The following is a 72,089-nucleotide window of genomic DNA, read 5'->3' as shown; positions in this document are numbered from 1 at the left end:
CTGGTAGACTGTCCAGGTTTCATAGGCATGGAGCAATGAAATCAGCACAAGGCTCTGTAGACTTTCAATTTGGTAGTCAGTCTAATATCTCGTCTCTCCCATACTTTCTTTTGGAATCTCCTAAATACTCAAGGTCAGCTACCACACTGATGGCAAATCTTTTAACTTGCAAAAGCTCCAAGCCAAGACCAAAGTGGAGGAAGTGTTAGTGCATGATCTTCTGTTTGCAGATGACTGTGCTCTCAATACAGCCTCTGAAGCTGAGATGCAGCAAAGTATGGATTGATTCTCTGTGGCTTGTGCTAATATTGATCTAACAACACCAAGAAAACATAGGTACTCAGCCAGTCTCATACCATCCATATGTGGAACCATTGATTACAGCAAATGGAGAAATTTTGAGTACTGTGGACAAGTTCACTTACCTTGGTAGTGTACTTTCCAAGGAGGCACACATTGTCAATGAGGTTGACACACACATTGCTATGATGGGTATGCACTAGCCATGTAATTATCCAGCTGTCTACTGCAGCCCATCTTATCATCTGCCTGGTACATCCAAACTACTTATGTCTTACTCTAGTCCCTTTATAAGTCTCTTTCTCTTACTACCACTTGCCTATAAATATTGTCTCCCTTTGAAAGAATGCCCTTGAGGGCAGAACTGTGTCTTATTTTATATTTGTCTACAGGACTAAGCAAAATGTCTGACACATAGTAAGTCTTTGACAAATGCTTTTTTATTCCTTCCTTCCTTCCTTCCTTCCTTCCTTCCTTCCTTCCTTCCTTCCTTCCTTCCTTCCTTCCTTCCTCTGCCTTTTCTGCCTTATTCATATTATGTTCTAATTATGTTCACCTAAGTCCTATTCTTGGCTTCTCCTGTTTTGACCTCTTACCTTGGTGTGAGTCTTGACCTATCATTGATATCATAAGATGATATATAACTCATGGAGATTCCTTAGTTCTATAGATAACATAGTGCCTGCTAAGTGATAGGCAATTGTATGGCATATTTTAAATAATATTTTGTTGCAAATACACTAGGATTAAACTCATCTGGATGTGTCCACTTTTCAGAAATTTCAATGACAAACTCCTTAGTCCAACATATCAAGATTAAAAGTTGCTTTTTCCTTCATGACTTACTGTGTATGAAGCATTTTACCACAGGCAGGAAATTTCAAAAGAATAGCAGAACCAAAACAAATGCCAGTCCTTGCTTCGTAAGACCCTATGAGGCTTCTCATGTAGGCATTTTGTCACTGTTTTCCTTTTCTGAGATGATGTTTTTATCGTCCTTCTCAGAGTAGTAGCTATCTATGATTAGTACTCCTTTTTTTCTTTATGCTTATTTTGTTAGTTGAGTTCTGCTGCTGGGGCACAGGCTGTATAGTTCCAAGCTTTTTCTGCTGGAGCTGGAGGTCTGGTCCCTGGTCTTCTGCTTCCCTGTGGTTTGTTTCAGGTGACTCTCAGTTTGTTAGGGTTGCCCCACCCAGTCTGGCCTGTTTACTAGCATTCCTGGGCTGAAACTTTGCCTTCTGAGCTGGAGTTGGGATCCTCACCGCTGGCCCGATATCCTGCTGATTTGTTGATCCATGACCTGAGAGCCTCCTGTTGGTTTCCCAGCTCTCCCACTTACCTTAGAATATACTCCACTTTTACCCACTTTTCGTTGACTTTTTCTAGGAGCTTCCTAGCTTTGCTCCACCAGCTTGGTTCCACTCAGGAAGAACTTGAGTCATTAATTTTAGATGGTCTTCTCAGATCATTTAGTTACAAAGGAGAAGAGATATTAGGTGATAGTCAAGGGGTTATAGAGGGTTATCTGAAGATGAAAAGGAATGGGGGTATGTTTGTAGATAGCAGGGAAGCAATTGATAGATAAAATTGAAGATAAAAATGTGAGAATGGAGAGAATAAAAAGGACAATGTGATGGGGAGAATATTTTCAAAAGGATTACAAAGGAAATCAGTTATATTGAAAATATAGTGATTTTTTTAAATTAGTTCATGGATCTCAAGTTAAGAATTGATTTTAACATGGGAATCATTGGGTAAAATACACCCTTCACACAGTTTCCTCAAGGCAACTTTGACTTCCTTGTTTCTCAGGCTGTAAATGATAGGATTTAACATGGGGGTAATAATACAGAAGAGGACAGAGGCCAAGATGTCCACATCTAGGGAGTAGCCTAAACTGGGCCGGTCATAGTTGAAGTTAATGGTTCCATAGTAGATGACCACTACAGTGAGGTGAGAGGCACAGGTGGAGAAGGCTTTTTGCCGCCCTTGAGCAGACTGGATTTTCAAGATGGCAGAGATAATGAGCATATAGGACACAGCAGTGAAGAGGCAGGGGCAAAGACCAATGGTGGCACTGGATACATAGAGAGCAACCTCATTGACTGAAGTGTCTGAGCAAGAGAGCTTCATGAGGAGGGGGATATCACAGAGAAAATGGCTGATCTGGTTGGGACCACACAAAGTTAGAGTTGCAGTGAGTACTATGTGTGCCAGAGAATTCACTAATCCACATAACCAGGACCCAGCTGTTAAGTAGGCACAGATCCTGTTGCTCATGAGAACTGGGTAGCGTAATGGATGGCAAATGGCTATAAATCTATCATAAGCCATAGCAGCCAACAGAACACACTCAGATCCTGCAAAAGTAACAAGGAAGAAGATCTGGGAAAGGCAGCCTTCATAGGTAATGGTCTTCTTCTCTCTGAAAAAGTTGACCAGCATGATAGGGAGAGTGGTGGAGGTGTAGCAGATGTCCAGGAAGGATAAGTTACTGAGGAAATAATACATGGGAGTATGAAGAACAGGGTTGATTCTGATTGCCATTAATATGAGAAAGTTACCCAGAAGAGTTACCATGTATACAATTAAGAATATTAAAAAGAACAATCCTTGCTCCTCTGGATGATTGGAAAATTGTAAGAAGATGAATTCAGTGACGACCGTTTGGTTTCTCATTTCATTAATGTTCTTCATTTCTGAAATGAAGACAGGAGGTATCATTGATTGGGGTAGGAGAGAGCTGACCCCTTATTCTATCTCATTCCTCTTCATTGCCCTATTGGCTACAGGAATCAATGGGAAGTATTTAACCCAGAACAGAGAGAGCACAGGAAGTAACAAGCTGGATAAATATATACTCACATGAATATCAAAGGACACATATCTAAGGAGGAACCTTGGCTTGACTGGAATTCTCATGAGTTGGAGGTCTCTCTCACTAGATTGCTTCACTGATATTCACTGACCCCACTGCACTGAGCTCAGTGATGGACTGACAGCTACTTTATACAAAGGTTCTTGGGTGTGACATTCTTTCAGTTAGTTAATAAACATTTATTAAGAGCCTTATATGTATCAGGCACTAACCAGTCACACAGAAAGAGAGATAGTCTAATAATACAGCTTTCTTTCTTGACCCCTTTCTCTGTGACTCTAAGGTTGCATCACTAACCAACCACTAAGTCACCTAGCTATCTTTGATAGATCACAATCTCTCAGGCCCCTCTGGTTGGGTCCCCAATGTGACATAAATACCCAGTTTGCATTATGGGGCCATGTGAAATAAGAGCCAACACACACACACTTATTGTCATTACACTATCTTATTCCCCCAGAAATCTCTTCTCAAGGCTAAAGATCTCAAGTCTCTTCAAAATTCATTTGTATAGTGGAAACTGTTGCAAACACCTATTCTAGAGAATGGAGGAGGGAGGGGAAGGCACAAGAGCAAAGAATGATGATCTAGGGTGGAAAAGTCATCAGAGCAGAAAGCCGGAGAGGGAAGCAAAGAGAGAAATTGAGGAAGGGAATTACAAACTTTACCTCCTTGGCAACTTTTGCCTAGAATTGACTCTGTCTGCATGTATAAGGTCACACTTCAATGGGGTTGATTTTTCAACAAGCATACCAGATGAAATTTATTCCTTAAAAATAGTCACCTTGAGAATCTTTAGGTTTATACTTTATATATGCTTTATATTTTGAGGCACCTAGTGGTAGAATGGATAAAATGTTGGACCATCAGGCAGAAATGAATTAAAATTGAGGTTCAGAAACTTTCTAGTTCTGTGGCCCCAGGTGATTCATTTAACTTCTAACTCAGTTTGTTCTACTGCAAAATGGAAGTAATAATAGCAATTACTTGGTAGGATTGTTGTGAGCATCCAATGAGATAAAAGTTGTAAAGCCCTTAGACCTGCATAAGGTAGGTACTCAATAAAACTGTTTTCCTTCATTATTCCAGTGATGCTCCCATTACTCAAAATTTTTAGGGAACTTTTTCTTCTGAGCCTCCAGGATTGCTTTGTTACATTCTTGATGGTAACAAATCTTCATTCTTTGAGGGTGAATTTAATTTGGGGGAAACAATCAAAGATCATTTATAACCTGGAGGTGATTAAATTGGGTTATAAAAGAATGAGATTGATTTCCTTTTGTGACTCATAAAATGACCTTGAGGGGAAATGATATGATGCATTCTTTTGAACCACAGTTCTGTCTCAGACTTCCCTGATTGAGGATGCAGACACATATCTGTATCCCTGAACCATCCTAGCTGGCTTTGATGTTCTCTACCCATGAACTTCCTTTAATGGAGTAGATAATGGAATGTCATGAGTCTTATACTTATGAGTTTTTGAAGAATGTAATTGATATCCTGGAGGAAGAAAACTACCTCATGGCAAATGCTCAGGTAATGCAGCCCTGCTCACTGCATCATCTCATCCACTTCATTGGAGATGAATCCAAACTTTAGACAAATCTATCAGAATTGTTAGAGAGGGCTGACCTTTATCCATTGCTGATAGTTGAGCATCCACTGCTGGAAACAAATTTGTCTTCATCCCACCTGGATCTGAAATGAGGCAAAGATAAAGAAAAGATGTTTGAGAAGTCAGGTGAACTCATTAATGAGGCAGGACAAAAGCTGTGTTGTGATTATAAAGGTAGTTCTCAAGCATTTTTAATCTGTGACCTCTGTTCTTCAAGAGAATATAAGACCATGGGAATGGTGACATTGGTTCAACAAATGGTCCATTCAGCCCAAATCCTGTTGACAACAGAGAGTTTAAAGGGAAGCACAATGGGAGACCATTTTGTCCACTCTGATTTTTTAATATAAGAGTTGGCAATTAGATATGGATCAACTTCATCTGGTTCTCCTTGAAAGGGGAAGTAGTACTCCTGCTCACACCCCAAATAGAGAATGGTTCAGAGTATTTCTTTAGAGAAAGCCTCCTAGAAGCCTACATGTAGAACTTGATGAGAGTTGGAGATGGCTAATCTAATTCCTTCCTCTTATGGAGGAGAAAATTGATACTCTGAGAAGTTAAGTAATTTGCCCAGGATTACACAGTTTGCAAACAGCAGATCTGAACCCAGAGCTTCTGACCCCAAGGTCAGTCCCTTTTCCAGTATTCCTTACTTCTCCAAAGACATCATATTCTCTTTTGTTCTTCCTTTCTAAATACTCCTGTACCCTTTACATGCCTCTGAAGGAAGGTATCCCTCAAAGGTTTGTTTTTGACCAATCCCTTTTTTCTCTCTGCTCTTTCACTTGAAAATCTCATTCCATCCTTTGACTTCAACTATGTCTTAGCAAACTCACATCTGGAGTTTTGAGTCTACAATGATAAGTCACTCCAAAGAAGTGGCAGAGGGAACAATAGATTAAGAATGCAAGTGTAATATGGCAAAAGAGAAGGAAAAACCAATAATACTGAGAGTTTTGTATACTTGTTATAAGGATTGCATTAAATAAAACACATTGATCTTGAAGATAAGATTTGAAGAGACAACTTAAGGATCATGGATCACCCTGAAAAACATGTCAAAAAAAACCTGATCACCATTATACAACAAATAATTAACCCCATTACTTTTGAATACAAAAAAACAAAGTATAATTTGAAGAAATCCATAGATGATCTTATGTTTCAAACTCTTAAGATACATGAGAGGTAAAATGAACAATTCCACTGACAAGCAACAAATTCTACAAGCCTCAAAGAGAATTACCTACAAATATAAAGGAAAGAACTTCGTATATCCCTTAGGGTGAAACCTTGCTCTGATTCTCATCCTATCTACCCAACTAGTGATTTTGCCCAAACTCTTTACTCCATGTTTTTTCTTAGGGGACTCAGACCTTCATTCCCGTGTTCCTCTATGAGGGATTTTTTGAGAATGCTTTACTTCTATTGCTTGGCCCTTTCTCTTAGTCCCATTGTACAGGGCATTAGGACTTATGGATAACCAAACTCTGGGCCCTATGACTTTGGATTACCTGTTGTGCAGCAACATAATCACCTCAAGAAACTGAAGAAAGAGAGTCAGGTTCAAGATCATGGCAGAGATCAAATGGAAAGGGCACAATGAAATTTGGCCATGGCCAAATACTCCTAATGCTCCTGGACCCTGAACCTAAGAGGTTGATGGAAAAGATTCAAATAAAAGAAATGGAGAGGTAAGAGAAGAAAGTGAATGAAAGGACTAAGAGAGAGAGTGTCATCCCAAAAAAATCTTGTGCAAGAAGCCAGTGATATTGAGATATAAAATTCTATAATGAATAGCTTCTAGAGAATGAGTCTTCAGCAGCTAAAATTAAGCTTATCATATAGAAAGTAGAATAAAGGCTATGGGTCCTAGTCATATGAAGTCATTATGTTCACTATTGAGATTTCCCTAAAAACTAGAGTTTTCCAAAATTGGGTCTTATTTTGATGGAAGTGGGAGTTATAAACATGGCAATAGCTGGCATTCACATGGGTCCTTGACCTGGGTTCAAGTCCTGCCCCTCCAACTTGAGCAGAAAGGTGTTATTATCTGTGTGACTTTTCTGAACTGAGAATGTCATCCTACTTCTCTGAGGCTCGGTTTCCTCGTATACCAAACTGGAATAATGTTGGCAGTATGCCTCACAGGGCTGCTGTGGGAATCAAGATGTATAATTGCTGTAAGAATGCCAGCTGTTATCACAGAAAAGACCAAGTGGATGAAGAGGGTCTATTGTCTTGATTATGACATGAATCTGAATGGACATGCTAAAGAGCTTTTCAGAAGTCCAAAAGTCTAGGACACACAATTCAGATGCATCATGAGCTATGTAGAGTGGGTTCAGTTGTATTAAAAAAAAAACTGTGAAGCACGTCTAATGACTTCAAGCTTCCCCTAATAGCAAAGTCCCATCTTTTAAACAGCAACATTTTGCTAGTCTTGCTATATGGCATATATGGCTATATGGTGATCCCTGGATGACCACTGCTTCTGATGAACTCAAGATTGAATCACCCTGAAGGCAATGGAGAAGTTCATGGTGAGCAGGCTACAACAAGTCACCCAGGAGGAACTCTGAAAGAAAATAGGCATGAATAGCATCATTGAAGAATTTGGGCAAGGCATGTGGAAAGGGTAAGGGATGATAGTTGGACAGTCAGACTGACCCCAGGGTGCCTCCGTTCAGAGATGAGGAGAAGAGAATAACTTCTAGCATATTGGACAGATCCAGATTTTCATGCTGACATTGACAAGAATAGCACAGGATGAGCAGGTATGGACAGGTTGCAATCTGTATCCTGGGAAGGCACTCCCCATTCTATGGGATCACAAAACTATTAGACTATCACATTCTCTCCATTCTTTTTGCTGGCATCTACAACTTCCAAGACTCAAGTTTCTCATAGCCTCTTTCAGGAACTTTCTTTCCTTATTCTCCCCTTCTGTCAATGCCAGGGGCTTGCTGAAAGACTTCTCTCAAAGTCATCCTCTTTTCAGTATTAGGAATGCAAGACTTCAACAACTCTGGAACTGTGCCAAATATAATATCTGGAAATTTGAAATTCTACTATGACCGCCCTCCCTTACCTTTCCATCTCTCCTCCGACACTCACAGTGAATCTTCACTTTATCACAGTGTAGAGTACCTTACCGTATCTCTGTTCTCTCAAGTCCCTTCATTGGAAACACAATGATTTTGCTTTTGCTATATAGAGCCTTGACTACATGATTTGTCATTTGAAGGTTTCACTAGTTACTTTCCTTCACTCCTTTACATCCTTCACCTTCATCTGATTTCATTGCTTCCCCTCCAAGGCTTCTGAGTGTCAGTGAAAAAAATAATAGTAAAACCCTGGAGGTTCAGTCACTGAAAGCTTGAGTTATAATTCCCATTTCTTGACAGTTCCTCTACTCCACCTCATTCACTTCATATGTTATGCCCCATGGCATCAACTCCAACTTCTTACCTTCCTCACCCTCATTTTCACAAATGGTGATTTTGCTACTTGCTGAGTGGAACTTCTTTCTGTGTATGGGTGGTTCAAAATTGCCACTAAGGTCCCTTTTAACTCTCAGTTCTGCAATTCTGTCTCCTTCACAAAGATCAGATATCAACTCATTCTTCAATCAACTATGCTTTCTCTTTTCTTAACACTTCTCAGCAATCCCACTTATTTTCTTCTACTTCCCTCTCCTCTCAGAACAAAGTCTAATTCTTCTCCCCGTGCCTTTGAACCCTTTATCTAGACTCTCCATCCAGATTTTACTACAGTGATAATTCTCTCTTTCATGAGAGACATCAATCTTTCCTTTCTCTCTGTGGATAGATATTCAAAATTAGGTGTTAAATTCAAAATTAACAACATACAAACAAAAAAAATTTCTCTAATCTTAGCAAAATTATGCTATCTTGAAACTTTTCTTTGTAAATTTCTTGTAAAGTCTCTTCACAAACCCATCCTCTCCTCAACCCTTTGTATCAGACTTCCATTGCCATCTTTCAAATGGGACCATACTCTATCAGTGAACTCTACTTTTCATATTACCTGGCTTTTTTTTCAATCTTTATCCTCTTTGATATTGGATACCAGTGGACATACTTCCTTGATTTTATAGCCAAAGCAGTCAAATATCCCAATAGATAGTGTGCCAGGCCTGGAATCAGGAAGACCTGAATTCAAATTCATTCTCAGACACTTTCTAGCTGTGTGGCTCTGAGTAAGTTAGTTACTCTTTGTTTACCTCAGTTTCTTCAACTGTAAAATGACAATAATAATAGCATTATATTTCAGAGTGGTTTTAGGATGAAATAGATAATAATATTTATATGCTATGGGATCCCTCTTGGTGAAAGCCATAATAAATGTGGACTCCTGATGCAATGAAAGCCATGATGTCCATTTCCTAGAAAAAGTCTTTAGCAGTAAAGGTCATGAATCATGTGTGTTTCTTAACAAACTTTCTATAAGTGAAAGCTCCAATAATAATAATAATAATAACAATAATAATAATAATAATAATGTTACTGTGAATAACATAAACCAAGATTAATGGAAGCCAAAAGAAAACACACTTACTGGGGCACAGTGCTGAGTACAAGAACTCTCATGCCTGATTCCAGCCAAAATAGCATTGATGTATCTCACTCGGGCATCTGGTACCCAAGGCCAGTGCTTAGCTGTGGAAACCTCAAGATATCAGCCAAGCTACATTAACATGTTCTAGATTTGCTTCTCCCTTTGTCTAATTTCTATAATTACTATGGAGTTTTTGCAGGAAATTTCTATAATTACTATTTGTTTTTTCAGGAAATCAAATATATTATCTAGCTTCCTCCCTAGATTGCCTCAATGTGAATGTCCCACTTTGATTATTAAGGTTATTTATATAATTAATCTGGAACTCCCCAGTTTCATTCTTCAGATTTGGACTGGACCCCCTTTTTGGGGGGAGCCTTGAATATCTCATTGTTGGAGGATTTTTGAACAAGACACATGCTAACACAGTCCCTGGCACCTGTTATTTTTGATTATCTATTAGCTATTATGGATGTACAAATTTGTGAGTATATAAGCATATATATATATATATATGTGTGTGTGTGTGTGTGTGTGTGTGTGTATGTGTTAGGTATTATGATCATCATAGTTATTGCATTCCCTCAGTTCTCCTTCCTTATTATATACTTTATAGATCTTTGAAGAAGGGCACTCCTGAAGGGTCTGCTCTTGCTCTACTTCTCTTTCTCTCTATTTTCTCTTGAAAATATCATTCAATCTTATGAGTTCAGCTATGTCTATGCAAGTGACTCTGAAACTTTTATAGGCAGCCTTGGCTTCCCATTGAAGCTTCATACATGATTCTGAAAAAAACTTGTTTTGCTGATTCTAACCCATCTGACTACCATCTCGTTTCTCTTCTCTTCTTCAATACTACATTTCTTGCCTTCATGTCACTAAGTGTGTATGTCTGTCTCTCTCGCTCTCTCGCTCGCTGTCTTCCCCATTTTTTTATGTTTCTGTTTGTGGCATCACTGTTCACCTATTAATAATAATAACTAACATTTATGGAGCATTTATTGCGAGTCAATCACTAGGTGAGGGACAGGGGCCACACAGCTAGTAAATGTCTGAGACCAGATTGGAACCCAAGTCTTCCTGACTCCAGTCCTGCTATTCTATCTACTGTACCACCTGCCTTTTTTTACAAGTATCTTCTAAACTTTTTTAAAATTTTTCAAAATTAAAAATTGTCATGTGGGCAGCAAAGTTTAAGAAAGGATTCAAAATATTAAACAATAAATTTTGATTTCAAGAAAGCCTATATAATAAATTTTATACATTGTATTCAACTTTTTCTATTTTTCTTTGCTTCCTTGTAGATTTTCTTCTGTTCTCTGCTGTGCAGTTTAGTTTAAGTTTAGTTTATTCTTCCCTTCCCCCCCTGCCCAGGGTGGCTATAATTAAGCATGAATATTTACATGCAAGCATACATGCATGCATGTTTATGTGTCTGCACATATGCACATGCATACTTAGATACCAGTGTTTATATGAGCAAGATACACATATGTATATAATATGCAAATATACACATGCATATTCAGATATACATTTGATTTGTATGTATCTTTCATTTTTATGCTTCTACTTGCTACATTGCCCTCCTATTCCTTAATCAACTACCCTTCAAAGAATCCTTCCCTTTTACACCCTTCTATATACCTTTTCCCTTCAATCTACATACTTTTGTATATTGTCCTCATTAATCTACACACCCTATTACATACCCTCTTATCCTGTTTCCTTACCCTTTAACTCATTTCCTTCCCTACCCATGACTTTTATTTCTTTCTGAATTTAGAAGATTTTTATAGCCATATATACATATATATATATACATATATGTATATATGTAAATATGGATACATAGTGTTCCCACTTTAACCAGTTCTTGAGGAGTGTAGGTTTATAGAACTGTCAGCTCTCTTTACCCATCTAATTCCCTATAACAATTATTTTTTCCTTATACTTCATTTGTATAATTAAAAAAATCTTTTTAAATCTTTTCCTAGACCATTTTATTTTTAAAAATTCTATCTTATTCAGCTCAACCCTCAGCTTTACTTCTAACTACCAAATTTAATAAAATTTTGGACATATGGTTTACATTTCCACATTTAGATAGTAAACACTTTGTCCTTATTGAGTCTCTTATAATTAGTGTTTGATGTTTATCTCATATTTCTATTGGTTCTCGTATGTCAAATTTTCTAGTAAGGTCTTGCTGCAACAAAATCCTGAAAGTCTGGCAATTTGTTGCATGTCCATCCCCCCCCCCCCAGCCCAGGATTATGCTTAACTTAGCTGAGTATGATATTTTTGGCCACAACCCATCTCCTAGACTCCTGAGGAGGAAGTGATACTATGCAGAAGGTCTTTTCAGCTCTCTGTAGCTGTTGATTATCTCCCCCAGATTATAAGGGAATAGCCAGGTTCATCATAGATTATAGGATCTGATTTAGAACTGGAAGGTACCTTCCATCTAACTCATCCCCTTCCTTTTCCTAATGAGAAAATTGAGGCTAAGATTAAGTGCTTTTCCCAAGATCATACAGACAGTAACTGACCAGTTCAGATTCAAACTCAGATTGGTAGAGGTCAGACCAGAGGAACATGTTTTGCATCAATGCTTTAGGGTGAATAGAGTCAGAAGGGAGAGTGGAAAGGGCACTTGAACTTGAGATGGAAGACTTGGGTTCTTGTCTTCCACTTAAAGATCATGAGACCTCTTTAATCTTTACTGGAATGATGTCTAAGGTTCTTTCCCATTTGAATATTTCTTTGTTTCTTTAGGGTTCCCTCGTTAAGGGACAGGGTCTTTTCTCAAATATTCCTGTATCTTCAGTTGTCATCTAGAGATAGTAAATTGCCTGTAGGCTAAGAGGGGTCTTCTGCTGAGGTCTGGGGAGGTGGGGTTAGCATCCACCCTTGAGATAGAAGTACATCAGACTAGTCTTACACACACACACACACACACACACACACACACACACACACAAACACAGAATGTTCAACAAATATGAGGCTGAAATTTTTGTTTTAATGGAATTATGGCTCAAGGGATAGATAAATGGGAATATTAGCCAACAGCAGGACGTGTTTACTTTTGTATTCTTTCTCAAATTTCATCTCTCAAATCTGTCCTTTCCTTTCTCCCTCCAGTTCCCACTGCTCCCACTGGCCTTCATCATCAACTGTTTACACAATTATAGCATCCCCAAAGCAGATCTTCCTCTCTGTGTTCTCTGCTTCCTCCAAAGCAACCTTCATGCTGGCATAGCCTTGATCTTTGTGATACATTGACTTAGTGATACCATAATTCTGTTCAACATCTACAATGACAATACAAAAATATTTTCCTGAATTGACTGATTTTTAAAAACCTTATATAAACCTTACTGAGAATAAATATGATTTCCCTCATTACTCTTGGTTTTCACATGGGCTGAGAAGAGCCAGGGATTCCCTAAGATAAAGAATTAAATTATTTTAAGAAATTCAGAAAAAATGAGATATTTCATGTTAACTAAACAAATAGGACTTACCTCTTGCTTTGGAATATTCTCCTTTTAAAAAAATAGCTGAATGAAACTAGGTGTTAAACATAAACTAGAGGTTGTAGTTTCTTGAATAGGAAGAAAATTAATTTCATGATCAAAAACTGAAAAGTTCCTGCTTTCATCTTGAGGACAGAAATTGGAATCAGCCTCTGGCAACGGCTTGCTTCCCCAGTGCCTGCAATGAAACGACTTGGGCTTTCCGGGTCCTCTTCTCTTGACTGCTCTAATTTCTTGCCTCACCTCTGGGGTTATACTCCTGTGTGAGATGAGAGACATCAGCTGAAAGAGTTCCAAGTTGTAAACCAGATTCTTTCCTATTAACCTGGTCAGTCCCAAGAGGCTAGAGCAGGTTTTGCTCATTAAGATTATTTTCTTGAGTGTCTGGACTTTAGATCATGAAGCAATGAGACTTTCCTTTCCCCCTGAGGATCATAGGTTCCTAGAATGCTTAAATGCAAAGAGATTCTAAAAATTATCTCTTTGAAGCCTTTTTTGTAATTACTTCCTTGGCAACATTTCTCATCTCTCTTACTATATAATTCTGGCATATGGAATTTCAATTCAAAGATTTATTTAGAGTCTCCTGTCTACAGCACACTACACTATGCACTGACAGAGGTCTCTGCTCTCTTAAAGTTTACAATCCAGTCTGCAAACAGACATATAGTACCTGGTGTTCGCCTTCATATGTAAACTCCTATGACTTCTGCCTCCAGATTGGAGACATATAAGTGGGGGTTAGAATATATTCAACATCAGAGGTTATGATCCTTTATTGTTAAGTTTGTTTCAAGAGTCAATCATAAGAAATACTAATTCAAAGTAAAGAACATATAATTCAACAGCTTAGCAAAATAATTGACCAAAGAGTCTACCCAAAGCTGGAGACACTCTCCCACAGGTAACTAGTGGGAAAGAATGTGAATGGTGGGCCATATAGATGAAGCACATTCACAGTCAGAGAACTCATAAGGGGAACATTAATGGACTATCAATGAGAAGGGCAAATGGGACATCTGATAGTACTATCTGCACCTGGGCAATGCTTCTGATCATATCTGTTTATTCACTCATTTGGGAGGAACTCAGGAGGCCTCTTCAGGTCCTCTGCTGCTCTTTGTTACTCTTGTGCCTTATTGGAAGGACTAAGCTACTCATCCTGCTTGAAGAAAGTAGAATTCTTGGAGCCTTAGCCCCATTGGCTATTTAGGCCATAGTCAAGGAAGGAGCCTACAGACAGCCTCAGGCTTAGTGTTGGTCTTTTAACTTTAGTGTTTCTGCCTCTGGCAGTCGCTCTTCAGTCTATTCTCTGATTAGGAAGTAGAAAGTCACTACTTCAGTTCCTTTCCATGTTTATGATGTCATTCCTGCCATACATATTACAGGAGGGCAAGACTGAAAAGGTCCCTTGGTAGACCTGACTTTCTCTTATATATCTCTTTCCCCATGGCCTCATACATGTCCTGAATATCCAAATCACAGTCAATCACTTTTTTCTATATCCATCCATCCATCCATCCATCCATCCATCCATCCATCCATCCATCCATCATCTATCATCTATCTGTCTATCTATCTATCTATCTATCTATCTTGCTTTCTTTCTCTCTATCATTTATCTTTCTATCTCTCTGATCTATTATCTATCTATCATATACATACACACACATATATGATAACAACAAATATGAAGTATATCAGAATTATAAAACAAAGTGTTATTTTAGGTTTAAGGAGAAGGTATTATCAACTACTAGAATTTAAAGATTGGGTAAGAACTGAAAAAGGTAAAGGGAGGGAACAAAAGGCAACCCAGTCCTGAAGGCCAATGCAAACAAATTTTGAGTAGCAAGAAATAGGACGTTCAGAAATGGGATAGAAATGATATTAATATAATTTCTATCAATAGAAATGATAACTTGCATTTATATGACTCTTTTAAAGTTTGCAAAGGGTTTTTCAAATATTATCTCATTTTATTCTCACAATAAGATATACACAGATGAGGTCGCTGAGGCAGATAAATGTTAATTGACTTGCCTAGCCTTTATGCGTTATTAAAGTGGTTGTGCTAATTCTTCCCTGTAGGGAGAAAGCTAGGAATTATCTGAGTCTGCATTTGAACTCAGAGCTTTTTTTTTTAGGTTTTTGCAAGGCAAATGGGCTTAAGTGGCTTGCCCAAGGCCACACAGTTAGTAAGTGTCTGAGGTCAGATTTGAACTCAGGTACTCCCTGACTCCAGGGCTGGTGCTCTATCCGCTGTGCCACCTAGCTTCCCCTAAACTCGGAACTTCTTAACACCATCTCCAGTGCTTTGTTCATTGACCCATCTACCTATCTTGACAATAATAAATGGGAGGGAAAGAATGCAATGGAGAGGGCATCTCTATTCCCTTTTGTCAGAGAAATTTTTTGAAACTTTATTGAAAGGTGAAGAACAGTTGGGAAGCACTAAGAAATATGTATTAGGAACAAGTCTATTTCTTACGTAGAGAGAGAGCCAGCAGACTAAATTTCTCTTTGAGGAGGGGAATAGGAGCTTTCTTTTATTAGAAAATGATATAGATGTGCACAGATTAGAAATAGCTGTCCATCAGTAAAGATGACTAGTAAGGCCTGCTCTTCAGAGGCTTCCTAAAAATTATTATGATATGCTCTGTTTAGTTTCATTTCTGAAATCAAGAGGAGGAATGTGTTTAATTCTATCATTCATTGTATGAGAATTTTTTTCCTTTCCTTTTCCCTTTTGGGTACCTTTATAAGGAGCAATTACTTTTTCTTTTTTGTGTGTGCTTTTATTTTTTTTATCTCTTATTCTTTGAAACAATATTCCAGTATTAAGGCATCTAAATCAAATATGATACAAGACAGAAAACAGCCCTATATAAGAACACACAAACCTACAAAGGAAAGTACTTACTAAACTCTGTCAAAAATTTGCCCAACTACTGAGATACTGGAACCAGGAGGTAGTCTCAAAAAAGTGAATCTACTCAATAGGTTAGTATTTGGACTTCTTAAATTCCTGTAAGTTTTTCTGCATAGAATGAACATACTCCTCGATTTCTTCACAAATGAAGATGACAATGATGACTGAGAGTAGAGTGGGTAATATATCACCCCTTTAGAGGTTAGCACAGTTTCTAAAGTCATGGGGTTTTTTCCAAGGGCAATTTTTCATAGAGCCAGAAGTGTGAAAATGTAATTGTTATGTTGGAGTCATTGATGGATTTTTCAAAAGCTTTTCTTGGGGAGTTATCTTCATGGTCTTTGGAGCACCATATTGAGCAAACCTAGCTTACATCCCTTTTGGAAATTACCAAGCTATGATAACCCAAAAGAGGATTCTGGGAAGATGGCAGCATAGGTCAAAAAACTTTTGACTCTCCAAATTTCCTATACACACACACACACACACACACAAACACACACACACACACACACACACACACACACACACACACCCCAAACATCACTTCAGAGCAGCAGAAATAAAAACATGGTAAAGCAGTTGTCTTCCTAAGACACTTTGAGAAGACTACAAGAAAGAGAAAAGCTCCAATGTTAGAGGTTCAGCCTGAGTGTAGTGTAAACACCTCCATGTCAACTCTGTAGAATCGACAAAAAACAAGACCTGAGGGCGGCTGGGTTGTGAGTCAACTTCAACCTTAGAAACTTTCATCTTGCTGAGTAGAAGATGGAAGGACCTTCCACTGTTAAGGGATGCCAAGCATAGCTGGACTGACCAGTCTGTCCAACACTGTGGCTGCAGGGAGAAGTTAACACATATCTGGTAAATGTGGTAGTGAGGGGAGGGAATTCTGTTGGCTTGGGCATTTGCAAGAGAGAAAAATGTTGGTTTCAGTTTCTGGGTAGAGGACAACTGTGGTTTGCAGGAGCAAGATCATTTACACAATAATATGACTGGGATCTCTAGCTGTTGCATAGGAACAGAGAGCCCAAGGTTGGTCACACAAGCTAGACCTCAGAAAATAGTAGTAAAAAAGGACTTAAGTTTGGGGCATTTTTCTCATATCTCAGGACCAGAACTTGATTACACTATTAGCTACTAGAAACAAAACAAAGAAATAAATAAAAATGATTAAGCAAAGGAGAAAGAACCCAACCTTAGATAGCTATAAGGGGGATAGAGAAGACCTAAGTTCTTATTTAGGGGAGAAAAATGGAGCTTAAAAAGAATCCTTTTTTTCAGTGAAAAATATTTCATGATCCCAAGCAAAAAAGCATTCTTGGAACAACCTAAAAATAATGAAATTAGAGAGGTTGAGGAAAAATAAAAAAAAAGAGCAATTCAAGAAAATCAAGACATTATGGAAAGTGGAAATAGAGAGTCCTTGAAAACTAGAATTCTGCAAAGGACAGCTAATGACATTCTAAGTTAAAATCAAAACAGTGAAAAATAGAAGAAAATGCAAAACATTCCAAAAGAAAATTAACTGTTATGGAGAATAGACAGAGGAGAAATAACATAAGACTAGTTGGACTACCTAAAAATTATGTTATAAAAGAATTTTGATACAATAATTTAAGATACTATCAAGGTAAATTGCCCTGAAATTCTAGAACAAGAAGGCAAAGTAGAAATAGAAAAAAGTCACCAATTCCACCTGAAGGAGATCCCAGGAGAAAAACTTAAAGGAATATATCATAGTCGATCTTCAAAGTTCCGGGTTAAAGAGAACATATTAGGGGTGGCTAGGTGGTTCAGTGGATAAAGCACTGGCCCTGGAGTCAGGAGTACCTGGGTTCAAATCCGGTCTCAGACACTTAATAATTACCTAGCTGTGTGGCCTTTGGGCAAGCCACTTAACTAACCCCATTTGCCTTGCAAAAAAAATTTTAAAAAAATAAAGAGAAAATATTAGAATCAACAAGAAAAAAATACATTTAAATATCATGGAGCTACAATAAAGAATATACTTGATCTAGCATCTACAAATACTTCATAAAATAAATATTCTTTACCGTTTTTCTGATCATCTTCTTGTTGAGTTAAATAAATATCGACAGTTTTAGAGCCCTTTGGGCATAATTCCAGGTTTCTCTCCAAAATATTTAGATCAGTTCACAGTTCAATCTACAGTGTCTTTGTGTTCCAGTTTTTCTACATCCCTTCCATAATTTGTTAGCTTCTCCTTTTATCATTTTAACCAGTCTGATAGGTGTGAGATAATACCTCAAACAAGTTTTAATTTGCATTTCTGTAACCAATATGACTTTGATGTTTTTCCTCCGAAAAATGACTATATGCTTTGACCATTTGCCATTGGAAAATGACTTATATTCTTGTAAATTTGACAATAGATTTTATATGAGAAATTTTCCTCCAAATTCCCCCATTCCCCTACAATTTTCTGCTTTCCTTCTAATCTTGGCTATGTTGGTAAAATCTTTTTAATTTAATATATCACAGCAATCCATTTTATATCTCATATTCTCTTGTCCATGAATCTGATAGGTAACATATTCAATGTTCTTTTAATTTACTCATGAGATTTCCCTTTATGTCAAGGTCATATATCCATTTTGACTTTATCTTGGTAAATGATATTTGATCTAGTTTCTTCCACAATGCTTCCAGTTTTCTGGGCAAATTTTTACCAACTAGTGAATTCTCATATCAAAAGCTTAAATCTTTACATTTATCAAACACAAGTTTATTATGATCAGCACTTGTCTTTCCAATCTAATTTGTTCTATGTTCACAGTAATTTTATATTTCCCTAATTTCACTTTCTATTAGACATCCTACTCTGTGAGAGTCTCCAATTGTTAGATTACTGTTTTGGTCTTTTTTTCTATCCTGTTCATTTTTATGAATTTAGATGGGATATACTATTTTTTTTTGCAAACACACTTAATAGTGATAGTATTTTCATTTGATGCATACTAAATTTTGTTCTAGTTTGCATTTTCACTGTGTAAGTTTTTTTTCAGATGGATAATTTATTTGCAACAAATTCTTGGGCCTTGTTTTCTTATCCATTCTCCCATTCTCTTTCTTTTTTATTGGATTTTAAAATTCAGGTACAATTACGGTTATAATTACTGAATTTACATCTTTATTTGTTTTGTCTTTATTTTTGTCTCCTTTTGAGTTAATATTTTGTCCCTGAACTTAATTTTGCTTGTAGCAATTTCACGCTTGTCTATTTCCACAATCTTTTCCTCTCATTTTTGATTTCCTTGAATTAGTTTAAATTGTTGATTACTCTTTCTTTGTCTTTACTTCCACAGATGTTTGACCTTACTCTTTCCCCAAACAAATAAATGTATAATTTCATCTACAAAGGTTGTATTGAGTTTCCAATCATTTATAAACAGAAGATCATGCACCAATACTCCTTCAACTTTGGTCTTGGCTTGTAGCTTTTTCAAGTTAAAGAATTTGCCTTGTTCATCCTCAGTGAAGGCATTTGATAATATAGCTGAAAACATCATGGGAGAAAGTGTTGGAGTACTTTTACTCCATTGGTGACTGGGAAATCTTGAGAGCATTGTCTATCATCCAGAACCCAGGCATGCATGCCATCATGAAATTAATGTACAATATTGATGATCTCTGGGCAACCAAATTTGGACATAATTTTCCATAAACCCTCACAACTGATGGTATCAAATGTCTTGGTCAGATCTACAAATGCTGTATACAGACCTCTGTTTTGTTCCTGGCATTTTTTCTGGAGTCGTAGGAAGGCAAATATTATATTGACTGTTCCTCGACTCTTTCTGAAGCCACACTGGTTCTCAGGATAGTGACCATCTTACAGGTGAAGGATCAGCCTATTGAGAACAGCAATTACTAAAAGAGAAATACCCCTGTGATTGTAACAACAATCTATTCCCTTTATCTTTTTAGAGAGGGACAATGGAGGCATCCTTGAATTCTTGGGGGATGACCTCTTCACTTTTGGTTGAGCAGTGGAGCCCCCCCCAACCTTGTAGATCTCATCTGGAATAGAATCTGCTCTATGTGCTTTTCCACTTAAAAAGAATCTAATGACATTCAAAACCTCTTCTTGAATTGGAACTTCAGCTAGGAACGGATTGACTTCAACTTGAAGTAAATAGTCAATGGCTTCTGCATTGATTGATAATGGTCTGTTAAGAACACTAGGGAAGTGTTCAGTCCATCTCTCTAGGATCATGTCCCTATTGTTAATCAATGTAGATCCATCAGAACTGAGTAGTTGAGATGCACCATATGTATTTGGCCCATAAATAGCCTTCAGGGCATCATAACAGCATTTTGGTTTGTTACTGTTTGCATAAAATTGAATTTCATCTGCCTTCTCACTGAGCCAAGAGTACTGTATCTCTCTAAGCTTCATTTGTACTTTACTTTTGATGGAATTAAATGCAGGATGCAAAGTATGGATAGATTCTCTACTGTTTGTTTTAATTTTGGTCTAACAATTAATACCAAGAAAACACAGGTGCTCCATTAGCCAATACTATGCCATTCATATATGGAACCATCAATTATAGCAAATGGGGAAGTTTTGAGTATTGTGGACAAGTTCACTTACTTTGGCAATGTCCTTTCCAGGGAGGTATACATTTGACACACACATTACCAGAGCTAGCTCAGTTTTGGGGAAGTTCCAAAAGATAGTATGGCAGAGAAGAGATATTAGACTGACTACAAAACTGAAAATCTATAGAGCCATTGTGCTGACTTCATGTCATGCTGTATGAAACTTGGACAGTCTACTAGTGCCATATCAGGAAACTGAATCACTTCTATTTAAATTGTCTTAGGAAGATTCCGAAGATCACTTGTCAGGAGAAGATACCGACACTGAGGTCCTTTCTCAAACTAAACTGCCTAGCATTCCAAGATTACTACAGAGAGTGCAACTATGATGGACTGGACATGTTGTTAGACTGCCAGATGTGGGTTTGTAAAAAAACAACAACCCTATTTTATAGAGAATTCACACAGGGCAAATACTCACATGGGGGTCAGAAGAAGGGGTACTGAGATACCCTGAAGGTCTCATTGAAGAACTTTAGAATTAATCCTACAGCATGGCACAGGACCACCCAGCATAGTGTGCCCTCATTTGTGAGGGTGCTGAACTCTATGGAGAAGGCAGAATTGAAGCATCTCAAAGGAAACATAAATCTGTAAGTTTAGAGTACCCACCCCAAGTGTTCACATGGACTATTTGTGCCCAACCTGTGGTAGAGTGTTCTGAGCTCTTATTGATTTGATCAGTCAGTCAGACACACTATAATTTTTCTCAAATATAGTGCTATCATTTTGATCTTTTTCAATAATGAAGGACTAGAATCAACCAAATGCATTATTCAAATTTTTGCCTTTCCACAGCAGTTCCAGTCAACATTTTAGCTTAAATAGTCTCCTTTTGTGGTGCCTTGTTCTGAGAAATTTTAATTTATCGTGTCTTCAATATTTATATCCTTTCCTGAATTGTATTGTGTCTTACATGGGAAGTGAATATACATATTATATAGAGAGAGACAGAGAACAAGGATAAGGCTTCAGTGAGAAAATGAATATATACTATTTGGCTAACCTTAAAGTGTATATATACACACACATCTATACCTATATCTATCACACACATCTATACCTATATCTATCTATTTATCTATCTATGTTATCATCATTCTACTTATTGCTACTAGACTAAAGTTACCAGGGCTAAGTCTGGTGATGACTTCATCCCTTGAGCTTTTATTGTTCCTCCCCCTCTCCAGCTCAAGTAATGGTTAAAGGAGTTTTCCAGTAAATATTAATAATTGAATTCTTTAGGGGGAAAATATAAAGACACACTTAAAAGTTTTATCTTACTCTTTAAATTTTGGACAGAAATGGACAACAGCTTATATTACTTGTGATTCAAAAAAATGTTAGTTGTCACCAAATGAACTTTACTATGGTATAAATATCACAAAAGATAGGTTTTTTTTGACCTTGCAGTTTTATGTTGAATTGTTGTTTAGTCATTTCAGTTATGTCTAATTCGTCATGATTCTTTTTGGGGTTTTCTTGGCAAAGAGCTTGGAGTGTTTTGCAATTTCTTTCACCAGCTCTTTTTACAAATGAGTAAATTGAGGTAAACAGCATTAAGTGACTTGTCCAGGCTCACATGACTAATAAGTTTCTGAAGTCACATTCACATTTCCTGACTCCAGGCCTGGAACTCTATCCACTGAGCTTCCTAACTGCCCGTGAATTCATGAAGGAATATCAAGTCATCTTTAAAACTTTTTTTCCTCTCTTCTTGTTTTGCCGTGACGGGTATTGAGCCATCAGGTTATCTACTCCAGGACATCTTATCTACCTGACACATACATAATTACACATTTCCCAACCCTTTCTGCCCCCTTTTCCCCTGGCTAACGTCTACCTATAAATGTTATCTTCCATAGTTAGAATGCAAGCTCCTTGAGGGCAGGAAGTATGTTTCTTTTTTAATTTGTCCCCAGGATTAAGGCAAATGTATGAACATAGTAAGTCTTGGTAAATGCTTTTTCATTCATCTCTCCCTCCCTTCCCACCTCTTCTGCCTTATTAAATTTATCCAATTATGTTCACTATTGGTCCCATTCCTGGGTCCCATTCCTGGCTTTCTCTATTTAAACCAATTACTTTGTTGCCTGTCTTGACCCATCACTGATGCTAAAAGGCTCATAATGTATTGCTTGCCAAGTGGTAGAAAGGCAATTGGATGGTATATTTTACTGCAAATATACTAGGAAAAAAATCAGCTGAAAGTGTCATGAAAGAAGTCAGAGCTCACAAGCACATTAACAACTTATGTTAATTTCCCAGATGAAAGAGAAATATGGAAATGCTGCTCATTAGAAGATGTGGTGTTATAGAACTATAACGATATGAAATGTATAATGTCTTAGATATATAGCTCCTCAAAATGCAAATTTCATAGGACAGTGTGTTAGGTATATACAAACACCAAGTTAGTAAGGACCATAACTTTGGTACTTTTAGAAAATTAAATTTATTATGTTTTTGTATATTATAATTATTTAACCCATTCCACTTTTCAAAAATTCTAATTATTAAGAAGATGTCTCCTTCTCCCAAACACATCAAGATTAAAGTTGCTTCTTCCTTAATGACTTATTATGGACCTAGCTCCATGCTAAGGGTGGGAGATCTCAAAAGAATGGTAAAAACAAAGTAAACCTCAAACCTTGCTCTCAAGAATGAGGAGTCATGAAAAACACCTAGATGTGATCTTGGGTATAGGAAGATGGAGATAGCCTCAATAATAAAGAGAACTTAGTGAGAAGGGAGGATTTATGGGGAAAGCTGAGTTTGGTTTTGGACATGTTAAGTTTAAGATGTCTATGGGACATCCAGTTCAAGATGTCCAACGGGTACAAAGAGTTATGACACTGGAGGTCAGCAGAGAAGTTTAGTATAGATAAATAGATTTTGAGCATCAACAGCAAAGATGATGATTGAATCCATGACAACTTACGAAATCAAGTGAAATATTAGATAGAGAAATATTAGACAAGAAGACCAGATCTTTTAGTTTAGTGGTCATGGCCTAATTAAAGTTCTAGTAAAGTAGAATGAGAAGGAAGGATTACATAGGTAGGAGTTATTAAGAAAGGCTAGTGACAGGAAAACCTAGTAAGAAGAAAGTTTGAAGGAGAAGAGGACAATCAACAGTGGCAAAGGCTACAGAGAAGGATTGAGAAAAGTTCATTAGATCCAGCAATTAGGGGATTATGGATAACTTTGAAGAAAACCGTTTCAGTTTAATGGTGAGTTCAGAAGGCAGATTCTAGAGAATTTTGAGAGAGGAAAAGGAAATGGAGGCACTGATTTTTCAAAAGCTTTCTCAAGCAGGGGAATCACAAGAGAGGAGAGATATTAGGTGATAATTAAGGGGTTATATAGGTTTTTTGCAGTTGAATAGAAATGGGGTATGTTTGTAGGCAGCAGAGAAGTAAACAATAGATAATGACTGTAGATAAATATGAGAGAATGGAGAGATAGAAAAGGAAAGGGTGATAGGAAGAACAAAGTTTTAAAATGTATAAAATAATAGGTTTATAAAGGAAACCAACTATATTAAAAATATGGTTAATATACATTTTTTTTTTGTTTTTTAGTTTTTGCAAGGCAATGGGGTGAAGTGGTTTGCCCAAGGGCACACAGCTAGGTAATTATTAAGTGTCTGAGGCCAGATTTGAACTCAGGTACTCCTGACTCCAGGGCCGGTGCTCTATCCACTGTGCCACCTACCTGCCCCTACATACATTTTTTAAACCAAGTTCATGGACCCCAGATTAAGAATTAATTTGAACACGAGAATCACAGGGTAAAATATACCCTTCACATAATTTTCTCAAGGCAACTTTGACTTCCTTGTTTCTCAGGCTGTAGATGATAGGATTTAACATGGGTGTCACAATACAGAAGAGGACAGAGGCCAAGATGTCCACATCTAAGGAGAAGCCTGCACTGGGCCGGTCATAGTTGAAGTTTATGGTTCCATAGTAGATAACCACCACAGTGAGGTGAGAGGCACAAGTGGAAAAGGCTTTTTGCCGCCCTTGAGCAGACTGGATTTTCAAGATGGCAGATATAATGAGCATATAGGACACAGCAGTAAAGAGGCAGGGGCTCATACCAATGGTGGCACTGGCCACATAGAGAGCAACCTCATTGACTGAAGTGTCTGAGCAAGAGAGCTTCAGAAGTAGGGGGATATCACAGAAAAAATGATTTATTTGGTTGGGACCACACAAAGTGAGTGCTGCTATCAATCCTGTGTGTGCCAAAGAATCTACCAACCCACACAGCCAGGATCCAGCTGCTAAGTAGGCACAGACCTTATTGCTCATGAGAACTGGGTAACGTAACGGATAGCAAATGGCTATAAATCTGTCATAAGCCATGGCAGCCAACAAGACACTCTCAGAACCTGCAAAGGTGACAAGGAAGAAGAGCTGGGATAGGCAGCCTTCATAGCTAATGGTCTTCTTCTCTCTGAAAAAGTTCACCAGCATGATGGGGACCGTGGTGGAGGTGTAGCAGATGTCCAGGAAGGACAAGTTGCTGAGGAAATAATACATGGGAGTATGAAGAACAGGGTTGATTCTGATTGCTGTTAATATGAGAAGGTTACCCACAAGAGTCACAAGGTATACAATTAAAAATATCAGGAAGAACAATCCTTGCAGTACTGGATGATTGGAAAACCCTAGGAAGATGAATTCAGTGACCATTGTTTGGTTTCCCATTTTTTTCAGTGTCCTTGATAACTGTAAAAAAAAATAGAAAATATCTATTTGGGGTGTCAAGAGTTGATCCCTTCCTCTACCTCACCCGCACTTTACTACACTATTGCTTACAAGAATCAATGAGAAGTACTTAACCCAAAACAAAGAGAGCACAGGAAGGACCAAGTGGGAGAAACACATTCATGAATACCAAAGGAGAGACATCCAAAGATGAACCTTGACTTGACTAGAATTCTCATGGGTTTGGAGTGATGGACTATTATTTTATACAAAGGCTCTGTGGGTGTGACATTCTTTCAGTCAGTCAACACACAATTATTAAGTATCAGGCATTGTTCTAACCACTGGGAATACAAAAAAAAAAGGAAAGTTCAATCATACAACTTTTTTTTCTGACTTCTTTCTGTGTGGCCCTAAAAACACAGAACTAGTGAGTGTCTGAGTTCATATTTGAGTTCCAGTCTACCTGACTCCAAGTCAACACTATACCCATTAGATCATCTAGCTGCCTTAGGCAGGTCACAACCTCCCAGACTCCCTGGATGAGACCCCAGTGTAACCTGAATACTTAGTTTCCATTATGGAAGCATGTGAAATAAGAGTCAATACACACTTCTGCTATTACACTCTCATGTCCCCCCTAAATTTCTTCTCTAGGCTAAAGATTTCCAGTCTCTTCAAAACTCATTTTCAGAGGAGAAACTGTGACAAACATGTACTCCAAGGGATGAATGAAGGGATAGGCACAAGATCATGAAATGGTGATCTACAGTGGAACATGCATCAGAGCAGAAAATAGGAAAGGAAGCAAAGACAGGAATCCAGGAAGGGATTACAAACTTTACCTCCTTGGCAGCTTTTGCCTAGATTTGACTCTGCATGTATAAGGTCAAACATCAGTGGGGTTAGTTTAGCATGGTAGATAGAGTGCATTCCTTGAAAGTAGTCACCTTGAAAATCTCTAGGTTTCTACTTTATAAATTTCTTATTTGAAAACACCTAGGTGATAGATTAGATAAAGTGCTGGGCCTACTATCAGGAAAATCTGAATTCAAATTAGGGTATAGAAGCTTTCTTGCTATGTGACTTTGAGAAAGTCCCTTATTTTTTAACTCAGTTTATTCAGCTTTAAAAGGGAACAATAAAGGCATTTACCTGGTAGGGTTGTTGTGAGAATCCAATGAGTAAAATCTGTAAAGCCCTTAACTGTGCAGCTGGCACCAAGTAGATACTTAATAAAAACTTGTTTCTTTCCTTATTTAGGGTTCTTATCCTTAGGAACTGCTCCCTGAACCTCCAGGTTGAGGGTGACAAATCTTCATTCTTTGAGGGTAGATTTAGTTTGGGGAAATAATGAATATCATTCATAGCCTGGAAGTGATGACATTCAGTTGTAAAAGAATGAGATTGATTTTCTTTTGTGATTCATAAACTGACCCTGAAGGGAAATGATAGCAAGCATCCTTTTGAACCACAGTACCAAATATCTTTCAGACCTCCATGATTGGGGATGCAGGCACATTCCTAAGTTCTTGAGCCAACCCAGCTGTCTTTGATGTTCTATGCACATCATCTTCTTTCACTGGAGTGAATAATGGAATGCCATTAGTATTGTACTTGTGCTTCTTTGGAAGATGTAATTTGGTGATGTCCTATAGGAAGGAAACTGCCTCATGGCAAATCAAATGCAAATGCTTAGGTAATGCAACCCTGCTCACTTCATCATCTCATTCACTTCACTGGAGATAAATCCAAACTTAGACAGATCTATCAGAAATGTTGGAAAGGGCTGATCTTTATCCATTGCTCATAGTTGAGCTGGTAACAAATTTATCCAGCTCATAGTTGAGCTGGAAACAAATTTGTCTTCATTCCACCTAGATCTGAAATGAGAAACAAAGATCAATTAAAGGGAGGGCAGGTAAGTTCAGTTATGAGGCAGACCAGAAGCTATACGGTGATCATAAGGGTGGTTCTCTACCATTTTAAATCTGTGGCTTCTTTGTTCTTCAAGAGAATATAAAAATTTAGGAAATAATGATCCATTCAGGCCAAATTCTCTTAAAACCAGACACCCTAAAGTGAAGTCCCATGGGGAAATATTTTGTCCACTCTGATTGCAGTTTAAAAATTTGGTATGGATCATTTTCATCTCTTCTCCCAGAAAGGGAAGTAATAGTTCTGATCATACTCCATATGGAAAATGGTTCAGAGCATTTTAATTTAGAAAGTCTCCTAGAAGTCTACATGTACAACCTGCCAAGAGTTGAAGATCTACTAGTCTAATTTCATGATTCTATGCAGGAGGAAAAGGGGTACACAGAGTTTAATTTGTCTACCACAGTTAGCAAGCAGCAGATCTGAACCTAGATCCTCTGACCCCTGGGTCAGTCCCTTTTCCATTTTCCATGCTGTTTCTCCAAACTTTTGCTTTAGAGCTGTTATATTTTCTTAGTTCTTCTCCCTTTATAAACACTCCTTTTGAACCCTTTACTGACCTTGAAGACCTTCAAAGATCTATCTTTGAACTATTTCTCTTCTCTCTCTACCCTCTCTCCCTTGAAAATTTCATTCTGTCCTTTGACTTCAATTATGTCTATGCAAGTGATTCGGAAACCCATATCTGGAATCCTGAATCTCCAGTGGTCAGTCTCTATAAAGAAGTAAAAGAGGGAATAATACCTTAGGAATTCAACTAGAGGGAAAGATAATATGGAAAAAAGAGCATCCAAATCTAACAAAACAATAGCATCAAGACATACATGAATTGCATAGAAGTAAAACAGATGGATTTTGAAGACAAGATTTGAAGAGACAACTTAAGGATCATAGACCACACTAAAAAACATGGTAAGTCAAAAAGACCTGAACACCATTATGCAACAAATAATACTGCCAAAACTTTTGAATGCAGAAAACAGTATAATTTTAAGGAATTCATAGATCATCTCCAGAAAACAACAAAGCAACAACAATCTGAGGCTTTGAACTTCAAGATCCATGATGTTCATTAACAAATAAAATATTCTGCAAGTCTCCAAGAGAAATATGTACAAATGTAAAGGAAAAAAATTTAGATAACCCTTAGGTTGGAATCTTACTCTGCTTCTTATCCTGTATAATCCATTATAGATTTTGTCTTTATTTGATTCCATGTCCTTTCTTAGAGGAAACAGACCTTCATTCCTATATTCTCATGTTAAGAATTTTTGATTGTCTTACTGTTACAAACCTCTGTTCTTTTGAGCTGGGAGCAGTAGGACTTACAGTTACCCAAATTCAGGTCTGTGAGTTGCCTATTGAATCACTTCGTTCAGGAGAAAGAGAAGAATGAGAAGGAGCTAGGCTTGAGGCCATGACAGAGAGAGAAGGTGAGGGGAACAATGAAATTTGGCCATAGATTCTGATACTTCCGTCTCCTTGAACCCAAAAGATAGAAGGAAAAATGTTTAGAGAGTAAAAGAATTGGAGAAGCAAGAGAAGAAAATTAATAAAATGTGTAAGAAGGCACTTAGTCATTTCAGTAGATCTGTGCAAGAAATCAGGGATACTTGGGTCTAAGATTATATATATATATATATATATATATATATATATATATATATGGATCTGGTTGGATATTCAGCAGCTGAAATCATAAATCATATAGAGAATAGAACAAGATCCTTAGACCCAAATCCTAGCAAGACATACTTCAGTTCGATATAGATTTCCCTAACAGCTAGAGTTTTCCACAAATGGATGATGAGGCTATTTCCTCTCTTGATGGAAGTGGGAGTTAGAAAGAAAGAAGCATGACCAAAATTTTAGCTCCCAGGGGTCCTTGAATTGGAATCAGAAGACCATACAACTTAAAAAAGAAAAGTGATACAACCTGTGTGACCATAACTGAACTGAGAAAGTCTCGGTTTCCTCATGTACAAAATTCAGATAATAACGTTGATGGCATGGACCTCATGGGTCTACAGTGAGGATTACAACATATATTGGTGTTACATAAATGTCAAATGTTGTTATTATTACAGAAAAGACCAAATGGATGAAGAATAGGTATTGTTCCAATTGTGACATGAATCTAAATGGACATTCTATAGAGTTTTTTACTAGTACATAAGAATTGGTGTCAAATTGAGAAGGAGGAATAGAATACGTTTGGCTGCATTTAGGGAATTGTGAAACACTTCTAAAGACCTCAAGCTTCCTCTAACAGCAAAGTCCCATCTTTTAAACACTATCACTGTACTAGGGTTGCTATATGGCACCATTGCTTCCAATAAATTCAAGATAAGCATCACTTCTAGAGCAATGGAGAAGGGCATGGTAAGCAGGTTATAGCATGTCACCAATGAGAAGGTCTGAGAAAAGGTGTGAACAGCATCATCAAAAAGTTACTTGTCAGAAAGAAAAAGACAAGACATAAGAGATATGTGAGGGATAAGAGGTGGATAATTAGAGTACCCCAAAGATACCTTTACTCAGATGTCAGCAGAAGAACAGGATGACTTCCATCATATTGGGAGACTGAGGCTTTTATGATGACATAGACAAAAACAGCACAGGATGAGAGCAGGCAAGGATGGGTTACAATCTGTAACCCTGGAAGACATTCCCTATCTATGGGATAGAGTACCACATTCTGTCCATTCTTTTTGCTGGCATCTCCAACTTTCAAGGCTCTCTCTTACTTTTCTCAAAGTCTCTTTTAGCATCTTCCTCTCCACTGCTTTCAATAGATAACTTCTCTAGCAATCTGATCCTCTTTTCAGCTTTAGAAATGCAAGACCTCAATAATTTGAAACTTTGCCAAATATATCTGGAATTTTGAAATTCTATTATGATCATCCTTTCCTAACTTTCTATCATTCCCCCGACACTCACTCTATTCTTTGCCCTTATCACAATCTATTGTCCTTTGACATATATCTATTCTCCCAAGTCAACTCACCTAAGACATGATGGTTTCGTATTAACCATATACAACTGTGACTATGTGATCTGCCTTTTGAAGGTTTCACTAGTTACTTTTCTTTACTCTCTTACATTCTTCACCTCTGTGTAACCCTTCATATCTGGTTTCACTGCTTCCCATCCAATGCTGATGATTTCAGTCTTTGAAAACTTGAGTTATAATCCCTGATTATTGACTGTATTCACCTTCACTTCATATGTTATTTCCCATTTTCTCAACTCCAATTTCTTACCTTCCTCTGACCCTCATTGTCCCAAATGGTGATTTTGCCACTTGCTGGGTATAAAATAGTGGACCTTCTTTCTGTGTATGGATTGTACAAGATAGTCACTGAGGTCCCTTCTCTTTCAATTCTACAATTCTACCTCCTTCCCAAAGAAGACTCTATCAAATCACTCTTCAGTCAATTATATTCTCCCTTTTGTTAATACTTCTCAATAATTCTACTCATTTTCTGCTCCTTTCCTCTTCTTTCTGAAAAAAAAAAGGAATGTCTAATTCTTTTTTCTGTGCCTTTGAGTCCATTATCTAAACCCTGGGTCCAGATTTTTTACTATAGTAACAATTCTCTCTTTCATGTACCTTTCCTTACCCTATGTGTAAGGTCTTCTTAATTCAAAATTGGGAATCAAATTCAAATTTACAAAACAAAGCAAACAAAGTTTCCTTAATCTTATCAAGCTTCTATCTTGCAAATTTTCTCTCCTCATTCATAAGTTTCTTGTAAAAGTCTTCACCAAATTCCTCTCTCACAAATTTATCCTCTCCTCAATCTTTTGTATCCTCAACCCTATGGCTGTCTGTCTATTGAGACCAATCCATAAAATCACAACCTCCAGTTTTCAGATAATCTACCTTTTTTTTCAGGTTTAACTCTTTTTTGAATTCTCCACTGCTTTTATTTCCTTTCTTCCTATTGGATATCACTGGATATAATTCTTTGGCTGTATAGGCAAGGCAGCCAAGTTTCCCAGTGGACAGAGTGCCAGGCCTGGAATCAGGAACAATTGAGTTCAAATCCATCCTCAGGCACTTGTTAGCTATGTGATCCTGAGCAAGTTAATTACTTTTTGTTTACCTCAATTTTTGCAACTGAAAATGATGAAAATGATAGCATTTACCTTGCAGGGTGGATCTAAGGATGAAATGATATAATAATTGTTATGTGCTGTGAGATCTCTCTTGGTGAAAGTTGTAATAAATATGTATCTCTGGGGTGACTAGGTGGCATAGTGGATAAAGCACCGGCCCTGGAGTCAGTACCTGAGTTCAAGTCAGGCCTCAGACACTTAATAATTACCTAGCTGTGTGGCCTTGGGCAAGCCACTTAACCCCATTTGCCTTACAAAAAATAAAACTAAAAAAATAAATAATAAATATGTATCTCTTAAGCAGTGAAAGCTATGATGTGGGTTTCCAGTTTTCTGGCAAAAATTTCTATCAGTGAAAACTCTAATAATAATAATAATTATTATTATTTGGAGTCCCTAATTATGAAAGCTATGAATAATGTAAAGCATTGATCTAATGACACCATCATTTTGCCCTACCATCTAGAATGACTGATTTTTTTTTAACCTAATATAAACCTTACTGAGAGTAAACATGATTGCCCTCACTTAGTTCCACTTTTGGTGAGAACATCCATTTTCCCATGGATTCCCTAAGAAGAAGAATTAAATTATTTTAGAAAACTGAGAAAAACAATTGAGATGTTTCATGTTAAATAAACAAATAGGACTTACCTCTTGCTTTGGAATTTTTCTTTAATTAAAAAATAGTGAAAGAAACTATGTGTAAATCACAAAGGAGGGATTGTTATTTTTTTGAATGGGAAGAAAATTACTTTCATGAGCAAAACACCAAAAAAGCTCCTGCTTTGTATGAGAATAGAGGTGGAATAGAGCCTCTATTGGTCAGCTGCTTCCCCAGTGCTTGCAGTGAGTTGACTTGGGCTTTTCAGGGACTACTCTGTTGCCTGCTCTAATTTCTTACCTCACCTTTGGGATTACTCTTGTGTGAGATGAGAGACATCAGCTAAAAAAGTTCCAAGTTATAAACTTATTTTTTTCCTATGATTTGTTCCTATTAACCTGGTCAGTCCCTTGAGGCCAGAGCAGGATTTTCTCCCCAAGGTTATTTTCTTGAATATTGGCCTAGTTCCTCTTTAGTGCTTCCACCAATGAGGCTTTATTTTTCCCCAAGGGTAATATATTCCTGGAATGTTTTAGGGCAAAGACACCCTGAAAATTCTCTCTTTGAAGTCTTTTAGGACATACTGCCTTGGCAACATTTTTGATCTCTCTCACTAGGTAATTCTGGCATTTTAAATCAGTACAATAAAGATTGTAAGAAACTACACTAATCACTGACAGACTTGTCTACCCTCATGGAGTTTACAAATCAATCAGCTTACAATTATACAAGTAGTTCCAGGAGTTCTCTACTCCCATGGCTGCTACCCCAGGATAACATGAGTGTGGGTCAACATTCACACCACAATAGAGGACACGATCCTTTATTGATATGATTGTTTCATGAAGAAATAGTAGTTCAAAACAGAAAAAATATAATTCAACCACTCAGCAAAATAAGTGACCAAAGAGTCTGCCCATACAGAGCAGGTCCCACAAATCATCAGATTTCCAGTGGGACAGAAGGCAAATACAGGAGTGTGAATGGTGGGCCATATAGGTGAGGCACATTCATGTTCAGATAAGACACAAGGGGAACATTAATCAAACAGATGTGACAAGGACAAATGGGGCAGACAATGCTGTCTGTTCCTGGGCATGGCTCCTGATATCCTCTGATCAGGTCTGTAGGAAGGCTGCTTGGGCTTAAGTTGCTCTCTGTTAACTCTTAAGTCCTCTTGGGGAGATTAAGCTACCTCTACCTGCTTGGAGAAAGTTGAATACTTGGAGCCCCATAGGCCATTTCGGCCACAGTCAGCCAAGGAGATAGCAGATGCACTCAGGCTTACAGTATTGGTCTTTTAAAAACTTCATTGTTTCTGCCTCAAGCAGCCTTTCTTTGGTGTAATTTCTGAGTTGGATGAGAAAGTCTCTGCTTCAACCCCTTTCCACTTTCATGATCACAATTCTGTTCCATGAATACACACTGGTCCTGGCTGGACCTTTTCTTTTATGTATTCCCTCTCCATGAGCTCACACCTTCCCTGAGTAGCCAAATCATAATCCATACAATCTATTCCATTGTGGTCCTTCATTATAGAAGACCGTGGCATCAAATGAATGATGGCATGACATGTACAGAGACATACTTCTCAACCATCATCACTCATTGTCCAGATCTAATAGAAAACAGGACTTCTGGTAATGTCCTGGATGCTATGGGAGTTTGTGGTCCTTAGAAAGTATTTCCCTTCCATATCAGAGAAGAACCTTGACATTCTAGCAATTCAGGGCATAAGCCTAGAGTGGTGATTTTTGGTTTAACTTTGTGATGAAAGTGTGTAACTATCTCCCAATGGTCTAATCATCAGCATTATATATTTACAATTTTTAACAACACAGAATTGCAAGCCTCTCTTGATGGTCTAATCGTCATTAAGGTGATTGTGTTGTTCTATTCAGCTCAGTATTCCAGAATACAAAGGCTATTAGGTTTCCCAGAAGCTGCCTGATGGATCATGGGAATAACAATGCTGGATTGCTAGTCAGCATCATTTATGGTCAAAACTATAATGATATGTGATTGCCTTCTAACCTCCAGTTTTCATTCTTGATTAATGAAAATATTCTTGCCAAATGCTTTCACTGTGGTCCATCTTGTGCAGGTCCAAGAATTTCCCCTCTAACAGCAAAATAGGAACGTCCCCAGTTTTCTGTCTTAATCATGGCCCCAGTTATGAAGACCAACAAACTAGCCAGGGTTCTATCCTATTATACCTGGATGGGCTATCTTGATGAATTGGGCCTGCTTTGAACATTCTCATTTTTTCAAACTAAAAAGCTATGGGCCCAGTGACTTGCTCTCTACACGCAAATAAATGTATATGTAGAACAACAAGTTATCAGACATTTATAAAACAAAGTGCTATTGAGATCTAGGCAGATGAAGGAAGATGTCATAGAGGAGGTGATTTTAGGCTTCTGTTTAGAAGTGAAGTAAGTATTGGAAAAAGGCTAAGAGAAGGAGCAAAAGACAAAGCCACCTTAGAGGCCAATGTGATCAAATTTTGAGTGGCAAGGAATATCCAGGACATTCAGAATAGACATCAATAGAAATGATAATAACCAGCATTTACATAGCACTTTTAAAGTTTGCAAAAGGTCATTACAAATATTATCTGATTTTATCTTCACAATAGGCCTGAGGTAGTGTTAACACTATCCCCATTTTACAGATGAGGAAACTGAGGAAGATAAACGTTAAATGACTTGCTTGACCTTATGCTTTATAAAAGAGGTTATGCTAACTACAGGGAAAAAGCTAGGAAGTGTCTGAATCTGAATTTGAATCCAGGTCTTCCTAACTCCAGATCTAGTGCTTTGACTCTTGAGCCACTTACCTATTTTGAGAATAATAAACGGGAGGGAAAGAATTCAATAGAGGGGCAAACTTTATTCTGTTTTGTCAGAGAAATTTCTGAAAAGTGAACAACAGTTGGGATGCACCAAGAATTATGTATTAGGAACAAGTCTATTTCATCCATTGAGAGAGCCAGCTGATTATATTTTCTTTGATTAGCAGAATAGGAACTTTCTCTTAATAGAAAAAGTTACAGATATGCACAATGAAAACTGCAGATTAGAAGCAGTTAAGCATCAGTAAAGATGGCTAGGTAAGTACTTGTTGATGGAGCAGTTCTTGGAGATTTTCAGAGGCTTTCTTAAAAGTTATTGTGATGTTCTCTGGGTGTCCCTTTTATTTCATTGGGAAATCAAGAGCAGGACAGTTTTAACTCTTTTGCTTCCTGTTTGAGGGTTTCCCCCCTTTCCTTCTCCTTTTTGAGTAGCTATATTGGTTGTGATTGTTTTTTTCTGTTTTTATTTTTTCACCTCTTATTCTTTGAACCAATATTTTGGTTTTGATGCATTTTAGTGAAGTCTGGCATAAGACAAAACAGAGTCTCATATAACACACAAATCTACAAAGGAAAGTAGTTACTAAATTCCTACCAAAATTTGCCAGGCTACTGGGATCTGGGAACCAGGAGGTAGGCTCAATGAAGTAAATGCAATCAATAGGTTGGAATCTGGACTTCTCAAATTTCTGTTGGATTTTCTGTGTAGAATGAGCATATTCTTCAATTTCTTCACCATATAAAGAACATTTCTGCCAATATTTACTATTTTATGCTTCTAGTAAGGGGAAAGTATTAAGGAAAAGAGAGTGATCTATAGTGGCAAAGGCTACAGATTGGGACTGAGAAAAAACCATTATATTGAGCAATTACAGGATCATAGAAAATTTTGCAGAGAGTAGTTTCAGTTGAAAGATGACATCAGGGGACAGCTAGGTGGTGCAGAAGATGGAGCACCAGCCTGGAGTCAGGAGGACCTGAATTCAAATCTGACCTCAGACACTTAATAATTACCCAGCTGTGTGGCCTTGGGCAAACCACTTAACCCCATTACCATGCAAAAACTAAAAAAGAAAAAGATGACATCAGAAGGCAAATTCTAGAGAATTTAGAGAGAGGAAATGGAGGCATTGATTTTTAGAAGGTTTTCTCAAGCAGTTTAGTCACAAAGGAGGAAAGATATTAGGTGATAACCATGGAGTTATAAAGCGTTATCTACAGGTGAAGATAAATGGGGCATGTTCATAGACAGTAGAGAAGAATATATAGATAGATAAAGATTGTAGACAAAAATGAGAAAATGGGAAGATTATGTTTTTATATGCATAAAATAATAGGATTTCAAAGGAAACCAATTATTTTGAAAATATAATTAATACATATTTTTAAAACCAGTTTCATGCATCCCAGTTTAAGAACTGATTTGCACATGAGAATTACTGGTTAAAATATACCCTTCAAATAGTTTCCTTAATGCAATTTTGACTTCCTTGTTTCTCAGACTGTAGATGATAGGATTTAACAGGGGGGTAAAAATACAGAAGAGGACAGAGGCCAGGATATTCACATTTAGGGAGAAGCCAGTGCTGGGCCGATCATAGTTGAAGTTTATGGTTCCATAATAGATGACCACCACTGTGATATGAGAAGCACAGGTGGAGAAGGCTTTTTGCCGCCCTTGAGCAGACTGAATTTTCAAGATGGCAGAGATAATGAGCATATAGGACACAGCAGTGAAGAGGCAGGGGCTTAGACCAATGGTGGCACTGGCCACATAGAGTGTGACCTCATTGAGTGAAGTGTCTGAGCAAGAGAGCTCTAGAAACAGAGGGACATCACAGAAAAAATTGCTTATCTGGTTTGGACCACACAAAGTGAGAGTTGCTGCTAGCACTGTATGTACCAGAGAATCCACTATCCCACACAACCAGGATCCAGCTACTAAATAGTTACAGACCCTTTTACTCATAAGAATTGAGTAGCGTAATGGATAACAAATGGCTATAAATCTGTCATAAGCCATTGCAGCCAACAGGACACACTCACAACCTGCAAAACTTACAAGGAAAAAGACCTGGGACAGGCAGCCTTCATAGCTAATAGTCTTCTTCTCTCTGAAAAAGTTCACCAACATGATGGGGAGAGTGGTAGAGGTATAACAGATGTCCAGGAAGGACAAGTTGCTGAGGAAATAATACATAGGAGTATGAAGAGCAGGGTTGATTCTGATTGCTGTTAGTATGAGAAAGTTGCCCAGAAGAGTTACCAGGTATACAATTAAAAATATTGTGAATAACACTCCCTGTAGTACTGGTTGGTTGGAAAACCCCAGGAAAACAAATTCAGTGACAACTGTTTGGTTTCCCATTTCTTCAATGTCCTTCACAGCTGAAATGAAAATAAAAGATATCATTGTTTGGGGAAAGGAGAGAATTAACCTCCTCTTCCTCACCCCACCAATTTCACTTAAACCATAGACTACAGGAATCAATTGGGAAGTAATCAACCCAGAAGAGTAAGAACACAAGAAGGACCAAGATGGACAAACACATGCTCACATGAATAAAAAGGACAGACATCCAAGGAGGAATCTTAGCTTGACTGGAATTCTCAACTTATGAGTTGGGTTCTCTCTCTCTCATTAGATTGCTTCACTGATATTCATTGACCCCTCTGCACTGAGCTCAGTGATGGTCTGACTGCTATTTTTTACAAAGGTTCTGTAGGTATGATATCCTTTCAATCAGCTAATAAACAGTTATTAAATGCCAGCACTGTGGATACAAAGACAAAAATAGAAAGCTAGTTCTATCATACTACTTCCTTAGCTTCTTGGGGTGATCCTAATGTTGCAGAGCTAAGTCATTTTGAGGTAAAGTCTATCTGACTCCACGCCAACACCATGCAAACTAGGTTCCTTAGCTCTCTTAGGTAGGTCACAATGTTTTCAGGCCCCCACCCCCACCCCCATGGCTCCCAATGTGACATGAATATTTGGTTTCCATTATGGAGGCATGTGGAATAAAAGCCAAACACATAAATTTGCCATTACACTAACACATCCCCCATAAATCTCTTCTCAAAGCTAAATTCATTTTCATAGGGAAAATTCTGGCAAATACTTACTCTAAGGGATGAAGAAGGGGCAAGCACAAGACTAACAAATGATGACTTAGGGTGGAAGAGTCAGCGGAGGAGAAAATAGAAGAGGGAAGCAAAGAGAGAAATGAAGGCAAAGAAGGAAGTGAATCTTAATTTGCTTTCTTGGCAACTTTTGTCTAGAATTGACTCTGTATGTATGTATAAGGCCAAATTTCAATGGGACTGGGTTTTTAACTTACATGCCAGATGATGTTAATCCCTTCAAAATAGTCACTTTGAGAATCTTTAGGTTTATACATTATATTTTCTTTCTATTTTGTGAAGTCTAGGTGGTAGAATTGAAAAATGCTGGAAGACTTGAGTTCAAAAAACATTCTAGCTGTGTGACCCTGGGTAAGTCCCTTAACCTCTAATTGAGTCTGTTCAGTTGCAAAATGGGAGAATAATAGCATTTACATGGTGGGGTTGCTGTGAGAATTCAAATGCTCACAATGAGATAAAATATGTAAAATCCTTAGCCCAATGGCTGACACAAAGCAGACACTTAATCCAAAGTGGTTTCCTTCCTTGTACCAAAGCTGCTATTATAATTCAAAAGTTTCAGGGGACTTCACTTTGGGAATTGCTTCCTTAGACTTGAGGATTGTTTTGAAACATCCTTGATGGTGACAAATATTCATTCTTTGAGGTGGATTTAGTTTGGGGAAATAACCAAAAATCATTCATAACCTGGAGATGATTCCATTCAGTTATAAAAGAATGAGATTGCTTTTCTTTTGTGACTTATTAAGAGAAATGATACTATGCTTCCTTTTGAACCACAGGACTGTCCCTCAGACCTCCCTGCTTGGGAATGCAGCATATTCCTGTGTTCTTGAACCAGCCCAGATGGCTTTGATCTTCCTTCAGTGAAGTGAATAATGGAATGTCATCAGTTTTATACTTGTGTTTCTTTGAAAGATATGATTAGGTGATACCTATAAGATAACTGTAGGATACCTATCTCATGGCAAATCAAATGCAAATGCTCAGGTGATGTAGCCCTACTGATTGCATCATCTTATCCACTTCATTGAAGATGAATTCAAACCATAGACAGATCCATCAGAATTGTTAGAGAGGGCTGACCTTTATCCATTGTTCATAGTGGAGCATCCACTGCTGGAAACAAATTTGTCTTCATCCCACCTGGATCTGAAATGAGAGACAAAGATCAAGAACAGATAATTGGGAAGGCAGATGAGCTCACTGATGAGGCTGAACAGAAACTGGACTAAGATTATTAAGATAGTTCTCAAGCTTTTTAAAACAGCAATCACATTGGGTCCAACTCATGGTTCATTCAGGCCAAATTCCATTGACAAGACACTCCCTAGGGAGGTACCTTGGGAGATACAAGAGTATCTTGTTCATCTGATTTCAATTTAGGAGTTGGTAAGCCTCAACTAGGAAAGAGACAAATTCATTGACTTCTCCCAGAAAGGGAAAAAACAATTCTGCTTACACCCCATATAGAGAATGATTCAGAACATTTCTATTCAGAAAGGCTCCTAAGAGCCTACATTTAGAATCTGATGGGATAGGGAGACCTGCTATTCTAATTCCTTCATTTTATGGAGGAGGAAATTGGTACCCAGAGAAATTAAGTAATTTGTCCAAGGATATACAGCAAGCAGCAGATCTGAACCAGATCTTATGACCCCAAGGTCAGTCCCTTTTTTCAGTATTTAATGCTGCTTCTCCACAACCTGACTTCAGAATTCTCACACTCTCCTAGTTCTCTTCCCTTTTACTGACCTCAAAGGAAGGAATCCCTCAAAGGTCTGTCTTTAACCTACTTTTCATTACTTCTCTCTCTCTCTCTCTCTCTCTCTCAAATTTCATTCTTTTCTTTACCTTCACATATATCTATGCAATGACTCTGAAACCTAAATATCTGGAGTATGGAATCTTCAGTGATAAATCTCTTCAAGAAGAGAAAGAGGAAAAAGGAGATGAGGAATGCAAATGTACTGTAGGTATAAACAATCTCAAAAAAGGGATGCAAAAACCATTGAAAAATCTGAATACATGATTGTCTATAACTAAAACATAAATTGCATTTAAGTAAAACAAACTGATCTTGATGTCAAGATGTAATGAGAACATTTAAAGATATAGGCTACCCTGAAAATCATGACAAGTCAAAAATCCTAACTAGCACCATGCAACAAATGATACCACCAGAACTTTTGAGCAGAGAAAACAAAGCATCAGTTGAAGGAAGCAGTGGATCATCTCCAGAAAACACAACAGCAGCAAGAATCTGAGGCTTCAAACCCCAAGACACATGATGGATAAAATTCATAATTCCACTGATAAATAATGAATTCCTCAAGGCTCCAAGAGAAATATTTGGGAAAGAAATTTGGATAGTCTTTGGTATGGAACCTTATTCTGCTTCTCCTTCTATATGCTCTGTTACTGATTTTGTCTTTACTCTTCTTAGGGATATGCTCAGTCCCATATTCCCCTCTGAAGGACTGCTTTTGCTCAGTGTTTCCCTCCATTCTTTAGAGCTGGGAGCAGTAGAGTTTGTAGTTACCCCAACTCTGTGATTATGGATTGTGTATTGGACAGTAACACAATCACCTTATGTAGGGGAAGGAGAATGAGAAAGAACCAGACTCAAGATCAGAGGGCAGAGAGGGCATGTGAGGGGCACAGTGAAGATTCCACTTCTCCTGTATCCTTGAACCCAAAAACACAGAAGGAAAAAAGGTTTAGAGAGTAAAAGAATTAGAGAAATAAGAGAAGGTAAATGAAAGGGTGAAGAGAGGCAGTTATCATTACAAAAGATCTGTTCAAGAAACCAGTTGTGTTGGGGTATAATATTCTATAACCGCCAGCTTTGAGAGATGGGTCTTCAGCAGTTACAATCAAGCTCATAAAATCGAGACTAGAACATGACCTTAATCACAGAGGCATACTTCAGTTCTTTATAGAGACTTCCTAAACAACCAGAGTTTCCACAATTGGATTATACGAGGTTATTTACTCTCCTGATGGAAGTGGGAGTTAGAGGGCAAGAAATGTGGGAAGAACTGGAGCCCACATGGGTCCTTGAATTAAAGCCAGAAAACCTGGAATCAAGTTGTGGTTGTCCTTGAGCAGGTCAGTGATACAACCTATGTGACCATAACGCAACTGTGAAAATCATCCACCTTCTCTGAGATTGTTTCCTCATGTACAATCCTGGGACAGTAATGTTGGCAGCATGAATCTCACATGGCTGCTGTGGGGATTGAGATATATATATTGGTACTATATAAATGTTAGTTATTGTCACTAATTACAGAAAATGAATGAAGATTATCAATTGTCCCTATTTTGACATGAATCTGAATGGATATTCTGTAGAGTAGTATATAATTCTACATCAGACAATTCAGATAGACCAGGATCTGTGTACTGTCCTCAAGCTTTCCTTAACAGTAAAGTCCCATCTTTTAAACACTATCAATAAACATCACTTCTAGATCAATGGAGAAGGGCATAGTAAGTTGGCTACAGCATAGCACCAACAAGAAACTCTGGTAGAGAAAAGGTTTAAACAGCATTATCAAAGAATTATTTGTCAGAAAGTAAAAGACAAGTCATAAGAAATGTGTGAGGGATGAGAGGTGGATAGTTAGAGTACCCCAAGGGTACCTCCACTCAGATGTCAGCAGAAGAGCAGGATCACTTCTATCATATTGGATAGACTCATACTTTCATGATGACATAGACAAAAGCAGCACAGGATGAACAGGCAAGGATGGATTGCAATCTGTAACCATGGAAGGCATTCCTTATCTATGGGATCATATAAAACTTTAGAGTATCAGATTCTGCCCATTCTTTTTATTGGCATCTCCACTGTTGAAGTCTCTCTCTTATGTTTCTCAGTGCTTCTTTTAGCATCTTCCTCCTTGATGCTGTCAACTTCAGGGAACTAATGATAACTCCTCTAATAAACTGATCCTCTTTGCAGTTTTAGAAATGGGAGTGTATCCAAGATCTCAACAATTTAGAACTTTGCCACATGTAATATCTGCAATCTTGAAATTATATTATGATTGCCCTTTCCTAACTTTCTATTTCTCCTCTGACACTCACAGTGAATCTATTCTTTGCCCTTATCAAAGTCTATTGTCTACAGAAATATATCTATTCTCCCAAGTCAATCCATCTAAAAATGATGGGTTTTTAAAGAACTATATACAACCTTGACTATGTGGTCTGCCTTTTAAAGGTTTCACCTGTTTACTTTGCTTCACTCCCTTACATTCTTCACTTTAACAACTACCTATTCATCCCTGTGTAACCCCCCCCATCTGATTTCACTGCTTCCCATTTAAAGCTGATGATTTCAGCCTTTGAAAACTTGAGTTACAATTCCTGATTCTTGAAAGTACTCACCTCATTCACTTCATATGTTCTTTCCCAAATCCTCAGCTCCAATTTTTTACCTTCCTATGACCCCATTCTCCCAAATGGTGATTTTGCCACTTGCTGGGTATAAAATAGTGGACCTTCTTTCTGTGTACAAGATAGCCACTGAGGGCCCTTCTCGTTCAATTCTACAATTCTGCCTCCTTCCCAAAGAAGACTATCAACTCACTCTTCAGTCAATTATATTCTCCCTTTTGTTAATACTTCTCAAGAATTTCCCTCATTTTCTGCTCCTTTACTCTTCAGTCTAAAAAAAATGTCTAATCTTCTCCCCTTGCCTTTGAACCTATTATCTAACTCCTCTGTCCAGATTTTACTACAGTAACAATTTTCTCTTTCATGCACCTTTCTTTCTTTTCCCCTACACTGAGTGTAGGTCTTCTCAATTCAAAATTGGGAATCAAATTCAAATTTACAAAACAAAGCAAAGTTTCCTTAATCTTATCAAGCTTCTATCTTGCAAATTTTCTCTCCTCATTCATAAGTTTCTTGTAAAAGTCTCCACCCAAAGCCTCTCTCACAAAGCTATCCTCTCCTCAATCCTTTGTATCCTCAATCCCCTCTCCATCTCTCTATTGACCTCCAGTTTTCAGATGATCTACTTTTTTTTTTTTTCAGGTTTCGTCCTCTTTGAATTCTCCACTATTTTTATTTCATTTCTTTCTATTGGATATAATTCTTTTGCTGTATCGGCAAGGCATCCAAGTTTCCCAGTGGATAGAGTGCCAGGCCTGGAATCAGGAACATCTGAGTTCAAATTCATAGTCTGGCACTTGCTACCTATGTGATCCTGAGCAATTTAGTTATACTTTGTTTACCTTAGTTTCTGCATCTTAAAATGGTAAAAATAATAGCACGTACCTTGCAAGGTGGATCTGAGGATGAAATGAGATAATAATTATTATGTGCTGTGAATCTCTCTTGTAAAAACTGTAATAAATATGTATCCCTTAAGCAGTGAAAGCTATGATGTGGGTTTCCTATCAAAAGTCAGCAGTATAGGTCATGAATAATGTGTGTTTCCTGGTAAAAATTTCTATCAGTGAAAGCTCTCATAATAATAATGATAATGATAATAATAATAATTGTATTGATAATGCTAATAATAATAATTTGGAGACTCTATTGATGAAAGTTATGAATAATGGAATGCATTGACCAAATGACACTATCATTCTGCCCTACCCTCTAGAATGACTGACTTATTTAATCCTAATATAAACCTTACTGAGAATAAATATGATTGCCTCCATTACTATTTGGTTCCACTTTTGGTGAGAACATCCCAGGGATTCCCTAAGATAAAGAATTAAATTATTTAAGGAAACTGAAAAAAACAATTGAGATGTTTCATGTTAAATAAACAAATAGGACTTACCTTTTGCTTTGGAATTTTTTTCTTTAATAAAAAAATGGTGAAAAAAACTATTTTTAAATCAAGGAGGGATTGTGATTTCTTGAATGGGTAGAAAATTAATTTCATGAGCAAAACACCAAAAAGCTCCTGCTTTAGTCTGGGAACAGAGGTGGAATGAGCTTCTGCTGATCAGCTGCTGCCTGTGATGAGTTGACTTGGGCTTTCCAGGGACTACTCTGTTGACTGCTCTAATTTCTTGCCTCACTTCTAGGATTACTCTTGTATGAGATGAGAGATATCAGCTTGAAAAGTTTGAAGTTATAAACCTATTTTTTCCTATGATTTGTTCCTATTTATCTCGTCAGTCCCTCAAGGCCAGAACAGGATTTTCCCTGAGGTTGTTTTATTGAATATTGGCCTAGTTCCTCTTTAGTACTTCCAACAATGAGGCTTTATTTTTCCCCAAGGGTAATAGATTCCTGGAATGTTTTAGGGCAAAGACACCCTGAAAATTCTCTCTTTGAAGTCTTTTTGGACATATTCCCTTGGCAACATTTTTGATCTCTCTTACAAGGTAATTCAATAAAGATTTTCAAAATGTCTACTATCAGTAAGAAACTACACTAATCATTGACAAAGTTGTCTACCCTCATGGAGTGTACAACCCCACTTACAATTACACAAATACTTCCAGGATTTCTCCACTTCCATGACTGCTACCCCAGGATAACATGAGTGTGGGTCAACATTCACTTCACAATAGAGCTCATGATCCTTTACTGATGTGATTGTTTCATGAGGAAATAGGAGTTTAAAACAAGGAAAATATAATTTAACAACTCAGCAAAATGAGTGACCAAAGAGTCTGTCCACATAGAACAGGGGACACTCTCCCACAGTTCCCCAGATTTCCAATGGGAAAGAAGGCAAATACAGGAGTGTGAATGGTGGGCCATATAGGTGAGGCACATTCATGTTCAGATAAGACACAAGGGAAACATTAATCAAACAGATGTGACAAGGACAAATGGGGCAGACAATGCTGTATGTTCCTGGGCATGGCTCCTGATGTCCTCTGATCAGGTCTGTAGGAGGGCTGCTTCGGGTTAAGTTGTACTCTGTTAACTCTTAAATCTTCTTGGGGAGATTAAGCTATCTCTATCTTGCGTGGAGAAAGTTGAATACTTGGAGCCCCATGGGCCATTTCAGCCACAGTCAACCAAGGAAAAAGCAGACATACTCAGGCTTAGAGCTGAATGGGATAAAGTCTGAGATTTCTTCAGTAGACTATTATAGGTTAGAAATAGTTGAACTATGTGTTATGTCTCTTCTGGCCCTCCTTCCCTGACAAGCACCTTAATGTTACTTGACTGAAATATAAAGCATAAACTGACCCTGTCTTATCTGGAATGAAGTCCAGATGTTTCTACATTCCTTATCCTGGAGGGGGAGAAGTAGTCTCTGATTGAATTATATGCTTTTTCTATAGATTAATTTATATGTTTAGATTGTGAAGATCACATGGTAGGGGGATGTCATTAGGATAAATAGATTCTGGAATGCTTGCTCTGGTACCTCACTATCTCTCCTTGTTTTAAGGGAGAGTGTGGTCTGATTCTTGAGAACTGAAGACAACTTTTCTCATCATACCTTGAGAAATCTCCAAATTTTAATAAAGTAGGTAAATTCATCTCACACCAACAAGAGTTTTGGTCTTTTAACAATTTCATTGTTTCTGCCTCAAGCAGCCTTTCTTTTGCATAATTTCTGACTTAGAAGGAGAAAGTCTTTGCTTCAACCCCTTTCCACTTTCATGATCACAGTTCTGCTCTATGAATATCACAGGAGGGCAAGGCTCTACAGATCCTAGCTGGACATTTTCTCTAATGTATTTCCTCTCCATGAGCTCACATACTCTCTGAGTAACCAATCACAGTTCATACAATCTATTCTTTTATTGTCCTTTATAATAGAAGACTTAGACATCCAATGAATTATGGCATGACTTGCATATTATGAGGATTATAGTGAAGGGAATGTTGTGCAAAGAAATTTCTCAACCATCATCATCCTTTGTCCTGATCTAGTAGAAAACAGGACTTCTGGTGATAAACTGGATGCTATAGGAGTTCATTGTCTTTAGACTGTGTTTCCCTTCTATATCAGGGAGCAATCTTGACATTTTAGCAAGGCTGGGCATAACGCTAGAGTGGTGATTTTGGGTGAGAACTTTGTGAGAATACCATATGACTGTCTCCCAATAGTCTAATCATCAACACAATATATTTACAATTTTTCAACAATGAATTGCAAACCTCTCTTGATGGTCTAATCATTATTAAGGTGGTTGTATTCAGCTCTATAATCCAGAACTCAAAAGCTATTGGGTTTCCCAGAAACTGCCTGATGGATCATGGGGATAACAATGCCAGATTGCTGGTCAGCATCATTTCTGGTTGAAACTTCAATGCTATGTGATTGTCTTCCACAATCTACTTTCACTCTATTAATGAAAATATTCTTGCCAAATGCCTCCACTCTGGTCCATCTTGTGCAGGTCCAAGAATTTTCCCTCTAATGACACCACAGGAATGCCCCCAGCTGTCCCTCTTAATCATGGTCCCAGTTATGAAGACCATCAAAGTAACTGGGGTTTTATTCCATTATTACTTAGCTGGGCTATCTTGATGAATTGGATCTGCTTAAAACATTCTCATTTTTTCAAACTAAAAGCTATGGACCCAGTGACTTGCTCTCTACAAAGAGATGAATGTATGTATAGAACAACTGTGAAGCATATATCAGAGATTTCTAAAACAAAGTGCTCTTAACATGTAAGGAGAAAGCATTATCAGTTACTAGGCAGATGAAGGAAGATGTCATGGAGGAGGTGATTTTAGGCTTGAGTTTAGAGGTGAAGTAAGTTTTGAAAAAGGCTAAGAGAAGGAGCAAAAGACAAACCAGCCCTAGGGGCCATGGAACCAAATTTTGAATGGTAAGGAATAGCCAGGACATTCAGAATAGACCTATCAATAGAAATGAAAATAATAACGAGCATTTATATAGCACTTTTAAAGTTTGCAAAAAGTTTTACAAATATTATCTCCTTTTATCTTCACAATAGGCCTGTGAGGTAGGTGTTTACACTATCTCCATTTTACAGATGATGGCACTGAGGAAAATAAATGTCAAATGACTTCCTTTGGACTTATGCTTTATAAAAGTAGGGGTGCAAACTCCTCTATGGAGGAGAAAGCTAGGAAGTATCTGAATCTTAATTTGAACCCAGTTTTTTCTAATTCTAGATCCAGTGCTTTGACTCTGGAGCCACCTACCTAATTTCAGAATAATAAATGGGAGGGAAAGAATTCAATAGAGGAAAACTTCATTCCCTTTTGTCAAAGAAATTTCCTGAAAAGTGAGGAACAGTTAGGATGCACCAGGAATTATGTATTAGGAGCAAGTCTATATCATCCATTGAGAGTGCCAGGTGATTACATTTTCTTTGATTAGGAGAATAGAAGCTTTTTTTAAAAGGCTTTTGCAAGGCAACAGGGTTAAGTGGCTTGCCCATGGCCACACAGCTAGGTAATTATTAAATGTTTGAGGCCATATTTGACCTCAAGTCCTCCTGACTCCAGGATCAGTGCTCTGTCCACTGCACCACCTAGCTACCCCAGAATTTTCTTTTATTAGAAAAAGTTACAGATATACACAATGAAAACTGCAGATTAGAAGTAGTTAAGCATCAGTAAAGATGGCTAGATAAGACTGTGTTGATGGAGCAGTTCTTGTAGATTTTCAGAGACTTCCTAAAAATTAATGTGATGTTTTCCGGGTGTCGCCTTTAATTTCATTTGGGGAATCAAGAGCAGGACAGTTTTTAACTCTGTTGTTTTCTGTTTCAGGGTTCCCCCCCCCCCATCCTTCTGCTTTTTTCTCCAGCTATACTTTGAACAAATATTTTCATTTGGATGCATTTTAGTGAGTTTTGGTATAAGACGAGACAGAGTCCGCATAATACACAAACCTACAAAGGAAAGCAGTTACTAAATTCTGACCAAAATTTTCCAGGCTACTGGGATCTGGGAACCAGGAGGTAGGCTCAATGAAGTAATGCAATCAATAGGCTGGAATTTGGACTTCTCAAATTTCTGTTGGATTTTCTGTGTAGAATGATCATATTCTTCAGTTTCTTCACCATATGAAGCAGATCCCCAACAAAAATAAGGAAAGTATTAAGGAGAAGGGGATGATTAATAGTAGCAAAGTTTACAGTTTAGGACTGAGAAAAGGGCATTAGATTGAGCAATTTAGGGGATCATGGATAACTTTGGAGAGACTAGTTTCAGTAGAATGATGATGTCAGAAGGCAAATTCTAGAGAATTTAGAGAGAAAGGAAATAGAGGCATTGACTTTACATGGCTTTCTCAAGCAGTTTAGTCATAAAGGTGGAGAGATATTTGGTGATAACCATGGAGGTATAGAAGGATTTTTGCAGGAGAAGTAGGGTATCTTTATAGACAGCAGGAAAGCAAATAGAAGATAGATAAAGACTGTAGATAAATGTGAGAGAATGGGAGAATTAAGCTTTTAAATACATGAAATATTAGGATTTCAAAAGAAAAGAATTATATTGTTAATACATATTTTTTTAGACCCTAGATTAAGAACTGATTTGACCACGAGAATTACTGGGTAAAATATACCCTTCAAATATTTTCCTTAAGGCAACTTTGACATCCTTGTTTCTCAGGCTGTAGATGATAGGATTTAACATGGGTGTCACAATACAGAAGAGGACAGAGGCCAAGATGTCTATCTCTAAAGAGGAGGCTGAGCTGGGCCGGTCATAGTTGAAGTCTATGGTTCCATAATAGATGACCACCACTGTGATATGAGAAGCACAGGTGGAGAAGGCTTTTTGCCTCCCTTGAGCAGACTGAATTTTCAAGATGGCCGAGATAATGAGTATATAGGACACAGCAGTGAAGAGGCAGGGGCTTAGACCCATGAATGCACTGGCCACAAGGAGAGCAAGCTCATTGAGTGAAGTGTCTGAGCAAGAGAGCTTTAGAAGTAGAGGGATGTCACAGAAAAAATTGCTTATTTGGTTTGGACCACACAAAGTGAGAGTTGTCGTCAGCCCCGTGTGAACCACAGAATCCACCAACCCACACAACCAGGATCCAGCTGCTAAGTAGGCACAGACCCTTTTACTCATAAGAACTGGGTAGCGTAATGGATAACATATGGCTATAAATCTGTCATAAGCCATTGCAGCCAACAGGACACACTCACAACCTGCAAAAGTAACAAGGAAGAAGAGTTGGGACAGGCAGCCTTCATAGCTAATTGTTTTCTTCTCTCTGAAAAAATTCATCAGCATGATGGGGATAGTGGTGGAGGTGTAGCAGATGTCCAGGAAGGACAAGTTGCTGAGGAAGTAATACATAGGAGTATGAAGAACAGGGTTGATTCTGATTGCTGTTAATATAAGCAGGTTACCCACAAGAGTTACCAGGTATACAATTAAAAATATTATGAAGAACAATCCCTGTAGTACTGGTTGGTTGGAAAACCCCAGGAAGACAAATTCAGTGACAACCGTTTGGTTTCCCATTTCTTCAATGTCCTCCATAGCTGAAATGAAAAATAAAAGATATCATTGTTTGGGGAAGGAGAGAATTAGCCCCCCTTCTCTTTCTCACTCCACCAATTTTATTAACCATAGTCTACAGAAATCAATTGGGAAGTAAGTACTCAACCCAGAAGAATGAGGACACAGGAAGGACTAAGGTGGACAAATATATGCTCATATGAATAGAAAGGACAGACATTCAAGGAGGAATCTTAGCTTGACTGAAATTCTCAACTCATGAGTTGGGAGTTCTCTCTTACTACATTGCTTCAATGACCCCTCTGCACTGAACTCAGTGATGGTCTGACTACTATTTTATATGAAATTCTGTGAGTATGACAGACTTTCAACCACTTAATAAAGATTTGTTAAGTACCAACACTGATGATACAAATGCAAAGGAAAGCTAGTTCTATCATACTACATTCTTAGCTCCTTTTGGAGCTTAGCTCTTTTACCCTTTTGGGGTAAAGTCTATCTGACTCTAAACCAACACTACACCCAGTAGGTTACCTAGTTCTCTTAGGCAAGTCACAATGTCTCAGGCCCCCCAATGTGACATGAATATTTGACTACATTATGGAAGTATGTGGAATAAGAATCAACACATATATTTGCCAATACGCTATCACATCCCCAATAAATCTCTTCTCAAAGCTAAAGAACTCCAGTCTCTTCAAAAGTCATTTTCAGAGGGAAAATTCTGGCAAATCTAAGGGATGAAGAAGGGGCAAGCAGAAGACTAACAAATGGTGATCTAGGGTAAAGCAGTCAGTAAAAGAGAAAATAGAAGAGGGAAGCTAAAAGAGAAATGAAGGAAGTGAATCTCAATTTGCTTTCTTGCCAACTGTTGCCTAGAATTGACTCTGTCTGTACTTATGTCAAAAACTCAGTGGGGCTGGGTTTGTTTGTTTGTTTTTTGCAAGGCAATGGGGTTAAGTGACTTGCCCAAGGTCACACAGCTAGATGATTATTAAGTGTCTGAGGTCTATTTGTTCTCAGGTCCTCCTGACTCCAGGGCCAGTGCTCTATCCACTATGTCACCTAGCTGAAAGATCCATTAACAAATGTTCCAGATGAAGTTTATCCCTTCAAAATAGTCACCTTGAGAATCTTTAGGTTTATTTTCTTTATAGTCTGAGGCATCTAGAAGTTAGAATGGATAAAATGTTGGGCCTGACATCTGGAAGACCTGAATTCAACCTGGGATTCAAAAACTTTCTGTGTAACTCTGGGTAAGTCCCTTAATCTCTAACTCAGTTTGTTCAGCTGCAAAATAAGAGAGTTATAGCATTTCCCCAGTAGGCTTGTTGTGAGCATCCAAATTCTCACAATGAGATGAAATTTGTAAAGCCCTTAGCAGACACTTAATCCAAAGTGGTTTCCTTTCTTTTACCAAAGCTGCTATCATAATTCAAAAGTTTTAGAGGACTTCACTTCGGGAATTGCTTCCTTAGATTTGAGGATTGTCTTGAAACATCCTTGATGGTGACAAATATTCATTCTTTGGGGGTGGATTTAGTTTGGGGAAATAACCAAAAATCATTCATAACCTGGAGATGATTCCATTCAGTTATAAAGGAATGAGATTGATTTTCTTTTGTGACTTATTAAGAGAAATGATACTATGCTTCCTTTTGAACCACAGGACTGTCCCTCAGACCTCCCTGTTTGGGGGATGCAGCATATTCCTGTGTTCTTGAACCAGCCCAGATGGCTTTGATGTTCCATGCCCATGACCTTCCTTCATTGAAGTCAATAATGGAATGTCATGAGTCTTACACTTCTACTTATACCTGTAGGATACCTGTCTCATGGCAAATCAAATGCAAATGCTCAGGTGATGTAGCCCTGCTGATTGCATCATCTTATCTACTCCATTGAAGATGAATCCAAACCTTAGATAGATCTATCAGAATTGTGAGAGAGGGCTGACCTTTATCCATTGTTCATAGTGGAGCATCCACTGCTGGAAACAAACTTGTCTTCTTTCCACCTGGATCTGAAATGAGAGGCAAGGATCAAGAAAAGATATTTGCGAAGGCAGATGAGCTCACTGAGGCAGAACAGAAACCGGGCTAAGATGATAAAGGTATTTCACAAGCTTTTGAAAACTGACCTCTTGTACTTCAGGACAATATAAGGACACCCACATTGGGTCCAAGTGATGATCCTTTCAGGCCAAATCCCATTGACAAGATACTCCCTAGGGAGGTACCATGGGAGAGCATTTTGTTCACCTGATTTCAATTAAATATTTCGTAAGAGTCAACAAGGAAAGAGTCAGCTTCACATACTTCAGAAAATTTCTAATCAGAAAGACTCCTAAGAGCCTACATTTAGTATCAGATGGGATATGGTGACCCACTATTCTAATTCCTTTATTTTATGGAGGAGGAAATTGGTACCCAGAAACATTAAGAAATTTGTCCAAGGATATACAGCAAACAGCAGATCTGAACCCAGATCTTCTGACCCTTTTTCAGTATTTAATGCTGCTTCTCCACACCCTGACTTCAGAATTCTCATACTCTCTTAGTTCTCTTCCTTTTTAAACTACTCCTTCTATATCTTTTACTGACCTCAAAGGAAAGAATCCCTCAAAGGTCTGTCTTTAACTTACTTTTCTTTATCTCTCTCTCTCTCTCAAAAATTTCATTCTTTCTTTACCTTCACATATGTCTATGCAATGACTCTGAAACCTAAATCTGGAGTCTGGAATCTTCAGTGATAAATCTCTTCAAGAAGAGAAAGAGGAAAAATGAGATGATGAATGCAAATGTACTGTAGGTATAAACAATCTCATAAAAGGGACACAAAAACCATTGAAAAATCTGAATACATGATTGTCTATAACTAAAACATAAATTTCATTTAAGTAAAACAAACTGATCATGATGTCAAGATGCAATGAGAAGATTTAAAGATATAAGCTACCCTGAAAATCATAAGCCAAAAATCCTAAATAGCATTATGCAACAAATGATACCACCAGAACTTTTGAGCAGAGGAAAACAAAGCATCAGTTGAAGGAAGCAGTGGATCATCTCCAGAAAACACAACAGCAGCAAGAATCTGAGGCTTCAAACCCCAAGACACATGATGGATAAAATTCATAACTCCATTGATAAATAATGAATTCCTCAAGGCTCCAAGAGAAATATTTGGGAAAGAAAGTTGGATAGCCTTTGGTATGGAACCTTATTCTGCTTCTCCTTCTATATGCTGTTACTGATTTTGTCTTTACTCTTCTTAGGGATATGCTCAGTCCCATATTCCCTTCTGAAGGATTGCTTTTGCTCAGTGTTTCCCTCCATTCTTTAGAGCTTGGAGCAGTAGAGTTTGTGGTTACCCCAACTCTGGGCCCTGTGATTATGGATTGTGTCTTGGACAGTAACACAGTCACCTTATATGGGGAAGGAGAACAATGAGAAAGAATCTGACTCAAGATCAGAGGGAAGAGAGGGCATGTGAGGGGCACAGTGAAGATTCCACTTCTCCTGTATCCCTGAACCCAAAACACAGAAGGAAAAAAAGTTTTAGAAAGTAAAAGAATTAGAGAAATAAGAGAAGGTAAATGAAAGGGTGAAGAGAGGCAGTTATCATTACAAAAGATCTGTTCAAGAAACCAGTTGTGTTGGGGTATAATATTCTATAACTACCAGCTTTGCGAGATGAGTCTTCAGTAGTTAAAATCAAGCTCATAAAATAGAGAATAGAACATGACCTTAATCATAGAGGCATACTTCAGTTCTTTACAGAGACTTCCTAAACCACTAGAGTTTTCCACAAATGGATTATACGAGGTTATTTACACTCCTGATGGAAGTGGGAGTTAGAGAGCAAGAAACGTGGGAAGAACTGGAGCCCACATGGGTCCTTGAATTAAAGCCAGAAAACCTGGGATCAAGTCCTGGTTCTCTTTGAGCAGGGCAGTGATACAACCTATGTGACCATAACTGAACTGTGAAAGTCATCCAACTTGTCTGAGATTGTTTCCTCATGTACAGTATTGGGACAATAATGTTGGTAGCATGAATCTCACATGGCTGCTGTGGGGATTGAGATATATATTGGTACTATATAAATGTCAGTTTATTGTCACTAATTACAGAAAATGAATGAAGATTATCTATTGACCCTATTTTGACATGAATCTGGATGGATATTCTATAGAGTAGGATATAATTCTAGATCAGACAATTCAGATAAAACCTGATCTGTGTATTGTCCTCAAGCTTCCCCTAACAGCAAAGTTCCATCTTTTACACACTATCACTGCTCTAGGGTTGCTGTATGGCGCCACTGTTTTCAATAAATTCAAGATAAGCATCACTTCTAGATCAATGGAGAAGGGCATGGTAAGTTGGCTATAGCATGGCACCAATGAGAAAAGTTTTGAACAGCATCATCAAAGAATTACTTGTCAGAAAGTAAAAGACACATCATAAGAGATGTGTGAGGGATGAGAGGTGGATAGTTAGAGTACCCCAAGGGTACCTCCACTCAGATATCAGCAGAAGAACAGGATGACTTCCATCATATTGGATAGACTTAGACTTTCATGATGACATAGACAAAAGCAGCACAGGATGAACAGGCAAGGATGGGTTGCAATCTGTAACCCTGGAAGGCATTCTTTATCTATGGGATCACATAAAATTTTCAAATTTTCCCCATTCTTTTTGTTGGCATCTCCACTTTTCAAGGCTCTCTCTTATGTTTCTCAATGGCTCTTTTAGCATCTTCCTCCTTGATGCTATCAACTTCAGGGAACTTATGATAACTCCTCTAACAAATTGATCCTCTTTGCAGTTTTAGAAATGGGAATGTATCCAAGATCTCAACAGTTTAGAACTTTGCCAAATGTTATATCTGAAATCTTGAAATTATATTATGATTGCCCTTTCCTAACTTTCTATTTCTCCTCTGACACTCACAGTGAATCTGTTCTTTGCCCTTATCAAAGTCTCTTGACTCCAGACATATATCTATTCTCCCAAGTCAACTCATCTATAAATGATGGGGGTTTTTAAGAACTATATACAACCTTGACTATGTGGTCTTCCTTTTAAAGGTTTTACTGGTCACTTTTCTTCATTCCTTTACATTCTTCACCTTCACTATTAACCACCTATAATTATTCATCCCTGTGTAATCCCCCTGTCTGATTTCACTGCTTCCCATCCAATGCTGATGATTTCAGCCTTTGAAAACTTGAGTTACAATCCCTGATTCTTGAGAGTACTCACCTCATTCACTTCATATGTTCTTTCCCAAATCCTCAGCTCCAATTTTTTACCTTCCTATGACCCCATTCTCCCAAATGGTGATTTTGCCACTTATTGGATGCGAAATTTTTCTGTGCATGCATTGTACAAGATGTACAAAGTCACTGAGGTCCCTTCTCTCTCAATTCTGCAATTCTGCCTCCTTCCCAAAGAATATTGAGGACATCAGACATCAGCTCACTCTTCAGTCAATTATACCCTCCCTTTTGTTAATACTTCTCAAGAATTCTGCTCATTTTCTGCTCCTTCACTCTTCTGTCTGAAAAAAAATGTCTAATCTTCTCCCCTTGCCTTTGAAGGTATTATCTAATTCCTCTGTCCAGATTTTACTGCAGTAACAATTTTCTCTTTCATGCACCTTTCTTTCTTTCCCCTACATGCGCCTGAGTGTAGAAACACTCAGGTCTTCTCAATTCAAAATTGGGAATCAAATTCAAATGTACAAAACAAAGCAAATAAAGTTTCCTTAATCTTATCAAGCTACTTTCTTGCAAATTTTCTCTGCTCATTCATAAGCTTCTTGTAAAAGTCTCCACCTAATGCCTCTCTTACAAAGTTATCCTCTCCTCAATCCTTTGTTTCCTCAATCCCATCTCCATCTCTGGAGACCAATCCATAAAATCATCAGTGACCTTCAGTTTTCAGATGATCTGCCTTTGTTTTCAGGTTTCATCCTCTTTGAATTATCCACTATTTTTATTTCCTTTCTTTCTATTGGAAATCACTGGATATAATTCTTTTGCTGTATAGGCAAGGCAGCCAAGTTTCCCAGTGGATAGAGTGCCAGGCCTGGAATCAGGAACATCTGAGTTCAAATTCATCCTCAGGTACTTGCTAGCTATGTGATCCTGAGCAATTTAATTACTCTTTGTTTACTTCAGTTTCTGCAACTGAAAATGGTGAAAATAATAGCACCTACCTTGCAAAGTAGATCTGAGGATGAAATGAGATAATAATTATTATGTGCTGTGAGATCTCTCTTGTAAAAACTGTAATAAATATGTATCCCTTAAGCAGTGAAAGCTATGATGTGGGTTTCCTATCAAAAGTCATTAGCAGTATAGGTCATGAATAATGTGTGTTTCCTGGTAAAAATTTCTATCAATGAAGGCTCTAATGATAATAAAAATAAAAATAAAAAAAAATAATAATAATGATAATAATTTGGAGAGTCTAATGATGAAAGATATGAATAATGGAATGCATTGACCGAATGACACTATCATTCTGCCCTACCCTCTAGAATGACTGACTTATTTAAACCTAATATAAACCTTACTGAGAATAAATATGATTGCCTTCTTTACTATTTGGTTCCACTTTTGGTGAGAACATTCTTTTCCCCAGGGATACCCTAAGACAAAGAATTAAATTATTTTAGGAAAGTGAGAAAAACAATTGCGATGTTTCATGTTAAATAAACAAATAGGACTTACCTCTTGCTTTGGAATTTTTTTCTTTAATAAAAAAATGGTATAAGAAACTATTTGTAAATCAAGGAGTGACTGTGATTTCTTGAATGGGAAGAAAATTAATTTCATGAGCAAAACACCAAAAAGCTTGTGCTTTAGTCTGGGAACAGAGGTGGAATGAGCTTCTGCTGATCAGCAGCTGCCTGTGATGAGTTGACTTGGGCTTTTCAGGTACTCCCCTGTTGACTGCTCTAATTTCTTGCCTCACCTCTAGGATTACTCTTGTATGAGATGAGAGACATCAGCTTGAGAAATTTCAAGTTATAAACCAATTTTTTTCCTATCATTTGTTCCCATTAATCTGGTCAGTCCCTTGAGGCCAGAGCAGGATTTTCTCCCTGAGGTTATTTTCTTAAATATTGGCCTAGTTCCTCTTTAGTGCTTCCACCAATGAGACTTTATTTTTCCCCAAGGGTCATGGGCTGCTGGAATGATTTAGGGCAAAGACACCCTGAAAATTCTCTCTTTGGTGTCTTTTTGGACATACTGCCTTGGCAACATTTTTGATCTCTCTTACTAGGAAATTCTGGCATTTTAAAGTTCAGTACAGTAAAGATTTTTTTTTTTTAGGTTTTTGCAAGGCAATGGGGTGAAGTGACTTGCCCAAGGCCTGACAGCTAGGTGATTATTAAGTGTCTAAAACCAGATTTGAACTCAGGTACTCCTGACTCCAGGTTTGGTGCTCTATCCACCATGCTACCTAGCTGCCCCTCACAGTAAAGATTTTTAAAATGTCTTCTACCAATAAGAAGCTACATTAATCATTGACAGACTTGTCTATCGTCATGGAGCTTACAATCCAGTTCACAATTATACAAATAGTTCCAGGAGTTCTCCACTTCCATGACTGCTACCCCAGGATAACATGAGTATGGGTCAACATTCGCTCCACAACAGAGCTGATGATCCTTTATTGATATGATTGTTTCATGAGGAAATAGTATTTTAAAACAAAGAAATATAATTCAGCAACTCAGCAAAATAAGTGACCAAAGAGTCTGCCCATACAGAGCAGGGGACACTCTCCCACAGTTCCCCAGATTTCCAGTGGGAAAGAAGGCAAATACAGGAGTGTGAATGGTGGGCCATATAGGTGAGGCACATTCATGTTCAGATAAGACACAAGGGAAACATTAATCAAACAGATGTGACAAGGACAAATGGGGCAGACAATGCTGTCTGTTCCTGGGCATGTCTCCTGATGTCCTCTGATCAGGTCTGTAGGAGGGCTGCTTGGGGTTAAGTTGCTCTCTGTTAACTCTTTTTTTTTTTTTAAGTTTTTGCAAGGCAATGGGGTTAAGTAGTTTGCCCAAGGCCACATGGCTAGGTAGTTATTAAGTGTCTGTGGGTGGATTTGAACTCAGATACTCCTGACTCCAAGGCCAGTGCTCTATCCACTGTGCCACCTAGCTGCCCCTTTCTTGGGGAGACTAAGCTACCTCTATCTTGCTTGGAGAAAGTTGAAAACTTGGAGCCCCGTGGGCCATTTCAGCCACAGTCAACCAAGGAAAAAGCAGACATACTCAGGCTTAGAGCTGAATGGGATAAAATCTGAGATTTCTTCAGTATACTATTATAGGTTAGAAATAGTTGAACTGTGTGTTATGTCTTTTCTGCCCCTCTTTTCCTGACAAGCACCTTAATGTTACTTTGACCGAAATATAAAGCATAAACTGACCCTGTCTTATCTGGATTGAAGTCCATATGTTTCTACATTCCTTATCTTGGAGGGGGAGAACTAGTCTCTGTTTGCATATATGCTTTTTCTTTAGATTAATTTATGGGTTTTATATTGTGAAGATCACATGCTGGGGGTTTATTAGGATAAATAGATTCTGGATTCCTTGCTCTGGTACCTCACTATCTCTCCTTGTTTTAAGGGAGAGTGTGGTCCAATTCTTGAGAATTGAAGGCAACTTTGCTCTTCATACCTTAAGAAATCTCAGAATTTTAATAAAGTGGGTAAATTCATCTCACATCAACACAGAGTGTTGGTCTTTTAACAATTTCATAGTTTCTGCCTCAAGCAGCCTTTCTTTTACATAATTTCTGACTTGGAAGGAGAAAGTCTCTGCTTCAACCCCTTTCCACTTTCATGATCACAATTCTGCTCTATGAATATCACAGGAGGGCAAGGCTCTACAGGTCCTAGCTGGACCTTTTCTCTAATATATTTCCTCTCCATGAGCTCACATACTCTCTGAGTAACCAATCACAGTTCATACAATCTATTCTTTTATTGTCCTTTATAATAGAAGACTTAGACATCCAATGAATTATGGCATGACTTGCATATTATGAGGATTATAGTGAAGGGAATGTTGTGCAAAGAAATTTCTCAACCATCATCATCCTTTGTCCTGATCTAGTAGAAAACAGGACTTCTGGTGATGAACTGGATGCTATAGGAGTTCATTGTCTTTAGAATGTGTTTCCCTTCTATATCAGGGAGCAATCTTGACATTTTAGCAAGGCTGGGCATAACCCTAGAGTGGTGATTTTGGGTGAGAACTTTGCAAGAATACCATATGACTGTCTCCCAATGGTCTAATCATCAACACAATATATTTACAATTTTTGACAACAGAATCTTGATGGTCTAATCATTATTAAGGTGATGGTATTCAGCTCTATAATCCAGAACTCAAAGGCTATTGGGTTTCCCAGAAACTGCCTGATGGATCATGGGGATAACAATGCCAGATTGCTGGTCAGCATCATTTATGGTTGAAACTTCAATGGTATGTGATTGTCTTCCACCCTCCACTTTCACTCTATTAAAGAAAATATTCTTGCCAAATGCTTTCACTCTGGTCCATCTTGTGCAGGTCCAAGAATTTTCCCTCTAATGACACCACAGGAATGTCCCCAGCTGTCCCTCTTAATCATGGTCCCAGTTATGAAGACCAACAAAATAACTGGGGTTCTATCCCATTATTCCTTAGCTTGGTTATCTTGATGAATTGGATCTGCTTTGAACTTTCTCATTTTTCAAACTAAATGCTATGGACCTAGTGACTTGTGCTCTACACAGAGATGAATGTATTTACAATGTCCTCTTAAGATCTAAGGAGAAGGCATTATCAGTTACTAGGCAGATGAAGGAAGATGTCATGGAGGAGGTGATTTTAGGCTTGAGTTTAGAGGTGAAGTAAGTATTGAAAAAGGCTAAGAGAAGGAGCAAAAGACAAACCAGCCCTAGGGGCCAATGGGACCAAATTTTGAATGGTAAGGAATAGCCAGGACATTCAGAATAGACCTATCAATAGAAATGAAAATAATAACGAGCATTTATATAGCACTTTTAAAGTTTGCAAAAAGTTTTACAAATATTATCTCCTTTTATCTTCACAATAGGCCTGTGAGGTAGGTGTTTACACTATCTCCATTTTACAGATGATGACACTGAGGAAAATAAATGTCAAATGACTTCCTTGGACTTATGCTTTATAAAAGTAGGGGTGCAAACTCTTCTCTACGGGGGAGAAAGCTAGGAAGTATCTGAATCTTAATTTGAATCCAGTTTTTTCTAATTCTAGATCCAGTGCTTTGACTCTGGAGCCACCTACCTAATTTCAGAATAATAAATGGGAGGGAAAGAATTCAATAGAGAGGAAAACTTCATTCCCTTTTGTCAAAGAAATTTCCTGAAAAGTGAGGAACAGTTGGAATGCACCAAGAATTGTGTATTAGGAGCAAATCTATACCATCCATTGAGAGTGCCAGGTGATTACATTTTCTTTGATTAGGAGAATAGAAGCTTTTTATTTTTTTAAAGACTTTTGCAAGGTAATGGGGTTAAGTGGCTTGCCCATGGCCACACAGCTAGGTAATTATTAAATGTTTGAGGCCATATTTGACCTCAAGTCCTCCTGACTCCAGGATCAGTGCTCTGTCCACTGCACCACCTAGCTACCCCAGAGCTTTCTTTTAATAGAAAAAGTTACAGATATGCACAATGAAAATTGCAGATTAGAAGTAGTTAAGCATTAGTAAAGATGGCTAGATAAGACCGTGTTGATGGAGCAGTTCTTGTAGATTTTCAGAGACTTCCTAAAAATTAATGTGATGTTCTCTGGGTGTCGCCTTTAATTTCATTTGGGAAATCAAGAGCAGGACAGTTTTTAACTCTGTTGTTTTCTGTTGTCAGAAGGCAAATTCTAGAGAATTTAGAGAGAAAGGAAATAGAGGCATTGACTTTACATGGCTTTCTCAAGCAGTTTTGTCATAAAGGAGGAGAGATATTTGGTGATAACCATGGAGTTAAAGAGGGCTTTTTGCAGGAGAAATGGGGTATCTTCATAGACAGCAGGGAAGCAAATAGAAGATAGATAAAGACTGTAGATAAAAGTGAGAGAATTACCTTTTTAAATGCATTAAATAATAGGATTTCAAAAGAAAACAATTGTATTGTTAATATATATATTTTTTAGACCAAGTTGATGCACCCTAGATTAAGAACTAATTTGAACATGGGAAGTACTGGGTAAAATATACCCTTCAAATAGTTTCCTTAAGGCATCTTTGACATCCTTGTTTCTCAGGCTGTAGATGATAGGATTTAACATGGGTGTCACAATACAGAAGAGGACAGAGGCCAAGATGTCCACCTCTGAAGAAGAGCCTGAGCTAGGCCGGTCATAGTTGAAGTCTATGGTTCCATAATAGATGACCACCACTGTGATATGAGAAGCACAGGTGGAGAAGGCTTTTTGCCTCCCTTGAGCAGACTGAATTTTCAAGATGGCAGAGATAATGAGTATATAGGACATAGCAGTGAAGAGGCAGGGGCTTAGACCGATGAATGCACTGGCCACAAGGAGAACAAGCTCATTGAATGAAGTGTCTGAGCAAGAGAGCTTTAGAAGTAGAGGGATGTCACAGAAAAAATTGCTTATTTGGTTTGGACCACACAAAGTGAGAGTTGTTGTCAGCCCCGTGTGAACCACAGAATTCACCAACCCACACAACCAGGATCCAGCTGCTAAGTAGGCACAGATCCTTTTACTCATAAGAACTGGGTAGCGTAATGGATAACATATGGCTATAAATCTGTCATAAGCCATTGCAGCCAACAGGACACACTCACAACCTGCAAAAGTAACAAGGAAGAAGAGTTGGGACAGGCAGCCTTCATAACTAATTGTTTTCTTCTCTCTGAAAAAATTCATCAGCATGATGGGGATAGTGGTGGAGGTGTAGCAGATGTCCAGGAAGGACAAGTTGCTGAGGAAGTAATACATAGGAGTATGAAGAACAGGGTTGATTCTGATTGCTGTTAATATAAGCAGGTTACCCACAAGAGTTACCAGGTATACAATTAAAAATATTATGAAGAACAATCCCTGTAGTACTGGTTGGTTGGAAAACCCCAGGAAGACAAATTCAGTGACAATCGTTTGGTTTCCCATTTCTTCAATGACTTCCATAGCTGAAATGAAAAATAAAAATTATGATTATTTTAAGAAGGAGAAAATTAACCCCCCCTTGTCTTTCTCATCCCACCAATTTCATTAACCATAGACTAAGAATCAATTGGGAAGTAAGTACTCAACCCAGAAGAATGAGGACACAGGAAGGACTAAGGTGGACAAATATATATTCATATGAATAGAAAGGACAGACATTCAAGGAGGAATCTTAGCTTGACTGAAATTCTCAACTCATGAGTTGGGAGTTCTCTCTTACTACATTGTTTCAATGACCCCTCTGCACTGAGCGCAGTGATGGTCTGACTACTATTTTATAAGAAGTTCTGCGAGTGTAACAGCCTTTCAACCACTTCATAAACAGTTGTTCAGTGCCAACACTGGGGATGCCAATGCAAAAGAAAGCTAGTTCTATCATACTACATTCTTAGCTCCTTTTGGTTGTCCTAATGTCAGAGAGCTAGGTCATTTTGAAGTAAAGTCTATCTGACTCCAAACCAACACTACACCCAGTAGGTTACCTAGCTCTTTTAGGCAAGTTGCAATGTCTTAGGTCCCTTGGATAGTTCGCAATGTGACATGAATATTTGGTTTCCATTATGGAGGCATGTGGAATAAGAGCCAACACATACATTTGCCATTATACTATCACATCCCCCATAAATCTGTTCTCAAAGCTAAAGATCTCCAGTCTCTTCAAAAGTCAGTTTCAGACGGAAAATTCTGGCAAATACTTACTCTAAGGGATGAAGAAGGGGCAAGCAGAAGACTAACAAATGGTGATATAGGGTAAAGCAGTCAGTAGAAGAAAAAATAGAAGAGGGAAGCAAAAAGAAAAATGAAGGAAGTGAATCTCATTTTGCTTTCTTGGCAACTGTTGCCTAGAATTGACTCTGTCTGTACTTATGTCAAAACTTCAAAGGGGCTTGGTTTGTTTTTTTGTTTTTTGCAAGGCAATGGGGTTAAGTGACTTGCCCAAGGTCACACAGCTAGATAATTATTATGTCTGAGGCTGGATTTGAACTCAGGTCCTCCTGACTTCAGGGCCAGTGCTCTATCCACTGTGCCAACTAGCTGCCCCAAGGCTAGATCATTAACAAATGTGCCATATGACATTAATCCCTTAAAAAGAGTCACCTTGAGAATCTTTAGGTTTATTTTCTTTATACTTTGAGGCATCTAGATGGTAGAATGGATACAATGTTGGGTTTGACATCTGGAAGACCTGAATTCAACCCGGGGTTCAAAAACTTTCTAACTGTGTAACTCTGGGTACGTCCCTTAATCTCTAACTCTGTTTGTTTAGCTGCAAAATAAGAGAGTAAGAGCATTTCCCCAGTAGGCTTGTTGTAAGCATCCAAATGCTCACAATGTGATGAAATTTGGAAAGCCCTTGGGCCCAGTGGCTGACAGAAAACAGACATTTAATGCAAAGTGGTTTCCTTCCTTTTACCAAAGCTGCTATCATCATTCAAAAGTTTTAGGGGACTTCACTTGGGAATTGCTTCCTTAGACTTGAGGATTGTTTTAAAACATCCTTGATGGTGACAAATATTCATTCTTTGAAGGTGGATTTAGTTTGGGGAAATAACCAAAATCATTCATGACCTGGAGATGATTCCATTCAGTTATAAAAGAATGAAATTGATTTTCTTTTGTGACTTATTAAGAGAAATGATATTATGCTTCCTTTTGAACCACAGAACTGTCCCTCAGACCTCCCTGTTTGGGGGATGCAGCATATTCCTGTGTTCTTGAACCAGCCCAGCTGGCTTTGATGTTCCTTCACTGAAGTCAATAATGGAATGTCATGAGTCTTACACTTCTACTTATACCTGTAGGATACCTGTCTCATGGCAAAGCAAATACAAATGCTCAGGTGATGTAGCCCTGCTGATTGCATCATCTTATCCACTTCATTGAAGATGAATCCAAACCTTAGACAGATCTATCAGAATTGTGAGAGAGGGCTGACCTTTATCCATTGTTCATTGTGGAGCATCCACTGCTGGAAACAAATTTGTCTTCTTTCCACCTGGATCTGAAATGAGAGACAAAGATAAAAAAAAGATATTTGCGAAGGCAGATGAGCTCACTGAGGCAGAACAGAAACTGGGCTAAGATGATAAAGGTATTTCACAAGCTTTTGAAAACTGACCTCTTGTATTTCAGGACAATATAAGGACACCCACATTGGGTCCAAGTGATGATCCTTTCAGGCCAAATCCCACTGACAAGTTACTCCCTAGGGGGGTACCATGGGAGAGCATTTTGTTCACCTGATTTCAATTAAAGAGTTATCTGATAAGAGTCAACTGGGAAAGAGCCAACTTCGTATACTTCTCCCAGAAAGGGAAGTAATAGTTCTGCTCACACCCAATATAGAGAATGATTCAGAACATTTCTAATCAGAAAGGCTCTTAAGAGCCTACATTTAGAATCTAATGGGATATGGAGGAGGAAATTGGTACCCAAAGAGATAAAGCAATTTGTCCAAGGATATACAGCAAGCAGAAGATCTGAACCTTCTGACCCCAAGGTAGTCCCTTTTTTGGTATTTAATGCTGCTTCTCCACACCCTGACTTCAGAATTCTCATAGTCTCCTAGTTCTCTTCCTTTTCAAACTACTCCTTCTATATCCTTTAATGACCTCAAAGGAAGGAATCCCTTAAAGTTCTGTCTTTAACATACTTTTATGTGCTCCTTTCTCTCTCTTTCTCTCTCTCTCTGTTTCTCTGTCTCTCTGTCTCTCTCTGTCTCTCTGTCTCTGTCTCTCTCTGTCTCTCTCTGTCTCTCTCTCTCTCAAGTTTCATTCTTTTCTTTACCTTCACATATGTCCATGCAATGACTCTGAAACCTAAATCTGGAGTCCGGAATCTTCAGTGGTAAATCTCTCCAAAGAAGAGAAAGAGGAAAAAATAGATGAGGAATACAAATGTACTGTAGGTACAGACAATCTGAAAAAAGGGAAGCAAAAACTATTGAAAAATCTGAATACATGATTATCTATAACTAAAACATAAATTGCATTTAAGTAAAGCAAACTGATCTTGATGTCAAGATGTAATGAGAAGATTTAAAGATATGGGCTACCCTGAAAATCATAAGTCAAAAATCCTAAATAGCATCATGCAACAAATGATACCACCAGAACTTATGAACAGAGAAAACAAAGCATCAGTTGAAGGAAGCAGTGGATCATCTCCAGAAAACACAACAGCATCAAGAATCTGAGGCTTCAAACCCCAAGACACATGATGGATAAAATTCATAATTCCACTGATAAATAATGAATTCCTCAAGCCTCCAAGGGAAATATTTGGGAAAGAAATTAGGATAGTCTTTGGTATGGAACCTTATTCTGCTTCTCCTTCTATATGCTCTGTTACTGATTTTGTCTTTACTCTTCTTAGGGATATGCTCAGTCCCATATTCCCCTCTGAAGGACTGCTTTTGCTCAGTGTTTCCCTCCATTCTTTAGAGCTGGGAGCAGTAGAGTTTGTGGTTACCCCAACTCTGTGATTATGGATTGTGTATTGGATAGTAACACTATCACCTTATTTAGGGGAAGGAGAATGAGAAAGAATCAGACTCAAGATCATGGCAGAGAGGGCAGGTGAGGGGCACAGCGAATTTTGGCCATGGATTCCACTTCTCCTGTATCCTTGAACCCAAAAACACAGAAGGAAAAAAAGGTTTAGAGAGTAAAAGAATTAGAGAAATAAGAGAAGGTAAATGAAAGGGTGAAGAGAAACAGTTCATCATTACAAAAGATCTGTTCAAGAAACCAGTTGTGTTGGGGTATAATATTCTATAACTGCCAGCTTTGAGAGATGGGTGTTCAGCAGTTACAATCAAGCTCATAAAATCGAGACTAGAACATGACCTTAATCACAGAGGCATACTTCAGTTCTTTATAGAGACTTCCTGAACAACTGGAGTTTTCCACAAATGGATTATACGAGGTTATTTACTCTCCTGATGGAAGTGGGCGTTAGAGAGCAAGAAACATAGGAAGAACTGGAGCCCACATGGGTCCTTGAATTAAAGCCAGAAAACCTGGGATCAAGTCCTGGTTCTCCTTGAGTAGGTCAGTGATACAATCTATATGACCATAACGGAACTGTGAAAATCATCCACCTTCTCTGAGATTGTTTCCTCATGTACAATCCTGGGACAGTAATGTTGGCAGCATGAATCTCATATGGCTGCTGTGGGGATTGAGATATATATTGGTACTATATAAGTGTTAGTTATTGTCACTATTACAGAAAATGAATGAAGATTATCTATTCTCCCTATTTTTTCCATATTAATATTTATTTAATATTTATTCCCTTTTTGTCCCTATTTTGACATGAATCTGAATGTACATGCTTTAGAGTTTTTCAGTAGTAAGTCTAGGACAGACAATTCAAATAGACAGCGAGTTGCGTCAAGTTGAGAAGGAGGAGTAGAATGGGTTCCACAGTATTCAGGAAATTGTGAAGCCCTTCTAATGACCTCATGATTCCTCTAACAACAAAGTCTGAACTTTTAAACACCAACATTGTATTATTGTTACTATAAGGCAGGAAGCACTTGATCACCACTGCTTCCAATAAATTTAAGATAAGTATCCTAAGCAGTCCACAACATGTAATCATTGAGGAATTCTGACAGAGAAAAGGTGTGAATAGCATCAAAGAATTATTTATCAGAAAGATAATTTGGACAAGGCTTATGGGAAGAGTGAAGAGGTCAGGGGAAGAGGAGGATGACTTCTGACATATTGGGCAGACTTTCATGATAATATAACCAAGAACAGCACAGGTTGAGTTGGAAAGGATGGATTGCAATCTGTAACCCTGGAAGGCACTCCTTAATCAATGGGATCACAAAACTATTGGAGTATTACATTCTCCCTGTTCTTTTTACTGGTATCTAAAACTCTCAAGGCAATCTCTCATTTCTCAGTGACTCTATCAGGCCCAGTTTCCAGGACTTAGTGTTGAATTCAATTATAATCTGACCCTTTATCTTTAGACCAGTACCAGTACAGTCACATGTAAGACCCCAAAACTCTAGAACTGTCACAAGTATAATATCTGGAATTTTGAAATTCTACAATGATCACCCTGTCCTGTCTTTCCATCTCTCCTCTGACACTCACAATGAATCTATTCTTTGTCCTTATTACAATTTATTGTCCCTTGACATATCTCTATTCTTCCAAGCCAAATCATCCAAAATACAATGGTTTTGTTTTTACTATACACAGTCTTGACTACATGTCCTGCCATTTGAAGGTTTCGCCAATTACTCTCCTTCACTCTCTTACATTCTTCACTTTCCTTATTAACCACCTATAATTATTCTTCCCTGATTTCAGTGCTTATTCTGAGAGTCAATGGAGGAAATTATGAAACCCTGATGATTTTCAGCCATTAAGAGCTTTAATTATAATACCTGATTCTTGTCAGTACTTCTACTCCACTCCATTCACTTTCCATATTATTCTCCATAGCATCAACTCCAACTTCTTACCTTCCTCTTACCCTCATTCTCATAAATGGTGATTTTGGCATTTGCTGTGTCTATAATCATGGGACTTCTTTTTATGTATTAGTTGAACAAGATGGCCACTGAGGTCCCTTCTAACTCTCAATTCTGCCTCCTTCTCAAAGAACACTGAGGATATCAGACATCAACTCATTGTTCAATCAATTATACTCTCCCTTCTCCATATACTTCTCAGAAAATTCCAGTCATTTTCTTTTGTTTTTCTCTTCTTTCAGAATAAAAGACATCCCTTCTTCTAGAAAGTCTAATTCTTTCCCCTGTGCCTTTGAATCCATTATCTAACACCATCCAGATTTTGCTATAGCAACATTTCTCTCTTTTATTGCACTATCAATCTTTCTTTCCCTTCTGTGTGTAAATATGCTCAGGTCTTCACAATTCAACTAAGAATTAAATTCAAAATTAAAAACAAGTAAATAAAAGAAGTTTCCTTAATTTTTCAAACTGCCATCCTGAATCTTTTCTCTTTTTATTCATAAACTTCTTATAAAATTCTCCATCATATACCTCTACTTCCTCACAGAGTTTAAGGATTAGCAGTGACCTCTAGCTTTCAGATGATCTGATCTTTTTTTTCAGGGCTCATCCTTTTTGAATTCTCCACTACTTTTATCTCCCTCCTTCCCACTGGATATCAGTGGATACTTTGTCTTTATAGCCAAATCAAGCAGGTCTTCCTGTGGATACTGTGCCAAGACTGAAATCAGGAAAGCCTGAGGTCCTATCTATCCTCAGACACTTGCTGGTTGTTAATTACTCTTTGTTTGCCTCATTTTCTTTGACTGTAAAATGGTGATAATAATAGCAATTACTTTGCAGGGTGGGTCAGAATATGAAATGAGATAATAATTGTTATGCGCTGTGGGATCCCTCTTGGTGAAAACCATAATAAATATGGACTCCTTAAGCACTGAAAGACATGATGTGGATTTCCTAGCAAAAGTCTTTAGCAGTAAAGGTCATGAAAAAGTTTCAAACTAAAGTTTGATCAGTGAAAGTTCTAATAATAATAATAATAATAATAATAATGAATCTCTATCAATGAAAGTTATGAATAATATAAACCAAGATTAATGGAAGTCAAAAGAAAGTACAGAGCGACCAGTATAAGGCCTTGCATGTCAGTGACTGGCCAAAACAGCATTGATTTGGCACCCAGGCATATAAGACCCATGGCAGTGCTGAGCTGTGAAAACCCCCAAATATCAGCCAATCTATATGACACACTCCATGTCTGCTTCTCCCTTTGTCTGATTTCTATAATTACCATGGTGTTTGGAGGCTGTCTTTGCAGAAAATCAAATGTATTGTCTAGTCACCCCCCTTGATTACCCTGATATGAGTATCCCACTCTTTGATTGTTGAACTATTTATATAGTCAACATTAAGCTCCCCAGCTTCTTTCTCCAGAATTGGACTGAACCCCTTGTTTGGGGGAACCTTGAATGTCCCACTATAAGAGGATTTTTAGCTTAGCACAGTGCCTAGCACCTAGAATATACTGGATAAATGTTAACTATTGTGATCATCATAGCTATCACATTCTCTTAGCTCTTTTTCCTTATACTATCCTTTATAGACCTTTGAAGAAGAGCATTCTTGAAGGGTCTGCTCTTGCCCCAGTTCTCTTTCTTTCTTTTCTCCCCAGTTTCTCTTCCTTGAAAATATCATTCAATCCTATGGGCTCAACTATGTCTAAGCAAATGACAGAAACTTTTATTTATTTATTTATCTATTTATCTATTTATTTATCTATTTATTTGTTTGTTTATTTATTTTAGGTTTTTTGCAAGGCAAATGGGATTAAGTGGCTTGCCCAAGGCCACACAGCTAGGTAATTATTAAGTGTCTGAGACCGGATTTGAACCCAGGTACTCCTGACTCCAAGGCCAGTGCTTTTTCCGCTATGCCACCTAGCCACCCCATGACTGAAACTTTTATAGGCAGCCTTGATCTCCCAAGGAAGCTTCAGATATGATTCTGGAAAAGCTTCCTTTGATGATTCTAGCTCATTTGGATACCATCTTGTCTCTCTTTTCTTCTTCACTGCTAAATTTCTGAGAAATGCTGCTCATGTCCTTGATCCACATCACTAAATCTCTCTCTCTTCCTCTCCCTCCCCTTCTCCCTCTCCCTTATCCTTTCCTTCTCCCTCACCCTCTCCCTCTTCCTCTTCTTCTTCCTCATCTTCTCCCTCACATAACTAGTAAGTGTTTGAGACCAGATTGTAATTCAAGTCTCCCTGACTCCAGATCTGCTACTCTTTTCACAGTACACCACCTGACTTTTTCTACAAGTACCTTCTAAGGTAGTAGGTAGGAAAGTAGCAAATGATACTTTGTGAAAGGGCTTTTCAGCTCTCTGAAGTGATTGATAATCCCTAGATCATAAGAGAATGGTCAAGTTCATCATAGGCTATAGAATCTGATTTAGAACTAGAAGGGCCCTTCCATCTTATGCATCCCTCTCCTTTTCCAAATGAGGAAACTGAGGTTAAGATTGAGTGCTTTGTTCAGGTAGTAACTTGCCAGGTTCAGATTCAAACCTAGATCATTAGAATCCAGATCAGAGAACATGCTGCACATCAGATGTTTTAAGATAAATGGAGACAGGAGGTAGAGAGGGAGGAGCACTTGACCTTGAGACAGAAGACTGGGGTTCTTGTCTTCCACTTAAGGATCAGGTGATATTAAAATTCTCTTTAACCCTTGGGGATCTGAGTTTCCTCATTTATAAAATAAAGAGGATGTTGAATGAGATGATGTCTAAGGTTTTTTCCCATTTGAACATTTCTTTGATTCTTGTAGACTCCCTAGTTAAGAGTTAGGTTCTCTTTTCTAAAATAGTCCTGTATCTCCAATTGTCATCTAGAGACAGTAATTGCCTCTAGGTTAAGAAGGGTCTCTTGCTGGAACCTGGGGAGTTGGGGTTGGTTTGCAGGCTAGAGTAGAGAAGTAGACCAAGTAGTCCTATATACACAAAGTTTGTTAACCAAGAAACACGTGGTTGAAGTTTCTGGTTCATTGAAATTATTGGCTCAAAGGGCAGATAAATGGGAATAGTAGCCAGTATTAGAACATGCTTTCTCTTTTATTGTCTCTCAGATTTTTTAAGAAACAAATCCTGTCCATTCCCCTCTAAACATCTCTCAAATCTGTCCTTTCCATTCTCCCTACTGTTCCCACTACTCCTATAGGTCCTCATCACATACCCTACTTCTAACATCTTTAAAGTAGATGCTCCTCACCCTGTTCTCTGCTCCTCTAAAGTAGTCTTCATGCTGGAACAGCCTGATCTTTCTGATGCATTGACCTAGTGATCCATCATTCTGTTCTACCATCTACAATATGATGGTATTTTGCTGAATTGACTCATGTTTTTTTTTTAAACTTTCTGTAAACCCTACTGAAAAGAAATTTGATTGCCCTCTTTACTTCTGGGTTTCACCTGTGTTGAGAACATCCTTTTTCCTGTGGATTCCCTAAGATAAAGAATTGAATTATTTTAGGAATCTCAGGAAAAAGTTGAGCTGTTTCATTTTAAACAAATAGAGCTTACCTCTTGATTTGGAATTTTCCTCTTGGAGAAAAAAGGTGAAAGAAGCTAAGTGCAAAACACAAAATAGAGGTTCTAGTTTCTTGAATGGAAAGAAAACTAATTTCATGACCCAAAACATGAAAAGCTCCTGCTTTAGGCTTGAGTACAGAGGTTGGAATCAGCCTCTGGTAGTCAGGTGCTGCCCCAGTGGCTGCAATTAGATAACTTGGGCTTTTCAGGTCCTCCTCTGCTGGATGCTCTAATTTCTTGCCTCACCTCTGGGGTTACTCCTATATGACATGAGGGACAACAGCTTGAAGAGTTCCAAGTTATAAAGCGAGTTCTTTCCTATTAACCTGGTCAGTCCCTGGAGAACAGATTAGGTTTTACTCCCTGAGGTTATTTTCTTGAGTCCCTGAACTAGCTCCCCCTTAGTGTCTCTAGCAATAAGGCTTTAGTTTCCTCCAGGGTCATAGACTCCTAGACTGTTTAAATGCAAAGAGACTGAAAATTGTCTCTGAAGACTTTGTGGACTTCTTATTTTTTGATCTTCTCATACTATATTATTCTGGCATTTTAAACTTCAATTCACTAAAGAGTTATTTAGTGTCTACCATCTATATCTATATCATACTACACTATGTAGTCCCTGCCCTCGTGGAGTTTACACGGTACACAGATATATCAAAACATCTGTGGCTCTCCTTCACCTATGACACCTCATGACTGCTATCCCTAGGTTGAAGACATATCATGAATGTGGGTCAACATTCATCTAACATCAGAGGTCATCATTCCATATTGATATGTTTGTTTCAAGAACCAATCAGAGGAAATACTAGTACAAATAATATAATATATAATTCAAGAGCCCAGCAAAATAAATGACCAAAGAGTCTGCACAGACAAACCAGGGGACACTCTCCCATAAATAATCAGATACCAGGGGGAAAGAATGCATACACAGGAGTATGAATGGTATGGGGGGCATAATAGGTGATGCATATTCATGGTCAGAAAAGACACAAGGGGAATGTTCATGCATGGAACAGACATGGCAAGCACAAAAAAGGGCATCTGACAGTGTTGTCTGCTCCTGGGCAATACCCCTGATGTCCTCTGATCATGTCTCTGGAAAGGCTACTTTATTCACTCAGCTGGGAGACTCAGGAGGCCTCTTCAGGCCTTCTGCTGCTATGTTACTCTTAAGTCCTATTGGGGGAAGGGGGAACACTAATCTATCTCTTCCTTCTTGAAGAAAGTTATTTTTTGGAGCCCTAGCCCCATTGACTATTTTTGCTTCTCTTTTTAAAAAATATTTATTTATTTTCCAATTACATGCAAAAATAGTTTACAACATTCATCCTTTTGCAAGCTTTTGTGTTCCACATTTTTCGATCCCCCTCCTTTTTCTACACCACCACCCCCTCCCCATGGCAGTGAACAATCTGATATAGGTTATACATGTACAATTATGTTTAAAATGTTTCCTTATTAGTCATGTTGT

At 38.0% G+C, this 72,089-nt stretch overlaps 5 protein-coding genes across 5 annotated transcripts; all 5 read right to left on the bottom strand.

Annotated features, from left to right (window-relative positions):
• Positions 1–2,022: 2,022 nt before the first annotated feature.
• Positions 2,023–3,380, bottom strand: LOC141490089 (olfactory receptor 5V1-like). Its single transcript, XM_074190352.1, has 2 exons — positions 3,166–3,380; positions 2,023–2,999 (listed from the first exon to the last, which is right to left on the bottom strand). Exon 2 carries the CDS (start codon positions 2,995–2,997, stop codon positions 2,023–2,025), a length of 975 nt encoding a protein of 324 aa, XP_074046453.1. The 5' UTR covers positions 2,998–2,999; positions 3,166–3,380.
• A 20,861-nt stretch (positions 3,381–24,241) lies between these two features.
• On the bottom strand, positions 24,242–33,104 carry LOC141489494 (olfactory receptor 5V1-like). The gene is made up of 4 exons (XM_074190084.1): positions 33,086–33,104; positions 27,748–27,851; positions 26,695–26,850; positions 24,242–25,219 (listed from the first exon to the last, which is right to left on the bottom strand). Exons 1-4 carry the CDS (start codon positions 33,102–33,104, stop codon positions 24,242–24,244), a joined length of 1,257 nt encoding a protein of 418 aa, XP_074046185.1.
• A 3,023-nt stretch (positions 33,105–36,127) lies between these two features.
• LOC141489492 (olfactory receptor 5V1-like) lies at positions 36,128–37,129 on the bottom strand. The gene has a single exon (XM_074190083.1). The coding sequence runs from the start codon at positions 37,127–37,129 to the stop codon at positions 36,128–36,130; it is 1,002 nt and encodes a 333-aa protein (XP_074046184.1).
• Positions 37,130–48,315: 11,186 nt separating this feature from the next.
• Positions 48,316–49,290, bottom strand: LOC141490088 (olfactory receptor 5V1-like). Its single transcript, XM_074190351.1, has one exon. It carries the CDS (start codon positions 49,288–49,290, stop codon positions 48,316–48,318), a length of 975 nt encoding a protein of 324 aa, XP_074046452.1.
• An 11,217-nt stretch (positions 49,291–60,507) lies between these two features.
• On the bottom strand, positions 60,508–61,482 carry LOC141490087 (olfactory receptor 5V1-like). Its single transcript, XM_074190350.1, has one exon. It carries the CDS (start codon positions 61,480–61,482, stop codon positions 60,508–60,510), a length of 975 nt encoding a protein of 324 aa, XP_074046451.1.
• Positions 61,483–72,089: the final 10,607 nt, after the last annotated feature.

The sequence above is a fragment of the Macrotis lagotis genome, chromosome 5 (assembly GCF_037893015.1).
Source record: "Macrotis lagotis isolate mMagLag1 chromosome 5, bilby.v1.9.chrom.fasta, whole genome shotgun sequence".
Classification (NCBI taxonomy): Eukaryota; Metazoa; Chordata; class Mammalia; order Peramelemorphia; family Peramelidae; genus Macrotis; species Macrotis lagotis.
The sequence above is the reverse complement of the archived record's forward strand: the minus strand, read 5'-3'. Positions and strand labels throughout refer to the sequence as shown.

What these genes read in the sequence shown, in the direction of transcription:
- LOC141490089 (XM_074190352.1), bottom strand. Translation starts at nt 2,997, where the DNA reads ATGAAGAACATTAATGAAATGAGAAACCAAACGGTCGTCACTGAATTC.
- LOC141489494 (XM_074190084.1), bottom strand. An exon ending in AAATTTTCAAGGGAGAGAGG is followed by an intron (nt 26,851 to 27,747) that starts GTAGAGAGAGAA and finishes TCCTTCCTATAG; the next exon opens with GACATCACCAAATTACATCT. An exon ending in CTGCATCCCCAATCATGGAG is followed by an intron (nt 25,220 to 26,694) that starts GTCTGAAAGATA and finishes TTTTTTTTACAG; the next exon opens with TTATCAAGGACACTGAAAAA.
- LOC141489492 (XM_074190083.1), bottom strand. Translation starts at nt 37,129, where the DNA reads ATGATATCTTTTATTTTCATTTCAGCTGTGAAGGACATTGAAGAAATG.
- LOC141490088 (XM_074190351.1), bottom strand. Translation starts at nt 49,290, where the DNA reads ATGGAGGACATTGAAGAAATGGGAAACCAAACGGTTGTCACTGAATTT.
- LOC141490087 (XM_074190350.1), bottom strand. Translation starts at nt 61,482, where the DNA reads ATGGAAGTCATTGAAGAAATGGGAAACCAAACGATTGTCACTGAATTT.